Source organism: Gymnoscopelus microlampas (assembly GCF_963454915.1).
Source record: "Gymnoscopelus microlampas genome assembly, chromosome: 1".
Taxonomy (NCBI): Eukaryota; Metazoa; Chordata; class Actinopteri; order Myctophiformes; family Myctophidae; genus Gymnoscopelus; species Gymnoscopelus microlampas.
The window spans coordinates 13,412,282-13,484,370 of record NC_139962.1 but is presented as its reverse complement, the minus strand read 5'-3'; the positions used below and the strand labels follow the sequence as shown (position 1 = coordinate 13,484,370).

Sequence of the window (72,089 nt, the reverse complement as noted above, 5' to 3'; positions counted from 1 at the left end):
ATCTTGTTATTGCTTTATTAAAGCAAAGAATAGAGAAAAAGAGGAGAAGTTACAACCACATATGGTCATATGTGATGTGGACCGATGTGATCAAAGTTTTGGGCGCAAATGACGTGAAACAATAAATAAAATCACATTAATCCACATCACAGAAAGGCACATGGTCCTATGTGATGTGGACCGACGTGATGAAGCTTTACCCACAAATGACGCGATGCAAATGACGTGAAACGATAGACGACGCAAATGACCACATACATGGTATGGTAGCATGTAGCCCCCTTAACAAGCAGCAGCTGCAATCAAAAAGTTCCTACCTTCCTGCCATCTTCACTTACGGACGTCTTCTTCTTGTCATCTTCGTGTTCTGTAAAGACACAAAAAAGAAAACAAAAACGTTGAGTTGAGCAGGCCTTACAGGGTGACATTTTGGAAGCCAAGATGGTCTGTAGAGCCATAAGCTGGTCACTGACAGGGCTGTGTCACCATTATGGAATTTTACTTGAGTAATTGTCACAAATAATTGCGATTAAGGATTTAAATTGTATTGTACATGAACATTGAACATGTCTGAAAATAAATCAACACTTTTGTAACTAGAAGAGTGGGCAACCGGGAAAAGTGGGCACTTCAATGTGTAATTGGCCATTCCTATTCCTCAAAGTAAGTAATTAAGTAACTTAAAGGAGTAGTTCACCCACAAAATGACTTATTTTCTATCAATTGCACACGCCATGAAGCCTTGAATTCATGGATTTAATTTGTCGCATTCCTATGCCAATAATTGGATTCCCGTCTCCTACCGGCTAATGTATCCGGTAGGAGACACAAAATAAATTATTTGTGCCTCCAATTCAAGGCTTCATGGGGTGTGCAATTTATAGAAAATAAGTAATTTTTTGGGTGAACTACTCCTTTAAGTACATGATTTGAAGATGCTTGACTGGCCTACAGCCACTGTGGGCATAAAACAATACGTTTTAGGTCTGATAATGATGTACTCACCCGTACATGTTCACATCATGTATACTTTACATTACTTAAAAAGGGATAGTTCACCCAAAAACATACTTCTTTTCTATCGATTAGTTACCCCATGGAGCCTTGAATTGTGGACCGGTAGGCAGCGGTTCCGGTAGGAGACACAAAGGAGACTCTTTGTGTCTCCTACCGGAACCGCTGCCGGTCATCAAATTATTGGTTTAGGAATCAGACAAAAACAAATCCATGAATTCAAATGACTAATCCATAGGAAAACGTGTTTTAAACTATCCATTTAAGACAGGGGTCATCAACGTTTTCAGGCCAAAGACCCCATAGCTGAGAGAGAGATGAAGCAGGGACCCCCTCTATATTGTATAAAATTGTGTTTGAGATAAACTTTTGCTGCTCTTTTTTCCCTCGACACCTATAACTCTTTGCCAAAAATAGCCGATCTACAAGCTCACTACGCCTTGCAGCGCGAGGCGTTGTGAGCTTGTAGATCTGCTATTTTTGGCTTAAGTTCTCCTCAGCAAAGGGTGCTAGGGTTCAAGTGGTTAATGTAAAAAAGATTTGGTGGACCCCCTGTTGTAACTCTGGGTCCCGGACCCCCTGTTGAAGGCCCCTGCTTTAAGAACATTTTGCAAATTCTTCATTTGTTTTGGGAGAAACATTGCCAAATTAGCAAAGAGGTGCCGTCTATTCCTGTATCAAACACCATGTTCAAGTAAAGTCTACAATGCTTATCATTTCATCGAGTTCCAGAAACAACTAAAGACAGTGGCTCTCAAAAGTTTCATATCAAATTTTCATACCCCAAATAAATATGCATTTGGCCAAGGATTGGGCCTCTTCCTTACTTCCTTCACATGTGTTACCAATGATACTAATGAAGGCACTGTTCTATTTAGTGTAGCACAGTGGTTCTCAAAGGACACCCAAAACTCTGAGTGTACAAATGGAACCAAATGGACCTGTGATTTGTTTCCATCTGTACACTCAACTCACTCAACACACCCGTAAGGGTCCGTTTGGAACAGAGCCTTCATTAGCATCATTGGTAACACCTGTGAAGGGAAGTGAGGAAGAGGCCCAACTTATTTCCAATATGGCCGCTGATTCCAAAACTCCAGTTTGTGCCTCCTACCTCCAGCAAGGTGTTGTGTTACGGTGAAATTGGTAACCTTCAGAAAACATGCGACCATCTCGTGGACTTCACAAAAACATCACCATGTCCAAATGTAAATAACAACCGTTTGTTTGTTTATGAACAGAGCAACTCCATTCATAAACTAACAGCGATTGACTTTGGATGTTTGACATGTGAAGACCACAAGATGGACACATCTTTTGTCAGGTCACCAATTTCTCCATAAGGGCGCGTTCCCACCGCACTTTTATTTTACCTCTGGGACAGAATCTGCCAATGCTTTGTCAATGCAAATTCGTGGATTCCTGGTCTTGCAGATTTTTTCCAAGAATCCACGCATTTGCATTGACAAAGCATTGGCAGATTCTGCCCCAGAGGTAAAATAAAAGTGCGGTGGGAGCGCGCCCTAACACTGGTGGAGGCAGAATGTTGAGGGTTGGGATTCGGCTTGAAAATAAAACCACAGGCGTCTTGGTTCAACTCTGAGCCGCTAGACCAGTGGCTCTCAAAGTGTGGTCTGATACCAGTCATCAGTTACCATGAGTATAAACCCTAGGGTTTATACTAGACCTGTCACAATTATTACATAATAGCCTAATTGCAATTATTTGAATTTGCAATTATGTTTTGCATAATCGTCATAGTCATTACCATGTTAAAAATGTTCAAATATTTTCAAACATTTTGTGGAAATAGCAGAACTACCAGCTCAAAACGTGTTGCGATGCGACACGTTTGGAGCTTGTAGATTGGCTATTTCCACTCTGCTAATCCCACTATGAATGTATTTTTTTGTAATTAAATAATGTATATTATTTGTCATATCTGCCTTGTGCAACTTTTATTTACGAAGCCCTAAAAGCCAAAAATAAATTACATTTGTATTCATAATGTTCCAATGCTCAACGACTAACACAGTTAAATCTTTATCGCAATCATTTATGTGACAATGAATCGTCAACTTCCATTTTGTAATGGTGACACAGCCCTGGTTTATAATGGCCAGCAGTGGTGGAAAAAATACTGATTTGTTTTTACTTAAGTAAATGTATCACTACTGCCATGTAGAAATACTCTGTTACAAGTAAAAGTCCAGAATTCAAAATTCACTTGAGTAAAAGTACAAAGGTACTGGTATCAACATGTACTTAAAGTACCAAAAATAAAAAGTACTCATTATGTAGAATATCCCCTTTCACAAGTTTTCAAAATATATTAAAATCTTTTGAAAATAGCTCACAATGCGTCGCATCGCAACGCATTGTGAGCTTGTAGATCGGCTATTTTCAAATGGCCGAAATGTATATAGGGCTGAAGTGGTTAATACATTTTTTGTAATTATAATCAAAATCTACAAAGTAACTAAAGTTTTCAAATAAATGTAGTGAAGTAAAAAAGTACAATATTTGGATCCGAGATGTAGTGGAGTGAAAGTTAAAGTATTGAAATTTGGAAATACTCAAGTAAAGTACAAATCCCTTGAAATTGTACTTTATACAGTACTCAAGTAAATGCACCTAGTTACTTTCCACCACTGCTGGCCAGGTGTGATCCAGGTACGTACCGTGTGGGGTCTCCCGCCGCTCGGTTGAAGATAGCTGGTATTAATAGAGCCGCGTAGGTTGTATGGCACCACGTCCCGAGCACCGTACGCCTTGTATCTCCAACGGAGAACGTTCGTTGGCACCGTTATACGTTTCAGCTCTCAGGGCTCGTTGCTGTGTCGAAGTTCCATCTTCCTGCCCCTTGTCCTGAGTTACAGACACTCTATTACCAGCTATCTCCTGATGACTCCATCCATCCAGGACATTCACTGAAGAACTCATACAGCGAGTCAAACGCTGAGTCATAGCTAGAAGCCATGACTCAGCGTTTTTAACTCACTGTATGAAGTAGATTTAGTCCACTCTGCAGAAAGTCCCCTCATGATTAACCTGCAAGACACAGATATACACCAACATTACATTTAAAATATTGCATAATAATAATAATAGAAAATTGAGTTTTTAAGTAGGCTATAAGTGCAGGGGTGATACAACTTTGATGATGTAGACTAGAGGGCCACTATATGTCCACACTCACTCCAGAGGGACACATTGCATATTGTTGCTGCTGGGCAGAAACCTCTTATCTCCTTATTTTTACTTTTTTCATAAATTAAATTCAAGTCATTCTAGTATGTCACAATAGTAGCAAAAATAGCTGTATTTTTAATTGGAATCCTGAAGTAATTGTTTAATTTAATTTCAAATGCATTTAGTTATACTTAAGTTAACGTTATGAACTTAAATACAAATACATTGGACATAAAGTCATTAAACTGATAATATAGACTGAAGTAATTAAAGCGGGTCATGATTGCATGTGTGGAATTGTAACAGCTGAAATCAATAATATATCACTATTAACCTGCGGGCCGCATTAAGTGAAGGTGAGGGCCGCGTGTGGGCCCCGGGCCGCCAGTTGCCTATGTATGCTATAGTGTCAAGTATACGTTTGTTGTTGTCGGGCAGAAACCTCTCGTCCTATTTGAACAAACTACAGCGTTGCATAAAAGCATCAACAGCAGCAGATCTACAAGCTTGAAACGCACAAAGCAACACTTTTTGAGCTTGTAGATACTTTTGCCATTTTTGAATCCTGAAAAAACAGTTTTGGACATTCTGAGGTTTCCTCCCGATAGAGACCATATTATAGCTTCATTTTTAGCAATAGACTCAGATTTCTTGTTATCGATTTTGATATTGTTATTTAGTTTAGATTACTCATTCTCCTGCCTGAGTGTTATTTATCTTATGTTACAATTTAGCTCAGTTTAATCTCTATCCTTAAGCTTTTACATTTGTTTTGTTCAAGATATTTTATGAAAAGTATGAAATGTGCAAAGTGCTGTACAAATAAAGTTTCATTATTATTATTATGATCCTATCTCTATGACATTCTTGAACTCTCCAAAAATAGTGTTTGTAGTTAGTTCCATGTTAAAGTCTCAAACATCTCCATAAATGTATACATTTTAAATATGAAGTGTTCATCCCAAAGCTACAGATGTTATCCCACCATACGGACCCTTAATGTTCAGTAATATTCCGTATTATTCAATGAATAAATGTTTTCATCTGGTCTGTCTGAACATCACTGTATGAACGCCGGTATTACACCCCATGTAATCCAGGAAATACAATGATGTTCATCCACATACGGGATTAATACACTTCTTCTTTATTAAACTATACTGAACATTAACTGAACACTAACACCCCGTATGTACGGATAACATCTATGACTTTAAGATAATCACTTTATATTTACAATGTATACATAAATGTAGACACAGGAGGCTTAAACACAACTACAAACTATTTGGGAAAGTATCGATGTTGCAACCGGTGAACGCAGGTATTACACTCCATGTAAATGTGGAAATAGAACGGCGTTCAGACACACACGGGATTAAAACACGTCTTTATTCAATTTTACGTAATATCACGCAACACAACCGACCCGTATGGACGGGTAACATCCGTGTGTTTGTGTTTAAATGCTTTGTGTGTCGGATTCGATTCATTTATGGGGATTTATGAGCCGTTTAAAACTACCAACAAACATCAGACTCGATCACCATAAATAAAATCCCTGTCCGTCTCGATCCAAGGCTTAAATAGATTATAAACGCACATTAATGTATATATGGCGGGATTTAGATCTACAAACCCCCTCACAGTGAGTGTGGTTTAAGGTTTAAACTTTAGTTGACAATTTAGTTGTGATCATTTGGAACATGTTTGTTTGATGATAGCCTTGGATCAAGACTATAATGAATTTAATCGATTTAGACATTTGCATATTATATCTATGAGGCAAAAGTCAAGACTCGATAAAAATGACTAGTTTGATGCATTTTCTCCCTTGGTTGTAAAACACAATATTTCACATATTTGTCCATGTTCGGTGTCATACTAATTCACAGTCCTACGACACCTCGAATGCTTAAATAATAATAGTGTTAAATATTGGTGGATAAAAACGTGTCATGTTGATATAAATCAAACATCAGTTTACCTTCTCAACAGAGCGGCGTGGTACGTCGCAAACAAACTTTTCAAATCAAGCAGCCGTGGTGCGCCTGCGTCCAATTTAAATAAATATTCACATCCGGTCCAAAGCCCCGCCTACTGAATCCGGTATGTTGAACACGTTCACCATGTACGGACGCACCATTTCCATTTCCGTTTCCGTTTTTGTGACCGGGATCTTCACCCTGCAGAGTGAATTGATCCCCAGACTGCTTTCTTTCAGTAATCAACACTAAACCATCCTGTGTGATGAGTCAATAAGCCACAAATGCCACGTGTTATACTTTGGCTATCCAAAAATATCAGATATACCTGCTATTTTTTAAATGTTTCGAAAAATATCGAAAATGTTTGGAAAAGTTTGAATAATGTTGAATTTCTTAACATAAATCTTCTCTTCTGGGGGTCCCTGGCACACAATATTTTCAGATAGGGTGCGTGGCCAAATGCATACATTATTTTGGGGGTCCTTGACATGAAAAAGTTTGAGAACAACTGATTTATAGCATCCATAATAATCCCCAGACACAGTGTCTGCTGATCCAAACAGCAGTTTTCCAGTCTGTCCATGACAAGTCATGGACGCAATGGACAGACTGTGTTACTGGAGTATTTACAATGTTCAGTACTTTTACTTCTACTCCACTACAGAGGCAAATATTGTACTTTTACTCCACTACAATTATTTGACAACTTTAGTTACTAGTTACTTTGCATATATAAATTATTATATTTTAAAACACTATTGTATACATATATGTATATTGTGAACTTGTAGATAGGCTATTTTGAAATAGCCAAATAGCCTATAGGCTATATTTCAAAATAGCCTATCTACAAGTTCACAATAGCAGACCTACAAGCTCACAACGCGTCGCGAACTTGTAGATCTGCTATTTCCCCCCAAAAATGGTACTTTAAGTACATTTTGATACAAATACTTTTGTACTTTTACTCAAGTAAATTCTGAATTCCAGACTTTTACTTGTAACTATTTCTACAATGCAGTATTAATACTTTTACTTAAGTAAGAAATGTGAGTAGGCCTACTTTTTCCACCACTGGCACAGACATCAGACAGTGAGGTGGGAGGAGGTGCAGTTCAGGAAGTGACCTCACCTGATTGTCATCAAAACGTTGAAGCGGGTGTTATTTATTTTACCCCCACTTTTACTGTGTGGAAACAACGGGGGTGATAATGCCCCCCACCCCCACTGTACATGAGTACATCCGTGAGTATTGGCTTCGGTGCAGGTGCTAGGCTGGACTTGAACCCGTGGCCTTGCTTGCAGAGATGGGAATCGAACCTGTGGCCCCGGTCACCGTGTGGCTTTCTGTGCCAAAGCCCACAGAGGTGTCCACCAACTATCCTCTGCCTTATGGCTCCTCCACACATTACACATGTTTCTATTAGTGCTTTTAAGTATGGTTTCTGCTCTATGTCTCCACACATTCCACATGTTTCTATTAGTGCTTTTAAGTGTGGTTTCTGCTCTATGTCTCCACACATTACACATGTTTCTATTAGTGCTTTAAGTGTGGTTTCCGCCTTATGGCTCCTCCACACATTACACATGTTTCTATTAGTGCTTTTAAGTGTGGTTTCTGGAGGTTTGTGTTCATGCTTCAGAGTAAAGCAGGAGAATTTGAACGCACAACCTTCAGATCATGTAGACAGAGTTGCGTTTTATTAATTGAAGGTAGTTAAAATAGATTTATAAAAAAATACAATACAACATATAGAGAATAAACAGAAATTCCAATATTCAACATGTATCAATATATTCATGTTTTAATAACAGATTATATTTATGTAATTGACTCAGACTTGTAGATAATAACCAACCAAACAACTTAAAGACATTTTAAACAGCCAAAACAGGAAAGTTTATATATATATAAATATAAATATATATATATATATATATATATATATATATATATATATATATATATATATATATGTGTATGTGTATGTGTATGTGTATGTGCATGTGTATGTGTATGTGTATGTGTAAGTGTGTGTGTGTGTGTGTGTGTGTGTGTGTGTGGGGGGGGGTGGGTGTGTGTGGGTGTATATATATATATATATATATATATATATATATATATATATATATATATATATATATATATATATATATATATATATATATATATATATATATATATATAGTTATAGCTATAGTCCAGTATGTGAGAACATGTAACTCATTAGTAAACAAAGACATAAATAAACATGGATAGATACAAAATAAAGAAAAAATAAAGTATTTTTCACCTGAAGATGGAGTGCCTCAGTACTTTTCTCCCTACAGTCTGCATCACCAAAAGCACAACTTCTTTTTTTTCTTCAGTATGTATTATTTAATATAATGGTGTTTACATATGTCCAAACATAAAGACGACACAGAAAGTCACACCTTGGTCTATGGCAATGGTGCACAGGAGACCAGTGTGTGAGTTGTCTCCTGTGCTGCTGTCTGTGGACAATGGTGTGGTGTGGTGTGGTCAAGCAGTAGCAACAAGCAGGCCAAATAATCTGATGCCAGTAATGACAGATTAAATGAGGGGGACCCCCCTCACAACCCCACAACCCATCCACACACTCAGTACAATCTGTCTATTGTGCTGCCGCCTCCAGTCAGCCACAAAGGGAAGTTAAATACAACATGTGGCCAGAGACATGGAGGTAACTTGCCACCAGGCCCAATGCTGGTGGTACATTCTGGGTATGACTCATCTGCTCATTGTACCCACAGAAAGTAAGAAAGAACATAGTGAGATGAAGGAGATGACTGTAGAGGTAGGACATGAGAGCAGTTAAGAGGATGTAATAAATGGAAGATAAAGACCAGACAAGAAATGGTACCAATCAACAACATTGACATCATCAGATGAAGCTAAGTGAACTCAGCAGACACTAATGTGACTCACCAACCATATGGAAATGATAACATAATATTTTATTGTACACTCTCCTCAGCCCTCAAACAGTTCGGAGAACAACAATACAGATGTGTTTTTTTATTATTATGATGGGGGAAAATGTTACACATGTGTGCAAACTGCAAAGGCATACAAAATAACATTAGCAATGTCTTGCTGCCATCTTGTGTTAGAACACTAGACTGCAGGCCTAGACACCGAATCCAGATGACCTTTAATTCAGATCAAACAAGTTAAAGCTCTATATTCTAATAGTAATCATTTGCTAAAGATTGTTTGTTCATTAACAGGGGTCTCCCTGTCTCTCCAGCTCTTTAATAAACAAAATAATCTTTTTCCGGTGGGTTGATGTTGGCCATGTTGTTCATAGAATATAGTCCATATATTGGCCAAGTGCAACTTCTTGTAATGTTGTAAATTATGTTTGTATATTCATTTATATTATACCCCTTAAAATGTGTGAGTGAAGCATGCAGACAAGCTTTAGTTCTTTTTCAAGATAACTGGCAGCAGAAGCTAGTGAATAAATGATAACAGCACAAATTATTGACATGAAATTATCTTAATATAGGCAACTTATGTATAGAAATAAATTCTGGCTGTAATCTTCACCTGTCACCGACATTTGGCATACTGCTACAGCATGTCATCACAAAAGGGTCAGAGCGTCAGACTATATTAAATATTGTCATCAAAAGTGGGTCATACTACTAGATTATGTAGGTCATATTCTTGAAAACAAAATGTCATACTATACCTTAAAAAAAGAAAGAAAAAAAAAGATGATGTACATTCTGTATGATACTCTCTCTTAGTGGATTTACTGGCATATAACTCAAATAAATTACATCCAACAAGGGAACTTGCCATTGAGAATGAACGTCTATTTTGTATTGCCCTTCTGAATGTATTGAGTCTCCAGTTCCTTGTTCATCGTATTGCTAATCTATTTAGGTGTTGATCAAATGGTACTATTTTGTATTTGTGAATAATGTTATGTTATGTAATAAATTAATTATCTTGTGGCATTCCGTCATTGACTTTTGTATTCAACCTCGGCCCCACCATGCGCCGGCCATTCATTGGAGGTATGATTGGTTACGGAATATCTCATCTCCCATTTAACCTCATCAAGTGAAAATCCTCTGACTTGCATTAACATGTAGAATGTTGTTTACTGCCAAACTCAAGTGAATCTTGGTTTTCACAATAAAACATAATGACAGTATCAGTAAGTATGAGTACAGTATAATTTATAAATCATAGCAAACTCTAACATCTGCTCAATGGAAATTGAAACTGTGCTAACTGTGAGCCTGTCATCTGTCCCAGGGGACTCAAACTAAGATTTGCATCTTAGTTTCTGCTCATCTCCTGTGAGCAGAATAGATCCACAAGACACTTCATGATGATCAAGATTTCTGAACTTCTGAGCAGACAATGGTTCTGATCAGGAATAATGGATAGAAATTCTATTCCCCTGTGTGATTTCCATCATAAAGGCATATTCATTTCTCCTGTAAAGAGAACAGAGCAACACGTTCAACAGATAGGCTAACTGAATCATGTATACATTGTCAAATTATGCAGTATTTCCCCTTTAGTCTTTGATTTACATAAGGTCATGGTACAGTGGTTTGATTTACATAGTCATGATACAGTGGTTTGAACTGCTGACCAGAATAGAGCATCACTGTTCCCAGATGTTCACCTTTCCCTCAGAGACTCACACTGCATTTGCAAACACAGGAAGTGTGTATTTAATATATTGTGTCTTGAATGGGTGATATAGGAAATCCAGTATTCCCATAAGATTATGTTTATCTACCTGGAATGAGATTACTGCTTTGTCAATCCCATTAGAACAAAAGGTAATTTACAATTTCACCCACTATATTTGATGTATGACTGAATGTCTATTCAAATAATGCACCTATATTCCATATAAACCATGACATTATTTAACCACATTAACCCTGGCATCCCCAATGTATTGTGAAAATTGCCCATTTACAAATATAGCTGATCTACAAGCTCACAACGGCGGTGGAAAGTGTTCTTCTGAGCTTGTAGCTAGATCGGCTATTTTCGCTATTTATTGGTTTTATCAACTTAATTTTCTTCTGCCTCATCCCACTGTGAGTGCATTAATGACAAACATGCTCGCTTAACATGTTTATCATACTTTCTTCTATAAACCCATGGCATACATCTTTAAGTGGGTGAAACAATCATCCAATAAGATGAAGTATCTCCATACATATGAATTACAAAAAGCTGACTTCATCAACATTTATTTTTATTTGCTTTTTATTTATAAAGGCCATTCAATTTTCATAAGCATTGAGCAAAGCCAGAAGTCAGAGCATCTCTCTACAGCCCACACTATAAGTGTACGTTAATGACAAACAATGATATTCTTTAAACAACACTATCCTGTTGTTTTAGTTTTTAATGATTTCTGAACAATGGAGACAGTCTATTGAGTGTCATTAGTTTCCTAAAGCCGACCGTATATAAGAAGCTTTGCCTCTGACACAGTGAAAGTATTAATGACAAACAAACAGTGACATCACTTAACATCATATGATTTGATAAAATGTGTCTTTATATCTATAAAGCTATACATTTTCAGAAGCACTGTATGAACGTCTATCTACTTCCCACACTGTGTCCTGGTGATTTCAGTGGGCTGTGTGTTTCCTTCATGGTTCACCTTGCAGGTGAACACCTCCCCCTGCTCCCAGAGTGCCTTGCTCAGGGTCAGGGTGCTGCTGCGGCCGTAACGGCCGTTCTTCTCCACCTCCTCTGAGGTCAGGATCTCGGCCGTCACCTCCTTCCCGTCCACCTCCCAGCTCACCTGGGCACCTTGGGGGTTGTAGCCACTGAGCAGGCATGCCAGGGTGGCTGAGTCCCCAGCAGAGAGCTGCTCAGATGACGGAGGATGCAGAGAGACGGAGGGCCTGACCGAGACACCAGCTGTACAGAAAAGAAGTCCATCAATTTGCCTTTATACGTCAAACTAGCATAGAATAACATACAGTAATACAGTACGCAAAGTGAGAAGAGACAATTAATTATATCAACTTCATTTGACTTTGTACGCACAGCATAGAATCATGTACAGTAATATTACTGTACGTGATTTTATGCTGTACGTACTACGTACAAAGTCAAATGAAGTTGAAAGAATGTATTGTCTCTTCTACAGTATATATATACTTTACAAGAGACAATGAATTCTTTCAACTTCAGTTGACTTTGCAAATATCACACAATCACATACAGTAATAGAGTACAGATAGAAAGAGACAATGAATTCAAGTTTGTTTCTTTGTATGCACAAATAGTTTATAATCATTTGTACACACAACTAGTATAGAACCATACAACACACAGACACAGGGACTGAAGTTCATTATTAGTACACAAAACATTCACAGCATAATGTTGAATATGAACAGATACAGTTTAATTAAAAATGGTATCTATCTACTGTAAAACATGCATATACTGCACATGACTGTGTTCTGCTACTGTATATAATGACAGACCAGTAAATAATAAAAAGCAAGACAGACAGTCAATTATATTAACTGTACAACTAGTAGATTAGATCCAGAGAAAAGACTGTTAACTACAGTAACTAGTTGACTTTGTTGGCTTTGTAATACTTTACTACTTACTGAGCATGTTATTACTGATTCATTTCTTAATAATATTTTAATATTTCAAACTATTTTAGAATTGCAGACTATAGATTATGGATTTTATATTAAATTAGGTAAATATATATATATATATTATATATATATATATATATATATATATATATATATATATATATATATATATATATATATATATATATATATATACTCGCAGCTGGTAAAACTGGTATATATATATATATATATATATATATATATATATATATATATATATATATATATATATATATATATATATATATATATATATTTACCTAATTTAATATACGGAGTGTATGTATATATATATACATACACTCCGTATAGTAAGACAGCAAGTGTCATGAATTCATTTCAACTTTTCACAAACAATACATAAATGGTATAACTTTTAGAACAAATTCCTTCACTCGCACTTAGAACAACACAGGTCACATCAAGAAAATATAAAGTTAGAAGGAACAAAATAAATCAGTACTTACTTTTGATGTCGAGTCTGGTGCCTCCACCGAAAGTCCACCACAGTGATCCATTCTGGTTAAACCATCGTACAAAAACCTCCTTTCCACATGAATGACTTCACTCACTCACAATGTAGTGAACGGCCCACAGTACTGTAACAGCACTGGAAATGACTTAATAACACTTTAATAATGAACCTGTAATTTATATTACTTAAGATCTATTACTTAAATACATATGACTGTCCACACAGTCAGTGAAATACTTCATAATGTAAAAGATCATGACTCATGTCATGTCTATGTAGCCTATTCATAACAATCAGCAAACATACAGAGCTAAAACACTCCACTGTCACGGTCCGCTCCTCGGGCCGTGGACTTTGACTGTATTTCTCAGTCCTTGGACCTTTGCTGCCCTAAGGTCATAGACTTATTAGGACTGTTATGTGGTGTCGTTCCATTTGTATGTTCTGTTATTCTGAAGTAATGTTGCTGTCCTTGTTTCCGTGTTTGGTTTTGCTTTACAATCTTGTACCTTATTTTGTAGTCTTGTTTCCTGTTGTGCTTAGTCACTGTTACCTGTCTTGTTTGCCTGTTAGCCTATCCCAGTGTTGATTGTCCAGTTGTGTTCACCTGTGTCTAGTTAGTCCTTGTGTATTTATACCTCCCTGTTCCCAGTGTTTGGTTGCTAGTTCATTGTTAACTGTTATGTGTGATCCTGTCTTGAGTTCAGCACTTACCTTGTATCCCTGTCTTTTGAGTTATTAAACCCTTTAATCTAATCTATTCTGCCTCTGTCTCTCCTGCACTTGGGTCCTACAATCTGCCCTGACTCAAACCGTGACACTCCACAACTTGAGACCCTTGTGATGTTCATTGAGAATATTGTTCTAATGTTATGATTGTCTTCTAAGATCCAAATAAAATAAAATGATGATAGTTTCAAGGAGCTCATGCCTTCGCAGCATCCAGATTGTCCATCAATCAGTTGGTTCACAAAACTGCTTTAGGGTTCCTCAACTGTTTTATCCAGACATCCAAATTCAGTCTCATCCAGGAACACAGATTGGTTAAAACACCACAGCACTCTCATCAGCAAACCAAATGGGAAACATCTGGGTTACTGGTCCATTCTCCATCCTGAATAAACATTCTTATAGACAGTCAGCTCTAAAGAAGCTAGCACCAGCCAGGCTATTATGAACAAACCCTATCCATATTGGCTCCTATATGTAGGTCCAATAACATCCCAACCCCTCTGCTGACCCATGCCAGGTGCGTTAGCAAAGAGAACTGGGTCCTGGTTCCAACAGTAAGTAGCTTTGGTAAATCCAGTGTAGAATCCAATACAAGGTTCAGATAGACACCTTTCCTTCAGCTCTCCATCAAAATGAAATCTGTAAAACCTCATCATCCTTGTTTTACCAGTTGTGATTGCTCTTCAGAGGGTTGGTTGTGATGTCAATTGTCAAACATGCTGTTACGTTCCCCCTTGTTGAGTTGTTCAAGTCACTTCTTCTTTTATTGAGGGAGGTTTTTGTACGACTCTGTATCACTGTGTGAACTCTAATGGGCTATTGTGATACCTCTGACAGTAGTAAACACCTTTGTCTTCAGCCTGGACTCCACTGATGGTCAGAGTGAAGTCAGTCCCAGATCCACTACCACTAAACCTGGATGGGGTTCCTGTCTGAAGCATCTTTGTCCTATAAATGAGGAGTTTAGGAGCTTCTCCAGACTTTTGTTGGTACCAGGACAAATAAGGAGGGTTGTTGACTGGAGCACTACTTGGTCTGCATGCTAGACTCACTGAGTCTCCAATATTAGCGGTTTTCACCAAAGGAGTCTGAGTCACAGTAACCTGGCCCCATGTTTCTGCAAACAAACAAACCAAAACATATATATACATAAGCAGACAGTATGGAAATGTCTTCTAGCTAAAGCCAAACCATTTAGTACAGAGTAGGAGATTTATAAATGTTTCAGCGTTACCTTGAATGCAGACAGCACATGTTAAGATGAAGATGATGGTCAAACACATGATTTTGATAGGTATTGTCACGAGGAGCAAGCTTCAGTCGTGAAGGACTCAACTTACAGAACTATAAACCCTCCCTGAGCACTGAAGTGTGTCCTTCAAACAAAAAATCTGCTCTCTATGCAAATCGTCTTCCCGACAAACCTCATCCTCTATTACCTACATGACTACTAGCTGTCTTTAATGGTCTTTGAGAAAACAGTTTATTACGTGAGGTATATGTTAACAATGCTAACATTACTCAACTAAACTTTCTCTGTTTCTTCTACATACATTTAACAGCAGTACTGCAGTAGGCCTAAGTGTTCATAACGAGGAAAATTCAACAGCTTTAAAATAAACCATAATTGATATCACAAGCAATAACAAACAAGATAAACGTAAAAATCCTTCTCACCACCACCGTCTATCAAGGCTCTGGATAACTCATCTTTCCTACCTATCCCACCTACTCCAGCAGCCTCCCTCATCTTCATCTGTTGACATTAATTCTGTAATTAATTTGTACTCATCATAGTCACCCATGTAAAGCATCGTTGAGTGTTTGGAAAAGCGCAACATAACTTTCCTGTGTTAGTATGATTTGTTACAATCTACAGTATAGCACTTCAGTGATACCCTCTCTCTCTCCATCTTTCTATGTATCAGTCTAATAATGTGGGATTACATATTGGTCCTTGGGTTTTTCTTTACATCAATGTTATGAGAAGACAGTAAATAAAACCTCAAGGTTTTGAAATGTATTGCATTAGGTCTATTAGTTTCTAAAATTAAGATTAAATTCCATTTCAATTTAATTAGACAACATATTTTATTCTTCTTTCAGTCAAATATATAGGTGTAAGGTATCACGTGGCAGCTAACCACGTACCACATAGTAATGGAATGGAGGTAATAACAGTTAAGTTTCTTCAGGAAGATGATTTGCATAAAGGAGACTTTATGTTTCAAGGACACACTTCAGTGCTCAGGGAGAGTTTATAGTCCTGCAAGTTGAATCCTTCATGACTGAAACGTGTTCTTCGTAACAATATCTCCCAAAACCATGTCTTTGACCAGCATCTTCATCTTGACATGTGTTATCTGCATTCAAGGTAAGACTAACACATTTATAGATCTCCTAACCCAAATCAGATTTAAACGTTGTTTTTTGCTAGCTGGTTTTGTGATCTGAAACATTCTATTAATCTATTATCTATTATATTAAAATGATCTTCACATAATTCCATCAGATAGAATTCAACACTGTTTGGATCACTGACGTGAAGTTATGGAACTTCTAATTGTTAAAATAAAATATTAATAAAGGATAAAGGATATCATGCTTAAAAACAAAATATGCAACTGGAATATAAAATAATAATAATACATGTTTTGTTTGTTTGCAGAAACATGGGGCCAGGTCAGTGTGACTCAGACTCCTTCAGTGAAATCTGTTAATGTAGGAGACTCAGTGAGTCTAGCATGCAGACCAAGTAGTGCTCCTTATGTCAGCGGTTCTCCTTTTTTGTCCTGGTACCAACAAAAGTCTGGAGAAGCTCCCAAACTCCTAATTTATTACACAAAGACCCTTCAGTCAGGAACCCCATCCAGGTTTAGTGGTAGTGGATCTGGGACTGACTTCACTCTGACCATCAGTGGAGTCCAGGCTGAAGACAAAGGTGTTTACTACTGTATGAGTTATCACCAGAGCCCATCAGTAGGGTTCACACAGTGATACAGAGTCGTACAAAAACCTCCCTCAATAAAAGAGGAAGTGACTTGAACAACTCAATGGATATATGGTCATAATCAAAATAATGATGATGAAACATTAGAGAATGAAGGAAACACTCATAATCATGATAACTGAATGTTAAATAAGGTAAGAAATGACTAACATAATCTTGATAACGTGTTTTGATTATCTTGCTCTTGCAGTAAATATTTGAATATAATGAGATATAATATAATGCTAAATAATATGGTAATACTTTTTTCTTTGAAGAGCCCTTATTGTTTTGTTATTCAACTGTTATAATCTGTTTTTATTACTTGTCTTTAATAAACATATCTCAAATCTCAAAATATAACTTCATATTAACAAATTCCTTAATATTTATCATTTCATTGGTTTGTCTTTCCTCTTGTTAACAATATTATTATTTGGTTGTGTTTCTGGTTAAACAAGTTATATATACCTATATATGTATACATATATATATACATATACATATACATATACATATACATATACATATACATATACATACATTCACTCATAAGGTTAATTATAACTGCTGTCTTCAAAATATAACTTCATATCATCAAAGCACATGCATTATCTGCATGTGATTTCTGCACTCGGTCCCTTTCTTTCTTAAAACATAAAAACTCCTGTCATAATATTTACAATCTGTAGAAGACAAACAAACCCCATATGTCATGATGTGTCCGGTATGTGAGAACATTTAACTCATTAGTAAACAAAGACATAAATAAACATAGATAGATACAAAATAAATACTTGTATTTTTCACCTGAAGACGGAGTGCCTCAGTACTTTTCTCCCTACAGTCTGCATCACCAAAAGCACAACTTATTTTTTTTTCTTCAGTGTGTATTATTTAATATAATGGTGTTTACATATGTCCAAACATAAAGACGACACAGAAAATTACACCTTGGTCTCCCCCTCACAACCCATCCACACACCAGGATGTGACCATAGACATGGAGGTAACTTGTCACAAGGCCCGATGCTGGTGGTACATTCTGGGTATGACTCCATTTGCTCATTGTACCCACAGAAAGTAAGAAAGAAAAAACATAGTGAGATGAAGGAGATGACTGTAGAGGTAGGGCATCAATGAGAGCAGTTAAGAGGATGTAATACATTGAAGATAAAGACCAGACAAGAAATGGTACCAATTAACAACATTGACATCATCAGATGAAGCTAATTGAACTCAGCAGACACTAATGTGACTTAACACCAACCAAATGGAAATAATTATTTCATATTTTATTATATACTCTCCTCAGCCCTCAAGCAGAACAAAAAATATTTTCAGATGTGTTTTCTTTTTAAATTATGATGGGGGAAAAGGTTACACATTAGCAATGTCTTGCTGCCATCTTGTGTTAGGACACTAGACTGCAGTCATAGACACCACATCCAGATTGCCTTTAATTAAATGTAGGGTAACATGTGATATTGTTTTGGGTTAAAACAAAACAAAAGCTCTATATTCTAATAGTAAGGGTTATTGTTGGTTATTGTTATAAACCAACAATAACCGTATGTATTTCACTATTTCATTATTTCACAATCACACGATCAGTTTGATAGTGTAGAAATATACAGTATATTGGCCTGATTTATGTAAGACTATGTATGCCCCACTTATATAAGATAATTATATAAGATAACGTTTGTTTACCATAGTGCATGCCATGCGTCATCATGCTCAAAACTAAGCCATGAAGGTATAGGACAAAACTAGATATGTGGGACAAATCTATTTAAATACAGTGCAATGAGTGCATGTGTCCCGAAATATCTTTTAACTGGGAAGAACCCAGTATAGGCTGGAACTGGTAGGGTATAGACAGCGACAGGGGAAACTTACAAGACACAGGTAAAGTCAGTGGACAACTAAACATGCACTCTTCAGAGCGCAGACCTCTGCCAGGTTGGGTTGTTTTAGTCACATCCACTTTGTTGAACCCCCTCCCTACACACCAGCTGGTTGCACCTCCTCTCCCCTACACCTTCCTTTGACCGATCTCAAGCAAGCTTCAAGTCCCTGCAAGTTGATTTTCATACCGTACTGAAATGAATGGAAACCACTGGCTACCTTGAAGGCCAAACAAACTACATTATGCGTTAGAAAGTGGTCTGCAGCAGGCCTCAAGTATAGGGTGAGTCATAATTAAGTTAAAACTATCACACTCCTTCCTCCCTCCACTAACCAACAGCTACACCTGCAGGTATTCAAGTTCCATGGAACTTAATACCATCACCTGGTACCTTAAATGGGAGGCCAACATCAATTCCACAGCTAGTGTGGTGGAGGAGGAGCATCCTCATATACTTTGCCAATGCTCTGTACTAGTAGGTAGGGTGGTGAGACCATCGCCATGGTTACGGGGCTGCCCAGCTGTGGGATGGCCCCGCGAGCTATGGGACGAACTGCCTCCCGGGTTGCCAGATCGTGTGCGCATATCCCCCCACGGATGCGTCGTCCGGGTTGGACTAGTACTTCTAAATTATAAAAATAAGTTGTTCCCGCCAGGGACGCTGTGGGCATGTCTTCTCCTCCGCATCATCAGCGCCCATACCCTAGGTGGGGTTGGCAAAAGGGCCTACTCTGTGTGGAGTTTGCATGTTCTCCCCATGTCTCCCAGGGTAGTTAATACCCTCACAAAAAACATGTAGTAATCCTGGTCACTATACCGCCTCCCCCATGACAGCCGGGGCGCCTGATGGAGGGGAAGGGAACTGGTTGGAATAACGTGTTCCTTCCACGCGCTACGTCCTACCAGGGAAACTCCCCCCTGTCAGGTGACAAGAAGGTCAGTTGGCTCTCATGAAGGAAGCATGAGCTCGGCCCTGGCCTCCCCAGGCTGTGGGGGACTGGTGTAGCGCTGGTGTAGGGCTGGTGTAGCCCCCAGGATCACTTAGGATATTGGCACCGGGTGAAAGAAAATGGGTTACAAAAATCGCGGGATAAAAAATATTAAAAAAAATAAATTGTAAAAATACATTTTGGTTAGTTCTGGACATATTTAAGTTTATTGAGGACTTTGGTGGCGGTGCCATGGAGGGTACTGTTGCAATAGTCAAGCCGGGATGAGATGAAAGCATGGATGAGCGTTTCAGCTGCAGAGCATGACAGAGACAAGAGGGCCGGAAACGGGCAATGTTCTTGTGGAAGAAGGCAATTTGTGACCTGGTTTACATTGGGGAGGAATGAAAGGGTGGGGTCAAGAATGATGCCCAGGTTGCGGACATGGGTGGAGGGTGACAGTGGAGCCATCAATAGAGAGTGAAAAGTCTTGGGTAGAGCGGGTGAGGGAGTTGGGACCGATGAATTCAGATTTTTTTGCAGTAGAGTTCAACATCTACACACTTGTCCCGAGCCCGTCTAAATCGGTCCGTCAACAACAAATAAAACCCAAGGCATAGGCTACCAATGACCAAGTTGCTCAGTTTCAATTACTTTTTCATTATGGTTAATATTTTCTGTTAATGCAGCTAATAGCAAAATGATGTGCTGCTCATGAATTAGGACAATACCAGTCACCAGAGAGTATGTGCGTTTTCAATGAGTTTTACGTGGAGTTTGATGCTGAATGGGCTTATGTATACTGTAGGGAGGGGGGTGTGTAAGATATTTCATAGTCATTTGATTAAAGTAGAGGGAAAAAAAGTAAATTAAAATGATTTAATTGGACTGGATTGGTTAAAAAGTTCTGTCATCTTTATTAAAAAAGTACAATAATAAAAAACAAACATTATATACATGTACATATACACAACAAAAAAAAACTAATTAAATACAGGTCAAAGCGGGCCTATTTAGCGCCCCTGCCTTAAAATCTGAAGCCTCCTCTTGATGTCCTCCAAGGTGACAGTGGAGACAGAGCTAGTTGGGCGGGCAGGGCTCTGGGAACAGGCCACTGGTCCAGAGGTGTGTGAGGAAGGTTTGTCTGCCTCCTCTTGCTGCAATAGAGAACATGAAGGTGAGATGGATTCAATCATTGCCAACATCTCAAACCAATTTCACATTAGTCTGAGAAAATGCTACAATCCGCAAAAGGTTTCCAATATGAACTGAAATTGTGACCGAGTCATTAAATGTGACGTAAGCTCAGAGAGATGATGACAATAAGGAGATGCAACAAATAATGTGCTGTCCATAAATAATGGTGATAAAAAAAATATCTGTGGTGCTTTACTTCCAAATTATTGGTATCACCTTTGGTGTCAATTTCTAAACCGGTTATTTTAGCGTAGTTTTTTAAAGGCTGCAGCATACGGCAAACAATGGCAATTTTGTTTTCGGCTTCAGCAGCGCTTACTGAAGCGAAGAAGGTTCAGTGAGGGCCAAAGTCTTTCATACTTTGCTACGCTCAGTTCAGACGTAGCAAAGTTTCCATTTCTGGACTTTAGACCCCACCCACTCAGTAGTACAGTATGCCTCGCAACACCGTGGCTCAATGCCCAAAGTTCTTATTGACCTGCTGAGGCAGAACAAAATTTGTGTTCTGTTGGGTGTATGCTGCAGCCTTAAAGGGACAGTTCACCTAAAAATAATACCTTTTTTCTATGACCAGCGGACCGGTAGGAGACACAAAGGAGACTCTTTGTGTCTCCTACCGGAACCGCTGCCGGTCATCAAGTTATTGTCTTAGGAATGAGACAAAAACTAAAACATATCCATGAATTCAAGTCTCCATGGGGTGACTAATACATAGAAAAAAGGCACCAGTTTAGTACCACTTACACACCACTCTACCCACTTCATTGTAGTGGAAACCGTTGCTGTGGTGGTCGGTGTGGTGTGGGGTGAGGCCATGCATATGGAAAGCCGCCTTAATACATAGAAAAAAAGTATTTTTGGGGGTGAACTATCCCTTTAAGGGGATGTCCATTGAATGATTTGTTTCATTAGTGGTAAATGCAATTGTTTATAACATTTCATCGCTTTATTCACTGCAACTTTTTCTTCCATTTTAACTTAGAAAAGATCTCCTGTATACACATACAGTAGATGCGTACGCCATTATTTTACAGAACACTGTCGCAGCAGTTTTATCACAATGCAGTGAGAAGCCCAACATACCTTCATGTTGTTGGTCAGTCCATGATGTTCTTGCAACACTTGCCGTTTCTCAGGATTGCAACCGGCGCCAGAGACCTTAAAGGGAGAGACTATTGTTAATTTGAAATTCTTACGCGTACACAGGAATAGTCTCCAATATTATTGAGTGTATTAATGTTACCGAGTGCAAGCTGCTTTGATATACATTGGATTTCAAACAAGTTGATACCCATATTTACTTCCTCAATTTAATACAGAATTAATTACTTAATTACCATCATTACCATGCAGGCATGTTTATGCACCATTTACAAACATGTCATTTTAACAATTGTATACCAAAAATGCACGGCTCTAAACAACTTTTATTGTAGCTTGGGAATTCTTACCTCGTCTTGTCAAACATAAAATAATAAATAATGACAGTAGTCTACTTTTTCCCGTCCTCAATGCCCCTTTTCACTCATTAACCTGCTACTTAATAATCGGTTGCCCTTGTGTTGTGGTGACATATTATTAAATTTACATTAGCATTATCAAGCTATTTGTTCTGAGGATACAGCTCCCTAAAAATCTATGCACATTATCGACACATTGGCTTGGTTTTCTTTTTCAATGTGTCATTTTTCCTTTTTATAGCCATCATCAACTACGACTTGGCCAATAAAAAAATATAATTAATTATGACTTAATTGTTTATTCCATGCACCTCATTGCATTGTAGCTTAGGTTTGTTTATTCCATGCACCTCATTGCATTGTAGCTTAGGTTTGAAAGTTTTATGTAGATACTACGGACATTTATTTAGCCTGCTGGTGCAGCAGTTTAATAGCAATGCACTTCGAACCCCAACACACCTTAACATTGGTCAGTCCATGATGTTCTTGTTGCTTTTCAGGGTTGCAGCTGGAGCCAGATACCTTACAGTGAGAAAAGACTATGGTTAGTTGATTACATACACACATTATGCATATATATATATATAAAAAAGGCAATGCTCGTGGACTGTACAGTGCATAGAGGAGGTCTTCATGAATCTGCTACCTACTCTGCCAGTGTGCAACTGGGTACAGGACTTGGTGTGCAAATGTTTGTGTATACATACCACATTTTCTTTTGCTGTTGCAGGCGTAAAAACTTGGGACTTCAACACATTCCTAAGAGTTGCCTCCAGAGTTGAGGACTCCTCTGTCACTAGGGTCATATGTTCCATGATCTACACAGACACACACACGGGTACTTTTAACACTTGCGACAAATGTGAAAAAATGTGTTTCACATCTTTAGATTAGCAGAAATGATGTCAAATTCTTCCTCACCTTTCAACCCTAGTGTATTTGTTACACCAAGTGCCATCTAAAATACCAGAAGATCTTGATAACCAATACATAAAAAATGGCAGCACTAGCAGCTGATTTCATATTTAAAAGAAATGTTAAACCTTATTTGGAACATCTAAATACTGTGTTCTTGACTGCTGCGAAGACTGGATTAAAGTTGAAGTGTAATAAATTGTCCCCAAACTTTGGCATAACCTTCATTCAGGAATACAATACATTAATTAACCTGCCTACTGATGCTGACATTGGGTTATGAACTGTCCACAGCTCACCTCTGAGACACAGCAGACAGAAATGGTACCATCTTATAATGAATGACCATCCCTTTTCTTGACCACAACGTTAATATAATTTAGATGTTAATGTTGGTCAATGGTCGCTCATATCAACCCGAGGGGTCATCAGATGTCATACTCTGTCCTTTTTATGACAACCCTCACCCAGGGCAAATTGGGCTGGGTATTTGATGAATATAGAATTATCTCACAAGAGATACACCACATCATGCATACACTGACCTTCGGCCCTTTGAGTCGACAGAGTGTGATGATCAGGGTCTTGAGCGTGCGTTGAGGTAGGCTGTTGGGAAACTGGCGAAGCTTCTCTTTGGTATACACCGTCATGAAGTTGTGAATGTCCAACAAGATCCTGTCCAAGTTTAGAGTAGCGATGATGTCCGGAAGGAACCTGGTCACCCTCCATATACACTGAGCCAACACACAAATCATTAAACAATTAGAAATCTTGTTAATTTCAACAGTAGGCAACAGGAAGTACAGTGAAATAAAATAATGATTCACAGCCTGTGTTTTAAACGCTTACTTTGTGTTTAAAGCTTTACATGGCCCAGCCCCACCTTACATCTCTGACCTGCCAATAGGTTGCTTAGGCTATCCATCCACCCAACAGAAACTCTGTTCCTCCAACACGCCTAAAAACTAAGGTGATCAGGCACTGACAGGCAGTCTCCGTTGCTTGCATTTTTTCTCCCTCACTTTTAACCTAGTCTGAGGGCTGTTTGGAAAAGGTCTTTTATTTTTTTCCCCTCCTGTTTTAATCTGTCTGTTTACTTTTGATAAAAGTTTGCTTTCATTAATGTGTTCCATTTTTAGAATGTTTGGCTATTTGTGTATTATTATGTTTTGAGCTCTCTGAACTCTAATGTGTCATTGACATCGTCTTCTCTCAACTGGAAAGCACTTTGGATCTACCCGTTTTTAAGCTTGCTATACAAAAAAGGTGACTTGGAAGCCTCAGCTCATATGTGCTGTACAATAAGTATAAGTAAAAAAGTGGAAATCAAGTCCATTACCTTCATCACCAAGTCTGAGAACTCGGAGGAGAGAGTGTAGTTTGGGAGGGCATCTTGTAAAAGCACCAGCAGAGCACTGAAAAGGAAATAAATGGTAGAGCTTAAGTGAATGCTACCTTTGTCCCCAACGTTGGGTCCGAATTCAAACTAAGATATCAAATAAGGGGACTAATTGAATGCACACATACCCGAGTACATTCGTCTGATCAGCCTTCAAGAGAAGCCGTCCCATAAGTGTATTAACAGAGCGGGTGACCTGTGCTCCATCCGAAAGCTCATTCACTCTGTTGTCTGACAGCGCAGTCACCATGCCCTCTATCAGGTCTTTCAGGACACCTGAAGAGACTTGCTGCGCCAGCACCTCTGCCTCAAATACCTGGGGAAAGGATATCATCATTGTCATTTAAATTCTAAACGCAGAGCCATCCTTTTTAAACATTACCCTGGGGCTACATAAGTGCAAGCTCATGGCACAATGCATTAGGAAGTGTCATATTTTCACATATCCTCACAACAGAATTATAGGATGTGCATTAAATATCAGCCACATTCCCCTTAAAATATCAAATCCATGTTTTCGTATAAGATATCCCACCTAAAAACAAATATTATTCCAGAGGTTTTATGTAGGGGTCATCATCGAAGTGACAGTGTGAGTGAATTGAAAGAATAACAGTGTTATAATGAGTCATTTGGGCCATCTAGCACCCATAAATCACAACACCCCATACTCACAGACAAGATACTCATGGTAATGCAGCTGTACAACTTTGAGATGTCTCTTCTAGATACACGCTGATTGGCCAGGTGAGAGCTGTGGATGAGGCGCAGCTGGAACAGGGCAGCATTTAGAAAGGGGTTCACAATTTTGACCACAACCTCTGAAGTGCTCTTCTTGCGGAACTCCTCATCCATCTGTGTAACAAAAAGGAGGATTTTAAAAACAACTTTACTTAATTGGCCTGCATCCCTCTGATTTCAGGGCCATATTTCTCCCTGTACATTTCTGAAGATGTTAGCAGGAGAGTCATGATGGAAATAGTTTGTGTTCGTACTTGGATTAGGGCTTCCATGCTGGTGTGAATGTCTTCAAATGCAATTTTAGACAAGAGCATGTTAATGCGTACAGTGGCACCTGCATTGACATTGTACACTGGAGCAAAACGTGGATTTGACCTACAAAAAAAAAAACATTTATAAGACGAGATAATTGAAGATAAATGTGTGGACATTATTGTTTCCTTGTGCATTTCAAGCAAAGAGTGGGTTAATTATAGACGTGTCAGGGGCAGCATGTGATGCTTGTGGTACACCTACTAATATGCTCAATCATTTGTGAACACAACATACAAAAATGACAGCATTGCAGGATCGGGAGGAATAATCATTGTGGAGCACACACAAACACCTTGAATCCTGAGAATGCATCTTACTTGAACACAGGGATGTCTAGAGGCTCCAAGTTATCCATATTGTAATCCTCCAGCTCGGGTAGCTCCTTTGCAACAGAGAGGTTACTTTCGAGCTCCTCTGGAAGGTCCAGGCTGAATTCCTGGTGGTGGGATGCCTGGGCAATCTGGGGTTGACGCTGACTGCTGACATTGGACAAAACATGTTGAACACATGCTCTCAAACGTCTCACCACTGTTCAATGCATCGTGACCACATGCACTCATGGTACACCACTGTTCAATGCATAAGTCTTATAACTACAAATAATGATTGATGACAGTATAAATAAACAATGACTGAATGCCACATGATCTTCCTCATCATAGTATATACAAATGAGTGAAAGGCTTTAAGCCACATCTTCCTCATCATAGCATTCATAGTATATACAAATGACTGTATATACTATGAATGATATGATGAGGAAGATGTGACTTTCAAATGACTGAAAGTCACATCTTCCTCATCATAGCATAAGTGTACCTGAGTTTAGTGGGTTTGTCAACGGCTGGCTTGCACAGCAGGCTGGCGTTGGGACCGGGTGCTTTGTCGATAAAGGACGGAGCACTCTCCTTGGCCGAGCGCTTGATCCTCTCCTCCAACATGCTCATGTCCTTGTCTGGCAACTAGTGACAAAGTAAGAGGATGACACGCTCTTATTGTGGCTGCAGGCATCTAGTATCTCTGTTTCTTCTGATAGCAGGAGGCGAAGGGCAAAACTGGCCCATGCAGTAATTCTATTTCCCCATTTAAAATCGTCCAGGTTAGTATCGGTTAGTTTTCAGGGGCAACTCTGGCCAATAGAATAAAAACAAATATTCATGAAACATACAATTACCAAAACCAAAACCATTTAAGAACCATGGACATAACCTACACATTTAAATTCAGTAGGAAAGGGACAGCAAGGTACGTACATTGCCAACGAGTTTGTAAACCTGCTCTCCAGATATGTTGTACACCACAACTATGGTTTTCAGAGCTGCGTTGCGCACTGAGGCGTCTCTGTCTCCGATGTGAACAGCAATGGCCTTGAGTGCTTTTGCTGCCGTGGGCTGGCAGACGGACACACCACACAGCTCAATAAGACAGCCTAGTTCCTCCAGACTCTCTGGATGGAGAGGGGAAAGTTCCCATTTCAAATCATGAGCAGTAAATCAAGAAAACATGAAATACCATTAATACCGTCGAGATGCACTAGAGCAATGTGCTTAAAAGGCCATACTGCAGGCAGTCTGGGATTTCTTACCAAATGACTACAACTCGGGTGTATTTTATGTTACAGCATACCATGTTACTTGCTTGATTTTAGAAGCCGTTGGGATTTGATTCAGTCACAATTTGCTTTCAATACAATGCTGTGTGAAGGAATTTGTAAAAACAAAACCTATTCAAATAAAGTTTATTATTTATATGGTATGAAAATTAACTTGCAGAGGCGTGAACACTAAATGTTATTCAATGGTTATAGTTTTGTCAAAGTTACCCTGTCATTAAATTCACAAATGAAATTCAAACATCCATGATTTATTAAACTATGCTATGATATTTGGCAAACTCAATTACTCAGGCAAGTTGGGCAACATTATGACAGGAGGAAATGCAAATATACGCGAAATTCAAACGCAATGACACAAACGTGAAATGATCGATGTTTCTGTAAGATGTATGGCTGTGTGAATATAGACAATATCATATAATGACAGCAGTATGGTCCTTTAACCCTAAAATGTCCCAGTGGCTGGTGGTTAAAAGCATGAATAATAAAGTGCTATGTTTACCAATTTGTCTGGATGATAACAGATAACATACCAGTTATTATATTTAACCACTCACCAGTTCTCTGCTTGGAGTTCTTAGACTTGGTTCCATCCATGACAAAGGGAAATATTTTGCTGGAAGGGTAAACTTTGCAAAGCATGCTCATGATGGCACGCGCATCCTTCCTCACCACGTCCTTGGATTCACCCATCTTCCAAAGAAGAAAAAAATAAAAGATGTATACATTGTATAGAGAAATATAGAGTAGATCAGGTACTGATGCAGAACATTTAAGGTAGTGTCTTTCTGCTGTGTGATGGGGGTGACTCAGATGGCCCCTGTGCACATGGAGTGTCAACAAAGATGTTCTGGACAGGCCACTGTCGCCACTGCAACCAGCAACCTGACTAAATAGTGCAACTCATCACTGTCACAACCCGCCCCCACACACACAGGACACATTTTATACACTATAAGCCTGATGCAAACACAAACCTTGAGGATGAGGTAAGGAATGAAGGAGCTGGCCTCCAGATCACTGAGGTGGTATTTCTGCTCGCTGAGTGAGAGGAAGAGGAGCTTGAGGAACTCCAGGGCCTTCATCAGCACACTGGTGTTGGTGTCAAAGAAGCGCAGTGTGAACCACTTGAGGATCAGGTCGAGGCAGGACACTATGGCGTCATTGTCAGCTTCCAGGCGCTGGAGCAGGCAAGAGCCAGAAGGACAAAAAAGGTAAAAGATGCAGTTCAATATGGAGATTCATTAAAGCATATTCGAAGAATTAGTATGAAATGCATTATACAGATTAACCCATTAAGACCTAGAACGCATCTGTGTCACTTTTTGATTTGAGCTAAAAAGCATTATTTTACACTTTGGCTATTCAAAAAAAGCAGATATACAAGCTCATAGCGCGGCACCGAGTGCCGCGCTATGAGCTTGTAGATCTGCTATTTTTGAAAAATCGTGAAAATGTGTGCAAATCTTTGGATATACATCGTTTCAAAGCGAACATTTTTAACTCAAATACATATAATTTTGTGGGTCCTTGACATGAAAAAGATTGAGCACCACTGATATAGAAACATGTTTTTCAGAAAACTGTTGGGATTTAGAAGACATTTGTAGAATCAGCTTCAGGTCTTAATGGGTTAAGATGGTTTGAAACCACTTCTGAGTGAGTCAGATGGCCCCTGTGCACATTGGTGTGTCCCCAGGATGGTGTCGGAATGGAGCGCGGGTGCCACTTGCAACCTGACGCCCCATCCAATAGTGCAACTCATCACTCTCACCCCTCCATTATGAATGTGACGCTGAATGACCGTACTGTGCTGGCTCTAACCTCAATCATGGCTGCTATTGCTTTGACGTGGTGGTGAAAGTCGTGGTGGAACAGTTCCTCTTGCAGCCATTTGGCAACGCACGGCACCATCTGAGCCTTCAACTGCTCCACATACTCATCTTGGGGAGAGCCGAAGTTCCACTTCAAAATCTTAAAACACATTTATAAAAAAAACTGTAAGCAACACATTATAAAAGACTACTGCCATGCTTGTTGAGTTGTTGTGATGTTTACAGGATTAAATCGGGTAGTTTGCTTGTAAGTTGGCTTGGCTCTCACCCCTTTAACACCGCCCCCTCTTGATTACAGCTGTTTATACCATGGAGAATATTATATTCTGAGTTGCTGTATTTTGTGCCTCATTTTCAATTTTCTGCAGTATCATTGTTCTAAATACCCATGCATAATTCAAATTGCGTCAATTTTATATTAAAATAGCTGCAAAATCGTCTACATTTATTTTTCAATACAACTTTCAAAACATATTGAAAACTCAGAAAAGTATTAGATGCAAACACCTTTAAGCTCTTTTCCTCTTTGACACGCAGCTCTTTTTTGTTGGGTATCAGAATAAAGATTGGGCCGGATTTGTCCTCTTCATCTTTTCCCTTCCCTGAGGGCTTTTTCAGCACCACTGTGCTCTGGAGGGGAGGAAAAGAGGAAAACAAATTGTGATTCAGTCAAAGTTAAAGCAGAAGGACATGGTAATGGCCAGGGAGTTATCAGAAACAGTAATAGATCTTCCATTTCAGCTCAACAATTTAACATGGAAACTCAAAATAAAATGTGTGTTTGTGTAACCCTATTGGACAAGGTCATTAACAAAGCATGGAAAACCCCTGAAAATAGCCAAAACGTTTAATGACTCACTTTTCCTTTTTGTGCCTCTTCTGTCGGTTTAGTATTCTTGGGAGGACATTTATCAGCGGCTTCTGAATCCAACCGGGCAGTTGCTGCTTTGATGGAGGAGAATACATACAGTATAATGATCAAATATGCTTACACTTCAGAGGAGACAAATTGACTGGCCGAATACAATTTAATTGCATTAACCTTACAAAATGACAAGCATACAGGTTATAAATCCTTTGCTCAAATTGACTGGCCTAATCATCTTAGATCAACTTTGCCTCTGCCAAGCACAGTTTAAAATTCAAGCCAGTGGCCTTCATGCCACAAATAGTTGGTTAGGACCCAGACTGAGACACATAATGCAAACGATTAAACACATTTCCCCCTTGCTGGGAGGATAAACGAAACAAACCTGCGATAAAACACATTTCCCCTTGCTGGGAGAGGATAAACGAACAAACCTGGGGAACTCTTGGCAGGCTCACTGGTTTCCAGTTTGGCAGTGGGACCACTGGCAGCAGGTTTAGAAGTGGGACCACTTGCATTGGGTTTGGCTGGCATGATTGATCTGGCTTTTTCCAGCAACACTAAAACCTGGTCCTTAGATGCAGGCTATAGAAGGAAGAACACTTTCACCATTAATTATAAAGCTGCTTAACAGTATAGCCAAATGTAATATATTTCAAGAAACCCAGATGCAAGCTTTCTCCTGTGAGCACACTTAAGAACAGGGGTCTTCAACGTTTTCAGGCCAAGGACCCCCTAACTGAGAGAGAGATGAAGCAGGACCCCTACTCTATATTGTATAAAATGGCGTTTCAGATTAAAGGTTATTTTTTACTTTGTCTGCTCTTTTTTCCCTCTACACCTATAGCCTCTTTGCCAAAAATAGCCGATCTATAAGCTCTCAGCGCCTCGCGATGCGAGGAGTTGAGAGCTTGTAGATCTGCTATTTTCGGCTAATGTTCCCCCCTCAGAAAAGGAATTCTAGGGTTCAAGTGGTTAAGGTAAAAATAAAAATCCTATCACACAAAGATAATTGGCGGACCCCCTATAGTAGCTCTGAGGACCCCCTAGGGGTCCCGGACCCCCTGTTGAAGACCCCTGCTTAAGAATGTAGAACAATGTTATTTTCCTTTGTTTAATTCACAGATCTATGAGAAACATGAACAGGGTGATAATTTTTTTTGTGTAATTTCTGGAAGAAACATTGTTGTGCAGTAGTACATCCTTTTCCCCCCCTCTCACACACACACACACACACACACACCAGTTTCTACAAGCGAAAGCCAGCTTTTACAATCTGGTCTACCTTGAGTTTCCCTGCAGCCTTTCTCATCTTGTCAAAGCCCAGGTGGGTCATGAAAACAGGCAGGGCATCCTGGGCCTTCTTTCTCACATCAGCATTGCGGTCTTCCAGGCAGGCATACAATGGGCCCACGCAAAGCAGCGTATCTGCAGGCGCTGAGCGAAGGGTGGCCAGGTGCCCTGTGAGCCAGCCGAGCAGCTGATGGAGGGGAACAGAGTAAGATAATAACCAATCAATGAATGTTTATATAGATATTCAGACAATGAAGTTAACCCATTGAGACCTGAAGCCGATTCTACATGTCTCCTAAATCTCAGCAGTTTTCTGAAAAACGTATGTTTCTATATCAGTGGTGCTCAATCTTTTTCATGTCAAGGACCCCCAAAATTATATGTATTTGGCCGCGGACCCCCATCAAAACATTTTGTTCCAGGGACCCCCAGAAGCAAAGATTTGAGTTAAAAATGTTCGCTTTACAAATATATATATATTCAAAGATTTGCACACATTTTCACGATTTTTCTAAAATAGCAGATCTACAAGCTCGTAGCGCGGCACTCTGTGCCGCGCTATGAGCTTGTATATCTGCTATTTTTGAATAGCCCAAAGTGAAAAATAATGCTTTTTAGCTCAAATCTAAAAATGACACAGTTCCAGGTCTTAATGGGTTAAGGTAGGGTAAGTGATTTTTTTTTTGTTAAAAAAGGTTAAAGTACTATATTCTGATGGTAATCATTGCTACAGAGCGAACAGGGGTCTCTCCAGCTCTTTAGTAAACAGAATATAGTACATTTTTACATTTTTTTTAATATTAATTGTTTAGTCATGGTCGCTATATTGATATCTGATTTATGAACTGCTTGGCCAATTTCAACGTACAAACCCTGCCTGCAACATCATCTCTTGTACTACTGTATGTCTCGATTGTCACCTTGACCTCTATGTCCCAAAACTTAAATCATCCCTTTAGTTGAATCCGCTTGATCATTCCCACCAAGTTTCATGAAAATTCGGCCATATGTTGTCTATTTATCTATTTTTAAACCATGGACAGTACTGTATAGACTCAGAAGACATATCACCTCCTGTCTAAGGAAGGGGTTCTCCTTCCTCAACTCCTCAGACAACTCCTCCCCCTCCAGCCATTTCTTAATACCGGTCTGTTCCACCCAGGCAGTCAGGGTGGCCAGGGCTGCAGCACGGACCATGTTCTGGAGGAATACACACAAGAAACATCGTAAAACAGTAATCCACTGTCAACCATCACTGTAATCAGCAAATTAACCCACATAGGGAGCATAGTAGATAACAGGTAGGTAGTTTAATGCATCTAGTAAAACAATATGGCAAAAGCCATTTAGTGCAGTTAGAAATAAATAAATAATCAATCTTCCTGTACCTTGCCGTCACCAAGGACAGTGATTACAGGTATTCCAAGAGGCTTGATTTGCTGCTGGATGCCAGGACCCATGGCAACGGCCATCTGCTGAAGGATGGATAGGGCCTGCTGGACCTGAATGAGACATATAGAAGGCTCAGATCAGCATCTCAGTACATTTCCATTTTGTTGGTTGGCCTGGTAGGCCAACATTAAGGCTGGTTGTGAGACACTACTACGCACCAGGATCTTGTTGGAGTCGTTGAGGCGTGCTTTAAGTGCAGTGGGCAAGTCTCCCACTGTGGGCTTGATGAACTTAGCTTCCGAGATGACCGCAGCGACTTGGTCCAGCCCTTCCTTGCGGACCTTCCAGTTTTTGTCCCCAATCTTTTCAACCATTTCCCCAGTTATCTTATCACTGAAAGAGACATACAATGATCAGATTGTAACCACCCATTGTTTTACTTCAGCAGAGTGGCCCGATGGACAGCTTGTGTAATTTCAGGATCTAGTTTACTCTTTAATCCATACTTTTATGTTGTTATGTATATGCCATCTTGTATCCAACTGTATGTTACTGGTATTGTAAACTACTGGTTTGTTTACTCAGTGTCCTATATTGGCACTTTGGCAACCAGTGTACCACCTTCTTGTGTAGAAATTTGGTATACCAAGAAATACTATTGTTTAAATTAAAACTAAATACAAATATGCAAGCACTGTATACTAGAGAATGTACACGCACAGTCCAGCGAAAGTGATAATCAGATCTTTCCATGAGAACGTACATGGATTAACCTTTAGTATTATCTTTGGCTACATCAATCTTTGGCTACATCAACACTTACATTTCCCGCTGGTAATCAAATCTACTGCCATTACTATTCCCGCTGGTAATCAAATCTACTGCCATTACTATTCCCGCTGGTAATCAAATCTACTGCCATTACTTCTCATTGGACAAACTTGTTCTGAAATTGTTCAGAGACTAACCTGATGTCCGTGCGTGGCAGCATATCGGTGATGTCTCCCTCTTCCTCATCTTGCTTCTCAGCCTCCTCTCCTTCCACCTGGCTCTCACGCCCCTTAGCAGAGCCCCTGATAGGTGCAGGAGGGGCCTGGCCTTGCATCTAAGGGACAGCACATAACATGAGCAAGATTAATCTCAGTGCAGAAGACACATAATTGGCATACTGCTGTTGATAGGATACCAGTGAACTGATCAGTGAATATTCCACTCACACACTGTAAACAGTTGTGCTAGGGATACTGTATTAGTCGACTAGCATATTTACGCATAGTTTTACACATTTACATTGAAATTACTGTCATGTCTTAATACAATTTAACATGTTTTGGGGCAGCAGTGGCTCAGGATGTGAAGTCATAAGGTTCCCGGTTCAATCCCTGGCTACCCCTGGGTTAGTGTTGAAGTGTCCTTGACCAAGACACTGAACCCCCACTGCTCAAGATGAGTAAGACGGTGACTTGCATGGTTTCCTCCACCATCGGTGTGAATGTGTGCATGAATGGGTCAATGTAATGCACATTGTAAAGCACGTTGGATTAAGTTGCACCATTTGTGGTTGAACACACTACCTTCTGAAACTCTGCATCAATCTGGGTTACTAAGGCGGCCTTCTCATCCTCAAAGAACATCCGCAGCGGAGATCCCATGTAGAGGTACATGACGCCCAGGAGACAAATGGCTGCTGTGCGAATGGCCTGCAACAAACAACCACACATTTAAAAAATGACAACCAATATGTCTGCTTCATATTTCTATGTTGTCAAATTTGATTCTCAAAGTAGCTACACCTTACTCTAGCAAATGAGTTTGTGCCTTCACCCCGTAAGATTATAAAGAGCAAACAAACACCATGCAATGAGATGTCAAACACTCACAGGATTTGTGGCTTTCAAAGCAGTCTTCACATGGTTGATGAAAGCTTTCACATTCATTCTGGAAGGACAAAAGCGATTGAAACCCGATTGAAAAGGCATTTAGACTCTGTAAATCCAAAACCTGTCAACTGTCACTGAGTGCGCTTACCCTGCAAAACCAAACTCTTTTATGGCATTAGCCAGCCAGCTCAGTGTCTCAGCTTGATTCTTTGGATTCTTCTGTGTGAAGGCTATTGAAACAACCTAAGTGAGGAGTTAGTTTCAAGTTAGTTAGTTTCAAAAATAGAAATGCTAAATACACAGACCTATATTGGCTCCCATAATAAAAATGAACTCATTACACATATCTTAATCTAACATGTCAACAGTGAACTTTACAAACAGAATCAATACAATATCAAAATGCAGGGGTAGGTTTAATCTTTCCAAAATACTGTAGAAAGAAAAAAGAATGCCATCTTTGTCACCTGCTCAGCTATCCAAGGCAGAGTACAGGCCTCCCCGATAGCAGTCAGGGCTTCCTTGGCTTTTCCTCCACACTTGATGTCTCCCACTTTGTCCACCAGAGCTTCCAGCACTGCAGAGCCTGATGTCGTAGAGAAGTTACCTCTCTGGGCCACCACAGCTACCACCTGCAGTTTTAACTGCATCACCTGGAAAAACAAAGACAAATTGTCTTCTTGAATCAAATTAAAACGGTGCACATTTTAACCGATTAAGACCTGAGGCTGATTTTAAAAACGCCTTTTCTGAAAAACTATTTATTCAAAAATTACCAAAGAGAATATCTACTGTACATAGCAATAAGACCCCCAAAAGGGGTTCCCAGCTTGAAAGGTATAGTTACTTGGGGTTCCAGGTCTACTCTAAATGGGGTAATAAGTCCTTCCTTCAATGTGTGTCAGTTGTAGACAGAGGCTGATTTCAACTGGGCTGTCCTGCAGTCTGTCAAACTTCATTCACTCATAGCCAGGGCTATAAGTATATAAACGCAGTAAGGGGAGGTACCTGGGGCGGCAGTGGCTCAGGGGTAGAGTGGCCGGGTAGAGTGAACTGGAAAACCGCAAGGTTCCCAGTTTGATCCCGGGCTGGGGCGCTCCCCTAGAGTTAGTGTCGAAGTGTCCTTGAGCAAGACGCTGAACCCCTAATTGCTCCCGATGAGCAGGTTGGTGCCTTGCATGGTTTCCTCCGCCATCGGTGTATGAATGTGTGTGTGAATGGGTTAATGGCACAATCAATGTAAAGCGCTTCGGATAGAAGCGCTATATAAATGCACCATTTACCATTTACCATTTACCTGAAAGTTGGTCTCCTTCCAGCCTGGTTTCCCGGACAGCATGCGGACCAGAGCCTGACAGGGCATCTCAGTGCGTTCAATCTGCTCCACGGTCTACACAAAACACGGCCACGGTTAAGGCTAGTCTTTTGCATACTACTGAAGAACAGCAAAAATGTTTATATAAAATTACAGACCTAGAATGAATCATTTAGATAGTACTACTGACCTGAAGGAACTCCTCCATGCCAGCCAGCCTCTCCTTCCAGTTGGTACTGTCCAACTGCTGCACACAGGAGGCTGGAAGGACAGCAGCAGCTTTCTCTTGGCACACCTCCATCTGAGGACAGAAGAACCATCGCAAAGGTCAATGCTGCCCTCTCTCACTCCCACACACGCCACGTGCAGTGGCTATTGCGAGCTCCGGAGAAACTACAAGCTCACAAAGTGTTAAAAGTTCAGCTCATTAAAGCCTTCTTTCCCAGCAGAAAAAAACTTTGCGACTATTTAACCCTATTGCGGGAGGGTGTGTCGTATGTGTGAGATGAGCACGTCTGCATGCATCCCACCCGCAAAATATATATATATTATATATATATATATATATATATATATATTAGTGATGCGCGGGTCGGGTTTTTTCATGACTCGGCCCGCCCTGCCCCGGAACCCAACCCGCCTCAACCCGCCCGGCGAACCCATATATAAATCTATGGCTCAACCCGCCCCGTGACCCGCGTTTTTTTTTTCTTTCTGTAAAATCATGGTTACAAAATAATCCCCAAGTGTATTCAAACTGTTTTATTGTTATTATTCTTATTAGGAATAAAGACAAAACAAGATCATGTTATTATTTATTTTTTTGCGTGTGAGAGTGTGTGACCCGCTCACCCGCAGCCCGCATAATTGCCTCCGAAATTCTGACTCGACCCACCCGCGCCGCGGGTTACGGGTCAACCCGCGCATCACTAATATATATATATTAAAATATATATATATACAAAAAACACCCGCAGACTTTTGTTGCGGTTCCTAAGCACCTAACCGACGTGTTAAAATACAAGAATGCATTGACGTGTTAAAATACAAGAATGCAGCAAGCAGCTTATAAAGCCTTCCTTGTGTCAGATTCAAAACAGCAGTGCCAGCCAATAGCCTACTGATGTTTGTTTATTGAACGGTCAAAGCTTAGCACATGTCGAATGTAAAATAAGAGCACTGTGCCGTTTTCACTGTTGCAACACTTAAAATGAAATAACACGTGTGAACCCATAGTCATAGCTATTTGGCATAAATATTGAGGTATGACATTTTTTTAATTGTTTTTATAAGTAAAAATAAATTGATTGATTTATAATTGATGATTTACTTTTTGGGAAAGTAGAACATGACCTGTACTTGCCCGATGGGCAAGTGCCTCTGAGACCTTAGTGTCAACCCCTGAGCATAAAACCAAGAGAACTTGCTGCATGGTCATTTACAGTGTATGATCACTCACAGAGAGTTCCGTTTCCAGCACTTCTTTAGCCTCTGCCACATTTTTGCTTTTTCCTGCCTGGGATCGTGCTCCAGCTGCTGCTGTCGTCTTGGTTTTCTTGGTAGCCACATCAGCCTTCTAAAAGATAAATTATATATATATATATATACACAAATATAATATGCTGCTCATTGTCACCTTTTTAATTATAATATATTTTCTCTAAAAAAAAAAGTGGTGGACAGAAGGAAAGCTAAAATCTCTATGATCCTTACTTTAGGTAGAGGGGTCTTTTTGGGAGGTCCAGGGGCCACAGGTGCTGGTTTCAAGGTGGATGCAGAACTCTGCGTCTGTGCTGCTTTTTTCTTTCCCCCAACAACCTCTACCTTGTCAGCAATCTCCTTAATCTGAAGAAACAAACAGTGATATGGAAATGAGAAACTGGTCATTTAAGATGCATGGAAACAATTATGTCCGCTGAAAATAAACCCTTGTTGGTTGTCACAGGGTTCAAACACATTTTCCGTTTTGAAATGTCATACTTTAACTATTTTCCACACCGTACAAATCGCTGGATGAACCGTTTTATGTTCCATTCTGACTATGTAGGCTAATGTTTTCAAATAAAAAGATGCCTTTGTCATACAATAGTGTCACGTGTCAAAAATAGCCAATCTACAAGCAGATTTTTTTTTTTAAATTACCGCCAATGATGTCATGCTCAAAATAGGGACGCCAGGTTGAAAGTGGTTAACGCCAAATCCAAGTAACGTTAAAATGTGCAATGCTATTGGTGTCCCCCCCCCCCAACCACCACCACAAGGGATGTTAATGTACAATTCACAAATGAATTGCTTCATTGCAAAGATGTATCCTCTTGGCTTATGTAGCCAAGACAAGTTGTGATTTGGCACTATAATTGTTTTTTACTATTCTAATTAGCCATCAGTGTAGGTTATATTATGCCATGCTTATCAACAGCAGCTGGTGTTTTTAAAATGCCGCTGCAAGAGCTTTTATTCCTCTGGTAGTTCCCATCTAATAAGGGATAGTTCACCCCCAAAATTACTTTTTTTCTATCAATTAATCACCCCATGGAGACTTGAATTCATGGATATTTTTTTGTTTTTGTCGCATTCCTAAGCCAATAATCTGATGACCGGCAGCGGTTCCGATAGGAGACACAAAGAGTCTCCTTTGTGTCTCCTACCGGAAGCGCTGCCTACCGGTCCGCTGGTGATCAAATTATTGGCTTAATGCGACAAAAACTAAAAAATATCCATCAATTCACGTCTCCATGGGGTTTTCGATAGAAAAAAAGTATTTTTTGGGGTGAACTATCTAACTATATAAAATTCAACCATTTGCTCATTGGCTTGAACTGAAATACACATACAGATGACTCACTGCATGGGATCCATGTTATCTGCCAATTATCACGAACTGCATTGACAAAAGCAAGTCACACAAAACCGTAGGGATCACTTTCCTAGCATCTCAGACTATTCAGTATACAATCCATTCGTGTGAGCACCTATATTAGTAGGCATTTCAATGCAGCTTACCTTATCGAGCTTGGTTTTATCAAGGTCAGCCAAGAAGGGGTTAACAGCCTTCTCTCCTGCTACCTTCATCATAGTTGCCAGAACGTCGAAGGCAGCATCACGCACCTCAGGAGCTGAATCATTGACTTGCTGCCAGGACAGAAGGGAAACCCAAAACCTTAATATGCTACAGCTATTGTGATGTCTTTGATGTACAGTTGTACACAAACAAGATCATTGACTATTATGACAGAAGTCAAGTATTATGTGGTAGTTTTCAGAAATGTTGACCTTGAGGGCAGCAGTACAGAATGATTTGACCAGCGGCTTTGGCACGATATCAGGGCTGGTGACACGAATACTCCTGGCCAGAAACAAGGATGCCTGTTGCTTCACTGAAGGGTTTTTATTGTCCATCACAGCAAGAACATCTTCACTCACATTTTGTAGAGTCGTCTGAGGACAAAAAGTACATCAGTTATATAACATACTCAGAGCAAGCACCAGGAGGGACTTGACACTGGCTGCCCAGCACTTTTAAACTTCTGAGTGGACACATTCAAGTTACAAGGCATGTTATAATACAAATACAATCCATTTAACAGTGTTTTATTGAACATCCTCACTCAGTTGTTTGAGGGCAATCACAACTAATGATATAGAGCAGGGGTCTTCAACAGGGGGTCCGGGACCCCTAGGGGGTCCTCAGAGTTACTACAGGGGGTCTGCCAAATCTTTTTGTGATATGTTTTTTTTTTCCCCTTAACCACTTGAACCCTAGCATCTCTTTTCTGAGGAGAACTTTAGCAAAAAATAGCCGATCTACAAGCTCACAGCGCCTCATGCTGGGAGGCGTTGTGAGCTTGTAGATCGGCTATTTTTGGGAAAGAGGTATACTAGGTGTAGAGGGAAAAAAGAGCAGACCACGTAAACAAAAAAAGTTGAATCTGAAACACAATTGTATACAATATAGTGGGGGTCCCTGCTTCATCTCTCTCTCAGCTAGGGGGTCCTTGGGCTGAAAACATTGAAGACCCCTGATATAGTACACTCCAAAAACTGCATAGTGTGGTAGATTGTGGTAGATTGGCTTAAACATGGACTCTTAATTAGCAAGCCAACTAAGCAAGTCTTTATACAAGGAAACACATCTTTAAAAGCAGATGCACACAAGAGGCACTAGAACAGCTATTTCTCAATGTCAACAAGAAGAACACCATTAGACATTTGAAAAGAAAATGAGCAATGTTAAAACAATCAGAGCCATTAGGGTTCAACAGCTAATTAGCAATAGCATTCAGGCCCATAAGTACAAATATCAGTTCTGTCATTCAATAACATTATACATGGCACTATGGCTATGGGATGAGCTAGAGGGCTACCAACTCACACAGAGGAAAACAGCGTCAATAGCTTCTTGCAGAGCTTGGATCACCAGAGCCTTCTTTTCCTTGAACTTCTCCAAAATGGTTGGCACCACCTAGATAGAAAGATTGCAAAGTTAGGATTCACACATTTCACAGGCTTTCCACTTTAAATGTGTGGCTATATTGTCTGACACTCCCCCATAACCATAAAGCCTTACATAACCTTTTATTCGCACAGACCATCGAGACTCTGAGGATGTTATTTGAAAATGGTGGGAGACATTAAGTAAGTAGCCTTGGGAACCAACTGTTCTATTCTAACCACAAGGCATTGGTCAATGGGGACACTGAGCAACATTAGTACGTTTATCATATTCAATTACTCTGTAAAGACTTGCACTGTCTGACAGATTTCAAAATTTCATGGCAGGCCATAAATCACATGATCAATCCTGAATTCAAGTTTTCCAGTGCTCTTACCTGGCCTGCGTAGTTGCCAAACTTCTTTCTCAAACCAGATGCCAAAGCAGCTAGGCATTTAGCTGCCAGAGCTACCAATAAAACATTGCTGTCTTTTCCAATGACCTACAACCAGAAGAAGAAAAAATGTTTTTGTCCAGTACACATCTTTACCATGGATAATTTGAAACCCTGTCAAGTGGCTAAAGGACGACAGTACCTTTTTCAATGCCCGCACCAAATCCCCGTAGTCCCCCTGTTCTAGCTTGGGGTTTTTAGCTAGTGGCTCCAAGGCTTCCAGCGCCTCTTTTCTCTCCTGCCATTTCTTTGCCTCCTGCAAAGACAGATTAATTTAACACTTGCCGGAGCTGCTGTAAGAAAATATTTCCCAAACTGTAAATGGATAGAGCTTACGATCTTCTCATAGAAATCCTTTGGCAGTTTAGAGAGGATCTCCACTGGCTCCAGGAACTCGTAGGCATCGACTTGCTGGGGCAAGTCCTCGGTTTCATCTAAGAAAAAGAGAAAATGTCATTTATCTCAGCTAAAGTATGTATACCATGATCTATGCTGCAGGAGAGAACGGAAACAAGTGAGTGGACTTGTGTGTACGTACTGTCATCCTGGTCCTCTGATGGTTCAATCTGTTGTTGCTGTTCATACTTGGCCCTCAGATCCTGTTGGGATCGAAGGAAGCGGCTCTGTCTGGGGGCTCCTTGAGGCACTTTAGCCCATTCCTCCTCCAGCTCCTTCAACTGAGAACACACACACACAAACACACATCAGAACATATATACACAATGTGCTCCAATGCATGCATTAGCAAGTAATATTACAAGTAATTCATAAGCACTACAGTGAGCAGATACAGGGGGAAAAAAATGTAACTGCATTTAGTGATATTTATACAGTGGTTTACCTGTACAGCGTTTAAGTTCTGAAGCGATGGCCGGAGAGCATCTCTGATCCATTTGTAGATTTCTACAGCCAACAACCTCGCTTCATCCCTCACTGATTTGTCTCTGGACTCGAAGAGCTTCGGCAAAATTTTAACAATTGGCTTCACGGGAAAAGTCTTGAGTCCAAACTCACTAGGAGAAAAGCAAGGATACAGAAAATGGCTATGGCTATATAAAGCTCTTATTTCCTGGGTATTAAATACATTACATTCATCATTGACATAAATAATTTCATTTCACTACTAAACAGCCATCAACTCGGCACATACGCAGAAAAAATGAAAACCGTTACAAAAAGTCCTGTTCATAACAGAATAGCCATTTCATGTCCCTGTAGTACCTCAGAGCTCTTCGTATGACTTCCACACAGGCCAGAACAATCTTTGGGTTCTTGTTGTCGAGGCCCTTGATGAGCTCTTCCTGGACAACATCAGCCTTTTCTATCTCTATATACATGAGGCAGATGTCAGAGCCCAACTCCTTGGCCCTCGCCTTGGGCTGGTTAAAGACCTTAGAGACGACGCCACTCACTACCTCACCCACTGACCTGCAGATGGCACAAAAGGGCAAAAGATATATGGATTAAAAAACATCACACTTATTAATGGTTAATTACTCAACGAGAAAATGCAATATTTAAAAGGACAAATGTATGCATGAACCATTACATTCCAATAAAACTAATTTTGTATTCCACGAGGTTTAATGTGCAATAGCAGCATAAACGAAAGGATTAATTTCACACATTGTTGGCTACTGTAACCAATAAAATACACAATTGGCCTACATGAAAGATATAGAACAGAAAGGGTGTTTAGCAAATAGTAGTCTCATTAGCCTGACTTCTAATAAAGAAGAAAACAAATATTGATTATTTTTTTTGCCCATCTGCAGGGTACATTGATCTACCTACCTGGTAGCAACATGAGCATTTTCTACAAAAGAGAGGGCAGCTTCGAGGCCCCTCAGCTGGGCAACTGCATTGGACTCTTTCACAAAGTTCTTGATGAGTCCAAGGAACTTCCCCCATTCTGGGCTTTTATCATCACCAATCCTCTGAAATAGCTTCAGAGCATCCTCATAGCCCTGTAACCTGGCCTTCCACACCTTGGGAAAAAGACAAAAGGTTCATGACAAAGCTATTTTACCATGCTGGTCAAATTAAAGGAGCACTACTCATGCATGCTCATGGACCAATAATTGCAATTGCACCAATAATCGAGAAGTTAAGCTCATTTGCAAACTGCAAGCGTGCAAGTAGCCGCAAGCAACTTGGGTGCTTTAATGCAGGGGTTTTCAACCCTTTTCATGCCAAGGACCCCTAAATTGATATACATTTGGCCACGGACCCCCAATTTAAAATGTTTTGTGCCAGGGACCACAAGAAGCAAAGAGTTAATTTTCGCTTTAAAAAATATAAATATTCAAAAGATATGCACACTTTTTCAAGGTTTTTCAAAAATAGCAGATCTACGAGCTCATAGCGTGGCACTCGGTGCCGCGCTATGAGCTTGTATATCTGCTATTTTTGAAAAGCCAAAGCTAAGTGGTTAAAAATGATTGTGACGCTATGTTAACTAATTTTGCTGGGGACCCCCTGGTACTCCCTCAAGGACCACTGGTGGTCCCCGGACCACTGGTTGAAAACCACTGCTTTAATGCAATGCAGATAACTGCATCGAAGTTGCTTGCGGCTAGTGCGCAAGTATCTATCACTGATACAAATCATATACTTAGCTTTGCAGATCATATACCCAGGGTTCCCACACATTTTTACCACAGAATTTGTAAAACTTTTCCAGAATATTTAACCCAATTTCCAGGCCTGTAGAACAATCATTCAGCGCAATAATGAGTCTCTTAGTCTTACTCCTATGTGCAATGCCCAAAGACAAGCAGTGTAGCAAAAATAAACCATAGAATGGTACAATTCCATTTTCGTGCCAAATTTACTAACTATGCATCACACTACAGCACATTGTGAGCTTGTAGATCTGTTATTTTTGTCACTCCGGTATACATTAGGCTGCAATCACGCAGCCCGTTCGTATATTTTTATATCATTACACAACATATTTTGTGTAATGTTGTAGATGTTTTGGAAGAAAATTGTATTAACAAAATCAATAGCCAAAAACAATACATAGCCAAATATTTTTCCAGGACCCTAGACAAATTCCAAATCTTTTCCAGGACTGGAAAAATATTTTTCTAATTTCAAAATATTTCCAGGAATTTCATGACCGTGGGGACCCTACCTATCTTTTGCTTTAACGACCCCCTATATTCAATAGGGAGTCCGGGGACCCCTAGGGGTCCTCAGTTACCATAGGGGGGGGCACCAAATCTTTGTGTGATAATGTAGTTTTTTTTTGGTTCATTTTTTACATTAACCACTGATGTGGCATCCCTATTCTGAAGTGAACATTAGCCAAACATAGCCGATCTACAAGCTCGCGTTGTGAGCTTGTAGATTGGCTATTTTCGGCAAAGAGGTTTGCTGTAGACGGAAAAAGAGCAGACCCAAGTACAGAGTCAACGGTCAAGTATTGAGGGTTTAAGTGGTTAAATGTCTGAAACACATTAGCATGAATCCAGCATATTAATGCCAGAAAACAGTGCTGTCAAACAAGTCTATGAAGCGAAATATGAAGTCCATGAAAAAGTTTAATCTGCAACACAATTGAATACAATATGTAGTGGTGGGGGTCCCTGTTTCATCTCTCTCTCTCTCAGCTAAGGGGTCCTTCTTGGGCTGAAAAACGTTGAAGATCCCTGCTTTAACATATTTAAGCAGTTGCATGTTAGTTTAAGATCCGCATGACATCTTACCGAGAGAGAAAAACAGGGTAAAAGGATAGGTGGGCACTATAGGGACATCTGGGCACCTTGATGTAAAATTGGCCAAAACTTGTCCAAAATATTAAAATAAAAAAAATGAAAATGGCCTTAAGTAATGTAAGGTATACATGATCAGAAAATGTTTAAACATTCGAAAATGAAGGTCTAATATTTCTACAATTGCCACAAGTTGCTACAAAACTAGCCATGGTTCACATGACGCTCGTCTGTCACAAGCGTCATGGAACCGAGTGTTCCTGGTTTTCGATGTGTTTACATTTACAACTCTCACATGTACATAAACGTTCAAATTTCAAATATAAAGTGCTGACCCCCATGCCACGGGTTTAACAAGGTGAGCCGGCAAAGGTCTAAGTACCTGAATATTCCGTATTGTTCAATAAAAAGCTTTTCATTCCGATCACCAGCCATTTTCTCCAACGCTTTCAACTATGCGACACTACTGGTTTGGAGGTGTATTGCACTCTGATACTTTACAACAAAATAAATAAATAAAAATAGAAAGTGGCCGCCGATGGGATTAAAATGCTTTTTATTGAACAATACGGCAGATACAGGTACTTAGACCTTTGCCGACTCAACTTGTTACATCCGTGGCATGGAGGTCAGCACTTTATATTGGAAATCTGAACGTTTATGTACATGTGAGAGTTGTAAATGTAAAAAAAATCGAAAACCAGGACCACTCGGTTCCATGACTGTCATGGTATGACAGTCATGTCATATTTCAGGGCTACTACAAAACCTGTATATCCAGTCATTTTGGCGCATAAACAAGGATAAACTTAAGTCTGATAATGCTGTACCGTGCATGTTCACATGTTCACATGTATACTTTGTTAATTATTTGTCAAATATTAAATGTAACATTTTGGACAAAATAGCCAATTTTACATCGAGGTGCCCAGATGTCCATAGTGCCCACCTATCATGTATCCGGAAAACAGTTGCATTAAATTGTGAGCTGTTCGTGTTTACCTTGTGTTCACATTTCTGCTCCACTGGTAATTTGGCCCAATCACTTTCGTCCGTCATGTTTCTCTTTGATTATCTGTGAAATGAATGCAACATGCAGGCCCTGTAAACAGACATGTCATGAAACAAGCAAAAAACAAACAAACGACGGTGGAATAGAAACATTATGGTGACAAACTCAGAGTTAGTTAGATATAAACCTTACTTAACCGACAAACAATATACAGAGACGTAAATGAATACACATGAGCGAACATGGCTGTTAACAACAACAGCGTTGCTACCAGATCAGTGTTGCCAAGTTTTGCGAGAGAAACAAGCAACCAGGTCTATGAAAAAAGCGACTATGGGCCACATGAGCACTTTAAACCGTCGGCTATTAAAAAAAAGAGCCGATCTACAAGCTCACAACAAACCGCGACGCGTTGTGTGCTTGTAGATCTGCTATCTTCAAAAAAAATCTGGAAGAAAATGTGAAAAATGTGCAATATTTTTTAAACATTTTAATGACACATCTTGTATAGGGGGGTTCCTGGTATACAATATTTATGGGGGTGCACAGACAAACAGATACATAGCAATTTGGGGGGTCCTTGACACGAAAATGTTTGATTATCACTGGTTTAAACAACCTCAAAATAAGCCCAAAAAGAACAACAACTACACACTTTAGAAATAAGCCCCAAAAAACGTCCGCAACCACCAATATTTACCAACAACTTCACAGAAAAACAAGCCCAAAGTAGCTTATAAGCAAACCTGACAACACGGTACCAGACGTTAGCTGAAGCAGAGCTGAAGCAAAAAGGACTTTGAATAATAGCTTTAACACCAAGTACTAATGTTAGCAGTAATTCTGCCAAATAACGCCAAAGCGAGTCACTAATAATCATCACCAAAACGCGAACAAGACTTACCAAAAACACAAGCACAACTATGAAAACAAATTATAAAAACAGCGAGCTTCTGTATTCTCAGTCTACGCTTCTCTCGATCTGACGTCTACTACTGCACCACCTCACACACATAAACAGTCAAAGTACATTTGAAAGCTAGATCTTACCGCTGATTGGTTCAATACAGTGTTGCCAGGTTTTGCGAGAGAAACAAGCAAGCAGTTCCAGGAAAACAAGCCCAAAAGAAGCAACTCAGGTCACATGAGCACTTTATAAACCTATATGCATCTATAAACTCACAACACGTCGCATCTGTAGATCTGCTATTTTCAAAAACTCTTGAAATAAAATGTGGAATATTTTTTTAAACATTCCAACAAGACAAATGCTCCCCAGGGCCAGGGCACAAAACATTTATAAAGAGAACCACTGGTTTGAAAACTTTTTTTTTTTTTTTTGGAAGCAAGCCTAAATAAGCAAGTATACGTTGCCTTAAACCAGCCCAAAAACAGCGTAACCTGCAAGGCTGCAACTAACCATTTTTTACAAGCAACTTAAGTCACTTATAATAAGCCGACATGGTAACACTGGTTCAATCGGATTCGGAGGTAGTGGTTCATTGGCCAGTTTAAACAGCATGATTACACTTCCTGTTCATCCTCCAATGACAGTTGCAGTACTGTATTCCGCAGTACCGGTTTCAGGGTTGCCATGTCCGCTTATTATAAGCGACTTTGGACTTGTTTTTCTGTAGAGTTGCTCTAAATTATTGGTAGTTGCGGTTTGCGTTTATTTGGGCTTGTTTCTAAAGTGTAGTTGGCCATTTGGGCTCGTTAACTAATGTTGTTTAAACCAGTGATTCTCAAACATTTTCATGTCAAGGAACCCCCTAGCCACGGTTCACAATTCACATGGTATGACAGTCATGTTTCAGGGAACCCCCCAGACTGGATCAGCAACCTGCTTCAAAAGGAGACCACGGTTTATTATTATTGTGCTCTCAAACTGCTATTTCTTTTCTGTAATAGAATTAACATAAACCATTTCAACTGTTTTATTCTCATATTATGTTACTTATAACATATCAAAAGTCCTAAGAAATGCCAATGGTGCAAAGTATTGCAATATGCTGAAATAGACGATTTCCCACAAAAAGAAGATTTAAGCATGTTTTCTTGTTTTTCCACGATCAACCAGATGCAGTACAGTGCTTGTTAAAAGTGCAATTTCTGTATGTTATGCAATATGCCTTTTTATGCACTCTGTTTTCATTTTCATTTCATATTGTTGCGGCTGATAACATTCCCAATAAATGATCAGCTGGTAGGCTAAACCTGGGAGAAATTAAAACTGTATGACGCGCATTAAAATATTAAATTGTTTAGGAAGAAATGCACTATTTTGTGGACATGTAAGTCCACTGGTGGTGAAAAGGTTTGAAAAGTTGACAAATACTTGTCAAACCTAGTAATCAGCTCGTGCTGTGATAAAAAAAAATGTTTACTGTTTCTATTCAGCTGCACGTTTAGATTGTATGAGTGTAAAGCAGGGCATCGCTGTAAACATATTATAAACCTAAAACAGAAACACCACTGCATCAATCTGTTAGTTGCTTTTTAGCTAGTTTGCTAGTAAAGGTACTTCTACATGGCTGTGGTTTACACTACAGTGCTCAACAGCTCTTGTAAATATTCATAACTCACGTTCCAACTCCAACCAAACCCTTATTTATTTATTTGTATTTATTAGGGTTGTCCGATATTGGCTTTTTTACCGATAACCGATATACCGATATTGTCCAACTCTTAATTACCGATACCGATATCAACCGATACCGATATATGCGGGGATTATTGTGATTAGGGTAAGCTCAAATTTCATATCACACACACCATATACAGTAAGAACTCCTGTAACTTATTTATAAAGCAAAAAAAAAAAAAAAAAAAAAAAAAAAAATATTTTTTTTTCAAAAACCGATACCGATATTTTCCCGATATCAATTTCTATGCTAATATCGGCCGATAATATCGGGAGGCCGATAAAATCGGACATCCCTAGTATTTATTTATAAAGCTAGCATTAGTAGACTGAGGCGTGAATTATTTCCTCTGCTCTCCTTCTGTAATTAACAACTTAGCCCAGCAGGTGGCAGTTGAACATCACTCTTCTTCCTCTTCTCCATAACCATTGATTTTGACAACACACTGAGGGGTTCATTAAGGAATTTGAACTAAATTGAATATATAACAGAGTAAAGGTTGGAGTGTGGTGTGTGTGTGTGTGTGTGTGTGTGTGTGTGTGTGTGTGTGTGTGTGTGTGTGTGTGTGTGTGTGTGTGTGTGTGTGTGTGTGAGAGAGAGAGAGAGAGAGAGAGAGAGGCAGAGAGAGGTTCTGGAATCACTAGAACCAGGTGTTCCCAATTTAGTCCATGGGTGACTCCCTGCTCAACCTATCAGGCACCTGCCAACAGACAAGAGCGAAAGACATGCCCTGCCAGGCACAGCAGGGGGGCTTAACACTTATCATAAGCTGCTGAAGCAACCCAAAACACCCAGCAAGAGGTGTCTATTACGTTCTTATAGTGCATGCATTTGTGTGTGTGTGTGTGTGTGTGTGTGTGTGTGTGTGTGTGCGTGTGTGCGTGTGCGTGTGCGTGTGTGTGTGTGTGCATGTCTATGTTTATGGTTCAGCAATAAACTACTTGACAATATGAATTGTAAAAAGTAGTTAGTTTAATCATGCAAATGATTTTTATTGACACGGTCAGGCAGCATAATGTCTTTCAAAGTATGAGATTAATTATATTACACTGGTGAACAAAAATCTAGCTGTTTGTAAAGTTATACAGCTTGTTAAGACATGTCATTTTTCACTGCATTTAATTTGAAACTGTTCAAGAGCACGATGCAGGGATAAAAATAGCCTTCCACATCTTCACTATGGCTCTAAATTTGTATCTGTGGTTGAGCGAAAGTCGTGAATTCAGCAATAAAGCGTGAATTCATTTGATCAAAAGAAGAGACAATTAATGCAACATTCTCTTTCATATTGATACTTCAGTGGGTGTAGGACTGTGACCGACTGTGTGGTTTATAGAGAACGTTGTTGAGTTTTTGGGATGTGTACATGTGGAGTAATTTGTGTTATTTGTTACTATTAGCTTATCTCAGAGCCCTCATTGTTTTTTAAGAGAAGCATTCCAGTTAATTGTGTTTGTTTGTAATACTGAAGTTGAATAATGTCCTGCTTTTAAGAGCTTTCCCTGTTAAAATGATCCCAACTCTGTAAAACTGTGGCTTAGGAATTGAGGTGTTGCTGTCTCCATTAAAACTCTGAACCTTGTGACACACAGTGCTGTGATGTATTTTTAGTTTGTTTATGGCATAGTGGGACAAATACGTGGTCAAATACAAATACAATCACTGAAAATGTTGAAGATAACACATTTAACTTTCAGTCCTGCCCTCCCTATGGCTGCCTGGGCCTCATGGCCCATCTACTTTCAATAATTTCCTTTCCTGTCCTGTCCTGTCCTGTCCACATGCACTGCCATCCCCTCATCCTACCGATACTGTGTATACTCTCACTGTGGCTGGTTGGATGAGGATTGAATTAACTGGATATGGTTTCACACAGAGGAGACAATAACATTGTATATATGATAGAGGTTCATAGGTTCGGGATTTGTGGTGCGCCCCCCCATCCAGTTAATACACTGGCGCGGGGCGCAGTCCGAAGAAAGAGAAAAGAAAGACAAAAGAGAGAAAACATAAGACAAGACAAAGAAGACTAGACTAGGACAACAAGAACTCAGTCATAGGCCTACTGTCAGTCACAACAGGACTCGGAGGGAGTATAACACTAACACGCACGCACGCACACACACACACACACACACACACACACGAAACAAGTTAACCTAGGAGTCCTCTACAGTGAAAAGGTGGGTCTTTGTGAGGGGAAAACTGGCTCATACCGTCGTTAACGGCTGTGTTGAGAAAGGTCATTGTGGAAGAACATGGTTTTAACAGGCAAACAAATTGTTTACAGCTTATAATACGAAACACGAGGTCAAGTGAGTTCAGGTGAGTCGGTTCTGCTAACGGAAAGGAAATAGTTTTAGTGAAATGAAATGTATGTGTTTATGGCACTCTCTGTAATGAACAGTGTCTGCTTGTATGGGCTTACTGTATGTGCATTGCTCAACATGTATATATGTATGTAACAGAATAGGCCTGAAGACCAGTAGCCTAATATCTGGCTTAGTCAGAAATAGCAGTAGATGGGGGGGCGTCTGGGTGGAGAAAAGGGTAAAGTTCCTGCCCACAACCGCGGACACCAGGGGTTTGAATCCTATACAGTGCCTGCGGCTTGGCAAGTGCTCCAACAAACACAATTGTCCATGTTCAAGGGTGGGAAGCCAGGCAGGGAGGGTGATCTCCGTCTCTGCGCTAGTGACTCCTAAGGCGCCTACTCAGTGGGGAGCTGGACTGAAGAATATAGTGTGTTCCTCTGCATGTGTTACGCCCTCCTGGTGAAACTCCTCACTCACTGTCAGGTGAAAAGTGGCGGTGGCACATTTACCAGAGGAGACATGTGCTTGTCTACACCCTCCCCAATGAACCAACCATTAGGGTTCAGCGGTGACAAGGGACTGCAGTACAAGAGGGTATTGGGAAATTGCCTAAATTGGCAGAAAAAGGGGAGGGGGGTGTTGATGATCCTGCTTATACCATGGCTACTTACTAACAGGTATTTTTCAACCTTTTGTATTATTACCACTATTTATTCACATTCAGTCATGTAGGGGGTAATTAACATAGCTGGCTATCTTACTAAGCTGGACTTCTGCACTATATAAAACCCGGAAGCCCCTGAAATAAGGCTAAAGTTAAAAATAGCTGTTCTGAGTTTTACTTTGTAAGTCTTGCTTACTCAGTTTGCCAGCTCGTATGCATCCAGGATTTTTGCAGGACCGAGGTGGCACGCACGCCCGCACGCACGCCCGCCCGCCCACACGCACGCCACACACGCACGCACGCACACACACACGCACGCACACTTACTTTATGTTAATTGCCCCATGAAGTGAGAGAGTAGCCTATGAAATATCCAGATAGTCCCACATTTTGCCATGTGTGTTTCAACATGACAGGAAATGCTAACATAAATAAATAAAAAGAGTGGCAAATGTCAAATGGGCTTCTTAGACAAAGAGGGTTAGGGTTACTGTATGCAAACAGCCCAAACTCTCATTCTCCCCATGCTTCATGCTCTGATGAAGCAACAAAGACAGGTGCTTGTCGGTAAGCTCCCCTCTGAAGTAGACTCAGTAGCATGGCTAGATGGAAGGGGGGAGCTGGACGGCCACGGCCACGGAAGTCGTGCCTCTGTCATAATGGCAGGGTATTCCTGTCAGACTCAGTGATGGTGCAGACACACTGCATCCATAGACGATGCATCTATATGTATCGGTCCACTAAATGCTCCAGCCAGTGTACTAACTAGACAATGCAGTAACAGAACCTTAATTCATATTAGATCAGCACTGTCTAGTTTGATAGTTTGATCTGAGTTTTGTGAGCCAACCATGTTGCACTGGACGGACTTAATTTGCATAACATTTGCATGAGGTACAGTCATGATTATGCGAATTCAGATACAGCGGTTGGTCCATCGACTCACCGTGTCATATCCATCATGCCCCGCGCGACCAGATCTCCTGCTCTCTATAGAAAATTAATTCGAGTCGAGTGTGTCTGCACAGGTTAGGGCCGTGGTGGCTGATTAGAAGGCAGCAGACCCCGTGCAGCTATGTGCATGAATATGCAAACCCATCAATTGCACACGACCGCATCAACATACATTAACAGTGAGAAGCGAGGTCTCAAAGAAATAATACATAGATAGGGGTGCAGCGGCTCAAACTTAGTCCAATGTTCCTCAATATTCTGTCTCAGTTAATCTGTTTTCATTACTCATCATTCAGAGACCTATCTCACTATGTCACTATGGCTGCACATCCTGTACCCAAGTCAGTATTGTAAGCCGTTGCTGTTCTCCCTTCAGACAGATACAATTTCAAGGTGTTCAGTGTCATCATAAATGTCTCTCCCTGCATCTCACTCTACATTCTCACTTCATTGTGGCACTGTGGCAGTGATGCTATTTTAGTCAAATGAATATTCTTACGGTGTATACAGTGCCTACATTTCTCTATATAGATGTAAATGTCTGAAAATATAGACAAGAACACATTTAAATGTTAATGTTCCAAGCTGTTCCCAGCCGTTTCACTTGTCTGCAACACATTCCTTGTGTGTTTGTAACAACTGGGTGTGTGTTTGTAACAGCTGTGTGTGTGTGTGTGTGTGTGTGTGTGTGTGTGTGTGTGTGTGTGTGTGTGTGTGTGTGTGTGTGTGTGTGTGTGTGTGTGTGTGTGTGTGTTCATGTAGACGTGCACGCATATATATGTGCGCGTGTGTATTCAGATATTGGCACAAAGGATGAAGATACACAAAGAAACAATGATGCATTTAATTGAAAATATATACCACTGCATAGTTCAGGGAAATGAAAAATGTTTCTGGTCTGTCATTGGCTGTCACTCAGATTAGAAATAACACTCCTGCTTATACAGAGAAAAAGCTCAGAAGATTGATCTGATTCTAGACTCTAGAGTACTAAAATCTGACTATGCACAGAATCTCTGGTACATGTTCGGCGTTTCCGTGTGTCCGTGTTTTCCCTGCATAATGCATATCCATCTGACAACCATCTGACTGATTAGCTTCAAATTTGGCGTGTGTAGCTGAGGACCCAATGGCGTGCTGTGCCCTGTGTGAAGATGGTCGGATCAGCGGATATCCACAAATATCTAAATCCACAAATATCCATATGTGGAGATCCCTGACATAATCAACATGACGTCATAGTACTGACCTCGCACGGAATCTCTGTCCAAGTGTCCGCTGCATATCTCGATAACCATCTGACCAATCGACCTCAAACTTGGCATGCGTATCACCTAGGATCCTTTGTGTCATTTTATGCCCATATATGGAGATATATGGGCACCTCAGACAGCTAGGGCAACGTTCAGGACCAAAGCCTTGGGATGATGTGGGTGGTACCAGAAGACCCTCAGGTAGGTGGGGCAGGGAGAGGAAGTGGCCAGCAGGCCATCACAGAGACACGTCAACACGTGCAGAGGTATAACTGCTGGTTTGATTGATTGATTGAATACTTTATTAGACAGAAATGTAAACAGTACAAGGTACAGTAAGACATTTGAGCTAAAAGGACAACCCAAAAAAGTCCTGGGGACTTGTTTCCATTGTGGTCCTATGTGTGATACATAGATAATACATCATCAAGGGAGGGAGGACATCAGATAAAACCGGCTCCGGCGTGGGTCATCATCAAGACGAATCGACGCGGAGCAAAGGGCACAAGCTGGTAGTCAGGGTAGGGCCCTGCACAGGCTCGTCACTTGGGCAGCACAAGGAGAGGATGGCCAATGTGTGCTCTGTTATTTGATGACTCAATGAAGACTCTTTGAGTCTCCGCCGGTCATCAAATTATTGGCTTAGGAATGGGACAAAAAATAAAAATCTCCATGAATTAAAGGCTTCATGGGGTGTGTAATTGATAGAAAATAAGTATTTTTTTGGGTGAACAACTCCTTTAATTTCTGACTACCTTGTGCTGTTTACATTTCTGACTAATAAAGTATTCAATCAATCAATCAAGATTCAATACATCTGCTTCTGCATGTGATTTCACCATGTCAAGGTACTGCGTTTGCATTGCTCCGGAAAGCCTGACAATCTTAATACAATCCTGTTGTGTGTGATGAACCCTTCATTTTAATCTTGCGTGTGCATGTGTAATAATCTTGAGAGAGAATTTTCAATTACCCTGTTGTGTGTGATGCTACCAGATTTCCAAATCATTTAAGATTTTAAAACTCCTGCCGTCTGAACCCAGCCTTAGTGCCTTTCATAAGACAATGAAAGCAGCAGGCATTGCAATCTGAAGCCATAGAAAACATGCTCAGATAAATGGTGCCTGCAGCGCCCTGTCACTCTGAAATCACATCATGCCAGATGTTTTTGTTTTATCCCGAGATCTCTAAAAGTATGTTTTATCTCTTCCTGCTCAGATTTTCATGAATACATCATGAGAGTCATGTGTGCCACACTGCAGGCAGGTGACACAACAGGAGGAGGCTCACAGTAAATTGTTTTCTATGGGTGAGATGGCGGTTTGCACTAGTCATTTCTGTGAGCAAACCCACATCTGAAATCTCTGGTAACTGTGTGTTATATCAGAATTCAAGTGTAGATTATCCTCCTGATGACTCTTGCCTTCTTTCTCCGGGAAAAGAGATAAATAATAAAAAGCAGTGTTTGCTCTGTTTTGAGCAGAGTTACTTACAGGTTTGGCAGGTTTTGACATTTGACCTCGTGGTTAGGTCCTTGTTCACGGCTCTAGCCCGAGGGAAGAAACTCTTTCTCTGTCCCTCTCGGTAGTGGCCATGTGACAACGCAGGCGCTTGCCTGACTGTAGCTGCACAAACAGTCCATTATTGGGGTGATGTTTGTCCGTCGGAATCTGCTTAGCTCTGGGTGCTCTGCCATCGTGTACAGAAGTCCAGGATCATCTCCTTGGTTTTATGTTTAAGAAGAGGCGGTTGTCCTGGCACCACAGTGACAGCTCTGCCACCTCCTCGTTGTGCGTGATCGGGCCAACCACCGCTTTGTTGTCATCAGCAGACTTGATGATGGTGTTGAAGCAATCCCTGCCCCAAGGTGGGAGAGGGTGGCATGCATAACCTGTCATGTGAAATGACATGCTTTGCACCCCCGCTTCTCTTTCCTATCTCTCTTCCTGTACACTCTATAGCTAGAGAGGTCTTAAACAATAATCTTTCTAACATGTTCCTGACGGTGCTTGTAGCAGAAGTGCAAGCGGATGTACTGGGGCCATAGTAAATTTGATGTTGAATAGCCGGGGGGCCTCAGTAGGAGGATACTGACTGACATTAACCTTCCCTCTTGTCCCCAAGCCTTCTCTGGGGTGCAACCATGATAGACGACCTTTCTTTCTCTCACTCCCTGTCTCTCTCCACTACACACACACACACACACACACACACACACACACACACACACACACACACACACACACACACACACACACACACACACACACACACACACACACACACACACAGTGTGCCCGTTAAGAACATATTCTTATAAACGGATTAGGAGGCCGGTAATGGGAAGTCAGGGAACTTGGTCTCATAATCTCCTGCCTGATACCTCTCCCTCTGATCAATCTCATTTTGGATACCTCTGAGGTGGAGTTATTTGAAATGTTGTTTGTGGGGGGGGGGGGGGTCTTTGGGCGGAGGCAAGGGGGTCATTGGCGGGCAGATTCATTTGTCTGACTTGTTGGGTGCAAAATGCGCCTGGTCCCTGGTTGGTGCAGAAGGTGGGGGTGAGCGATGAGGAGGCATTAGTTATTATCTGTGAAGAGGGCTGAATCCGTGATTTACCCTGCGCTGTGGTAGAGATCACGTCTGCACATTATACAGTCATTACAGCTCCGGGCGTGACCCCATTTCTTTTCCCCCGTTCCTGTGCTGTCTTTACCCTCCTCTCATCTTCTCCCATTCATGGTCCATTCCACTGTGAACAGGCGGGGTGGTAGGAACAGCCTTCCACTGTGAACAGGCAGGGTAGTATGGAACAGCCTTCCACTACGAACAGGCAGGGTAGTATGGAACAGCCTTGTCATGAATGATCTTAGCCTTTGACAGTGTGGCTGATATAGAGTGAAAATGCATCAACAGGCTGGAGAGGAAGGGAGAGAGAGAAAGCCAGGACAATAGACATTTGTATAGTCAAATATATTCTATGTCTTCTTCAGGAATGCCATCTCTCCTAATAATTACCTATACTAACATGCAGTATTTTTTTATTTTATTTTATGTATAATGGTACTGCTGGTTGATATAATTTCATCAATTGCTTCCATTCTTGTGTGGCCATAGCTGAGTGGGTAGAGAAGCCGCCTGGGAAACAGAAGGTTCCCGGTTTGCGTCAAAGCCCTGGTCTAGGTGTCCCTGAGCAAGACACTTAACCCCTATAACTGCTGCCCGAGGCACAACCCCCGTAGCGCCCATTGCCCTGATACTTAGGATGGGTTAAGTGTGGACCAAAATATTAGCATTTTTTCTTATACCGATACCGCCAGCAATCCCCCCCATGTTGAGATGTATTTGACATCTCAACATGGTTTCATGCAAATTCCCAGACTATCTCTGTCTGTTTCACCAGCAGCTTCCCCTTCCACTGTCTCAAGGTGAGATAGAAATCAAGATTGAATCCTGATGGCAAGCTTCAAGAGCCTCAGACACGTCTGGTCAGAAGACGGCAGGCAGGATCTTAGACTAGTTGGATTTGAGTTCACTTCCCTCTCATTGATTAGAGTGCTCCACGCAGGGGCTGAAAGAGGAAGTCATTTGTTGATGTATTTCCTTCTCCGGTGTCCATCTGTCTCGCTCACTTTCTCTGACCTTTTACGGCTTTCAATGCTGCTATTCTTTAAGCTCTTCCCTGAGCTCGATGACTCATGGCCTCTGGGAGGGAATCCACTTTGCGGACCACTCATCATTCTAATCAAACCTCCGCAGGGGGTCTGTACCTCTCGCTAATCACTATGGGAAACTGCATGGTGCATTTCCTGCTAACGGAAAGGAAGGAATTAAAGAAAAGAATGCAGACTTTGAAGTTCTTCCATTTTTAAGAATAATAATGGCATTTCTTTTTCTCCAAGCAGGAGACTTCTTAAGGGACAGATATGAAAATTGTGCTTTGTGCTTGAATTTGGAGGATTGTGTCGGGAACACCCACTATACATCTCTCAGAGGACGTGGCAACGTCATTGTTATTTCTGCTGACTAAATAGCAGGCTAATAATTTTCCCCGAGTTATAAAGTCCAGCTTCTTGTTCCGTTTGGAGGGGAGCATGGTGCCTGTCTGCCCTTCTAGCTAGCCTCAGCATACTGAGCAGGTGATTCAGAGTCGGTGGCTGACAAAGGCAAGCGCTCAGCGGGCAGAAGAAGGCAGGAGACCATAGGGGCAGCAGCTGCGATATTAAAGTGAATGATGACTTTAAGCAGTATATTTGATGCCATCTGTGCTGCATTGCCAAAACTGAGAGAAGGGATGCTCTCAGACACAGCTGCCCTGACTGCTGATGAGAAGCTCGCCGAGCTCTTGTCCACTCCACATATCATGGCCTTCCTTTGCTGTGTGTACTGGGAGGGATTAGGAGGAATTGCGGGTGGAAAACAGTGATTAGCTGTTCGCTCCCATGTAATTTGGGAAATCATGCCTCTTCTGTAGCAGTAATCCTGCTGTTATTATAGTTTACTAAAAAAACTAATAAAATAATGAAAACTAGAATTGAAAAAACAAAACAAAAAACATGTTTGTTAACCGACATAAAAAAAAATCGCACCCTGTGTGAAGGAAGCGGTGCCTTTGGTGAGTGGCCTCCTGGTGGCGCTATAATAGGGCGGGGCGGGGCTTCAGCAATTAATGCTCGTCCCTATTGGTGGTCTAAGTCCACATACCAAATTTGGACTTGGTGGCATGCTGCAAACTAGAGTTATAGCTGTTTAAAGCCAGTGGCCTCCTGGTGGCGCTATAATAGGGCGGGGCGGGGCTTCAGCAGTCAATGCTCGTCCCTATTGGTGGTCTAAGTCCACATACCAAATTTGGACTTGCTGGCATGCTGCGAACTGGAGTTATAGCTGTTTAAAGCCCGTGCTCAAACGGACATCCAGGCTCAAACGGACAAACGGACATCCAGGCTCAAACGGACAAACGGACATCCAGGCTCAAACGGACATACGGACGGACATAGTCAAGTGTAGAGCGGCTGGCACCGCTAATAAAGACAGCTATACAAAAAAATAACTAACTGGAGCTGGAACTAAAATCATAGAGAAAATGTGTCCTTAGATTTGAAATTATACAGATAGCACATTTGTACAGCATGGTAAATGGGCATTGGTGGACAAAGTACACAATCCCATTACTTGAGTCAAAGTATAGATACTACTGTTCAAATATATGAAAGTTGCTCCGTATTGTTTTTAACTTTTTATTAAAGTACTGACTTCATTTAAGAAATACTGAAGTATATAGTGTGGAAGTAAATTTTCTGTATTGTATTTGTATGCAATACATTTACAGCAATGTATTTACAGAACCTTTTAACAGCCTGCATCCACTGAATGAATGTGGTGACTGGTGACTTGCTTGTAGAACCACTATGCAACACAAAGCTTACTGTATATGCCTATAAAATCTTCAGCATAGAAATGCAATCAAATGAACAAATACAACATTGCACGCGCACACACACACACACACGCGCACACACACACACACACACACACACACACACACACACACACACACACACACACACACACACACACACACACACACACACACACACACACACACACACACACACACACACACACACACACACACACACACACACACACGCCCGGTAGGGCTGTATTTAACTTGAGTGACATGTTGATTACAGCTAGGTAAGATGTAGAAATGTCCACACTTCCAGTTGTAAAGGACAGGTATATGCATCCATCACCATTACTGACTGCCGGGTAATGCTGGCAGCATACATACAGTCCAAATGAAGTAACATTTGTCTGGCTTCGGCAGGTCTTGCTGAAACGAACAAAGTTGTCCGAGGATGAAAAGTGTTTTATAATCGCTGCTCTAAATTCTGAAAGTTACACCTGCCCACTGCACACGAGGCCTGGAAAGTGTTTTTTTTTCTTTTTTTTAATACCACAGATCAAAGCTGCTGTTTGATTATGTCAAGATCCACTTTGACATAATGTGTCTCTGACATTTTACCTGTTCTGGTGACAGACACAGTGGACAAAGTCTGTGCTATCTCTCTCAATTAATTAATTGAGATCACTTTGTGTTTGTAGTACCTCAGAGAGAGATTATAGTGGTTTGTAGTACCACCTAACCTCCTCGAACAACCTTTCTTCAAAACTGTCCATATGGTACGTTGCTGACAGATTGAGCAAATAAAACAATGTGAATCACAAGCGCATTGAGTGTCTGAACAAGCACAAGGGATGTTCGCACTGGTGACTCTGTGGTGATGTAGCCTGTATTCGGCTAGTTATAAAATGAACTTCGGCAAGGCAATGCATTAGTTTGCCTTCTCCGCAATGGTGTAATTGTTCTCATATTGACCTGCGGAAGCTGACAAAAGGTTGGAGCATGTTGCAGGATTTAGTTGCTTACAGTAAGTTGAGAGTGGATACTGTGATTGTTTTCCTTCTGTGAGGGACATATTGTGTGACCATTTTAGAAACAGCTGACTTCACAGCTATGCTCGTTCTCATGCTATTCATCAAAAATGTGGAACGCCCTACCAAAAGGAGTAAAGGAGTGTAAAACCCTACTCTCTTTCAAAACAGCCCTAAAGATACACCTTCAGGAGGCTGCAATTGGAAAATGGCCCCTGTCTAAGTCCTAACCTAACCTACCCCCTACCCCCCCCCCCCCTCTCTCCTTCTCCTTTTGTACATATTTCTCACTCTTCATACCAGTAACCTGTAAACTGATTGTATGACATTCTATAGTAGTTGTGTATATCTGTCTGTCTCTTATATGTCATCATGATTTGTGTGCATGGGGAACTCATTTGAAACAAGCTCTGTGCTTTTATGAGTCTTCCAGTTTAGTAGACCTTGTATTGTGAATTTGTACTTCCATGTACTGTTGTTCTCATGTCTTACTAAATAAAGTACATCAATCAATCAATGCTAAAAAGTAACAAGTAGCGACAACCTTCACATGTAGTGTCGTAAAAGTACTTGAGAAGTACAGTACTCAAGTACATCTTCTTCGTCCAACAATGTGGGTACTGGTAGTTATAAATAGTTTTTCATAGCTTTGAAAATTTGAATCTGAATAGCCGTGAAAAAAATTAAGAGATTGATATAAGCAGTGGGGGCTCTCAGCAAGTTGCTGGACTCCTACTTTACTACTTTACAAATAAAGTTTATTATTATTATTAGTGGCTGGTTCAATCTCTGTTTGTTTATGCTCAACTTGCTGTGCCTTGAGAAGGTGGCGTGTGGGTGAGGCAGCGAAGCCTCTGATGTCAGCCGTTTGGTTTGGTTGAAGCATATCGTATTTGTGGTAACTAACAGAATGACGCAATGTAGTTCGCCAAGCTTTCATGGATTACTTTCTTGACTTCCACAACTTGGCTTCTACTGTCTACGAAAGTATTTAGCAGACAAACATGTTGTGGCCATTTAGACTGTGACTACATAACCAAAAAAGCGAAAACAAATAGTGAAACTGAAGCACCTTTTCCAACAACTCCAAATTGAAGATATGTAATATAACCACTAACCAGCCATGAAAGGTTTTGTATTGAACTGACTGTTGTCGACATTACACATGAAAATGTTGTACAGTTACTACACTAAATAAGCCAGGACATTGTGGACATGTTAGTGGATGTGTACGATGCAGTGGCGTAACTACAGACAGTGCAGGGCAGGCGGTGCAAGAGAGGCACTTAACACATAACACTCCTCCCCATTTGTCCATGTCAGAATAACAGAACTACTGTACAGTTCTGTGCTATGGTTCCATAAATTACAAGGTGGACACTCAGGTTAGCTAAGCTGTGCAATAAATGTATTATTTTATTTTCCAAGAGTAGTGAGTAACCTTGTGCTGATGTTGTCAGCGCGGGTGAGGGGCCCCTGATATTTGTCCTGTGCAATTTTTGTTTACAAAGCCTAAAAACCAAACAAAAATAAAAATTGTATTCATAGTGTATTCACAGTGTTCAATGCCAAAAACACAATTAAATAGTTAATCGCAAATATTTGTATGACAATTAATGATCGTGACAGCCCTAGTTGATGCTTCCTACATGGGTGTAGCAGGGGTGCTCTTGTCTCAACTATTTCCCCATGGATCAGAAACTTCATCCATGTACCTTCTTTTCTGTAGTCCGAGTCCTGTGTTTTCAGTTGTCTTTGCACAGTCTTCATTTCTGCTGTCTTGGTTATTTTGAGTCTTGAGTGCACTATTTTCAGCAATTTCGTCCATCTGTGTTTTTTGACACTTGGCAGCCTGACTTTGTATTTCTTGCCTGCAGCTTCAAGTAAAGTCTGCCTCATAGTTTTTGGCTGCTCTAGACTGAGTTACGGAATGATTAAGTTACAACATTGGCCTAACAACCAACAAGTCAATCAGCACAATCATCCCTTCAGGCTATGGGATGTAGTATATCCTAGCAACTTTTTATCTTTCCCAGGGCTCTAAAGTGCAAGTATTTCATTGCCTTTAAGAATAGAGGTGCAAACCATTAATATACGCAAGATGGTGACCTACTGTAAGGCAGGTGCTGTCTCTCTCGACACCATCCAGCTTTTAAACTTGCTATTTAAAAACACAATGCCAAAATACAAGGGGTAATGTTATAAAAAGAGAAACTTCCGTTACTAAACTGATTTCCATCTATGCTGTGGCGCTTGTCGTGAATTCAGTACAGCTGTGTATATAGATGACACGCCCAACTAAGCTCAGTATGCAAACACCTGTTCAACAACTGCTTTATTCTGTAGATATAAGGACATAGAGCTGCCTGTACAATTTTCTTTATATCACAATGTTCTCATCGAGACACAGGGACAAAATCCCAATCAACAGCATGGCAACCTATGTGGATCTCTGACTTCATGTTGATGACCATTTTGATGGAGGGTAGTAACTAAGTGTCTATAATGAAAAATCCTGGATATAACATTTTCTGTAGTAATCTCAGAAATATGTTATTAACCACATGAACTATTCTCATGTCATAATAGGCAAACCTTTGGTACAAATAAGTGAAAAATCAGCGATAATATAGCTGATCTATGCTCACAATGCTTGGTGGTGACTAAATCTGTCTCAGTGGTGCGCAGAGACTAAATTGATAGTCTGATGAAATCCCTGAAGATACTTACAGATACACCAGCCAGTTCTCTTGAATTCTTCTGGCCATTAAAGCTTTCTTTTGTAATGTGTGTAATAATCCTTTAACAAATTGCTTGTTGGCTGCAGTTAAATGCAGTTAAACTGAATCCATCAAATAAGTGTGCACATTTGTGTTAGTTCAACCATACTTCTATTGTTAACATTGTATCAAATATCATTGGAAAGCCTGTCCATTTCTCTTTACAAATGAGAAATAATCTGAAACCATTTACCGTTTGAAATAATCTATGCATTTGTGGTATGAACAACAGCAGAGCTATAAACACAATCTTTTATTTTTTATGGTTGGGGGGGGGGGGGTTGCAATTTGCACACACATACAGTACGCTCACTGTGCGTACAACATGGCCTAATTATATGTCAACACAATGTATTAATGAGGATCTGTGGACAGCAGCTTCTCCCTGTGCTGGTACCTTGTTGTGGTGGAGAGGCTTGTGTGTCTCAATGACTCTTGAAAGCTATACCGGTGGGGGTCTAACCCCTGGCAGGTCTTACCATGCCGGGCAGGTTTCAGAGTAGAGGCCAGACAAAAGTCAGCACCCCGGTCCTCCAGGTTGGGGGTTGGGCGTGGGGTTAACAACTCCACCCTGGAAAAAACACTCTGTTACGGAAACGACGACGACAAAAACCCAAACAAATCCAGGACTTAGAGTAGACTTGAGCCAGGCAACTGGCGAAATGACTATCCCTAATGAAAGCCCACAGGAGGAAGTTAGCGATACGATGGCAAGTCTGCTCAAGCCCAAAGCCAAGCTTCGAATAGGAGCGTGGAATGTACGCACCATGCACGAGACATCAAAATCAGCCCAAGCGGTAAATGAAATGAGGAGGTACCACCTGGACATTCTTGGAATTAGTGAGTGCCGTTGGACCGGATCCGGACGCCAAATTATGAGCGATGGCTCGACCATCCTGTACTCTGGACACGAGAAGACTCACACCAATGGTGTAGCCCTGGTTATTGCCAAGGAGAAGGTAAACACCTTAATGGACTGGGAGCCAATCAGCGACCGAATGATAAGAGCCCGCTTCAACTCTAAACACTGCAAGCTCACCATCATACAGTGTTACGCGCCAACAAATGAAGCCGATGATGAGGTGAAGGATGAATGGTATGAACATCTATGCCAAGTCATATCCAAAGTCCCTCGTCATGACATGCTCTTAATCACGGGAGACCTGAACGCGAAAGTTGGAGAGGATAATACCAACTACGAAAGGGCCATGGGAAAACACAGATGTGGTGTTATGAATAACAACGGTGAACGTCTTGCAGACTTCTGTTTAAACAGTAATTGCATCATTGGAGGTACCATCTTCCCCCACAAGACAATTCATAAGCTCACATGGAGGTCACCGGATGGCAGATCTTTCAACCAGATCGACCATATCATCGTCAATGGGAAATGGCGTCGGTCACTTACAGATGTTAGAGCTTTCCGTGGGGCCGACATTTTCAGCGACCATCACTTAATAACAGCTACAGTGAAGTTGAAACTTCGGAAGGTGAAGAAACAGAGTCAGCAAAGGAAACAACTCGACACCACCAAACTCAAGTGTCCAAGTACGAAACAGCAGTTTGTACTAGAGATTAGGAATCGCTTTCAAGCACTTGCCGATACGACAGAGAATGATACCCCAGTTAACACCAAGTGGGATGCGATCAAGAATACGTATGTGGATGCAGCAACCAAAATTCTAGGATACAGGAAGAAAAACAGCAAGAAATGGATAACAGCTGGCACATGGCAAAAAATTGAAGAAAGGAAACAACTGAAAGCGAAGTTGCTAAGCACCAAGTCCCCAAGACTCCAGGAACAGGCTCAAAAGGCCTATACATCCAAGGACAAAGAGGTCAAAAGGAGTGCCAGGAAGGACAAACGGTCTTTTGTGGAGGAAATGGCGTGTGAAGCTGAGCAGGCCGCAGCCAGGGGAGAGTTGGGGACGGTATATAAGATCACCAAACAGCTCTGTGGTAGAAACACCAACCAGTCAGCCCCCATCAGATGTAAAAACGGGACCGTTATAACAACTGAAAAGGAGCAGGCAGAAAGATGGCTCCAACACTTTAAGGAAGTGCTAAACTGCCCGCAACCAGACACACCGGCCAATCCTCAACCAGCAATAGATGTCCTTAACATCGACATTAGCCCTATTACAGCCTCTGAGATCAAAGATGCTCTTAAAGCCATGAAGAGTGGCAAAGCAGCAGGCATTGATTCCATCTTAGCAGAGATGCTCAAGGCTGACCCTGTCACAGCAACATCAGTGTTGGTTGATCTCTTCAAGACCATCTGGGAGAGTGACACCATTCCAAGTGACTGGGCAAAGGGTCTAATTGTGAAACTTCCCAAGAAAGGCAACCTGCAGACTTGTGACAACTGGCGTGGTATCACTCTACTTTCCATCCCCAGCAAGATCTTCTGCAGAGTGCTTCTCCAACGGATTGAACCAGTAATCGACAACAAGCTGAGGGAAGAACAAGTAGGCTTCAGAAGGGGTCGAGGATGCATTGATCAGATCTTTGCACTGAGAAATATCATTGAACAGTGTGTTGAGTGGAATGTACCATTGTACATAAATTTAATAGACTTCAGAAAGGCCTTTGACAGTGTGCACAGAGAGACCCTTTGGAACATCCTGAGGTCATATGGAATCCCAGCCAAAATCGTAACTCTGATTAGCCTGTTCTACAACCACTTTGAATGTAGTGTGATCATCAACAGCCAGACACTCTCGGAGTGGTTCCGAGTAGAATCAGGTGTACGGCAGGGCTGCATCCTCTCCCCCTTCCTGTTCCTACTCACCCTCGACTGGATCATGCGTAACACTACCGCGGACATGCGCAGAGGAATCCAGTGGACGCCTTTCTCCCATTTAGAGGATCTCAACTTTGCGGATGACCTGGCAGTCTTGTCCTCAAAGAGAGATCACCTTCAAGAGAAAACCGATAGGCTGAGTAACTATGCAAAACAGACGGGTCTGAATATCAACATCGCAAAGACACAAGTCATGTGCATAAATACCACCAACCCTACACCTATCACTGTAAATGGCGAGCCACTTGATTTTGTAGAGGATTTTACATACTTGGGGAGCCTCATCGGCAAGGACAATGGAGCGAAAAAAGACATTCAAGCAAGGCTCTCCAAAGCTCGTGGGGCATTTGCAAGACTGCACCCAATCTGGAAGTCCCAACAGTACCATCTTAGGACCAAGATTCAGCTCTACAACAGCTGCGTGAAATCTGTCCTCATGTACGGCTCAGAATGCTGGCGAGTGGTTAAAGGAGACATGAATAAAATCAGTGCCTTCCATAATGGATGCCTTAAAAAGATCTGCCGAATCTTCTGGCCAAACAAAATAACAACCAAGGAGCTGCATACCAAAACAGGATGTAGAGATGTGGTCCTTGAAATAAAACACCGGCGACTCAGATGGCTGGGCCACGTTCTAAGAATGGACAATGACAGGATACCAAAGGCAGCGTTAAGATGGACACCACCTGGAAAACGTAAGCCTGGGCGGGCAAAGAACACCTGGCGGAGAACAGTTGAAGGGGAGCTGAAAGAGATGAAGCTTACATGGGGCGAGGCACAGAAAGTAGCACAACAGCGAGATGAATGGCGTCGAGTCGTCGAAGCCTTATTTCCCATCCGGGAAGAAGAGGATTAAAAGTAAGTGGACAGCAGACGTGATGTGGTTGTGATTATACTGCAATATGTGTCTGCACTCTGCAGATGACAAGGGGTGGCGTCGCTCTGTGGTGTTCATAGGATCAGATATGGACTTCCCAGCATGCCTCCGAGTGCACACGTTTAGTTTTGTATTACTCTGTTAGTGTGTTTGCTATGGGGAACACGTTGGGGGGATTTGTGTTGTTCGTGATTGATTGGTTTGCGTTCATTTTATTATTACTGGATTAATTTGTTCAGCAAAAAGGGTAATTCCTCTGTGCAATTCTCCTCTGTGTTTGAGAGTGGGTTTGGTGTTGTACGCATGACTGCCACAAAGAGTGTTCCTATGAGAAGTTGCCAGCGTGCTTGAATTCCATCGGTCTTCACAGTATTTAATAATGAAAAATGTGTTATTGTGTCCGCCAGGCCGAATAGAAAAGGGCTGACAAACTACCGACTTATCTTTCTTGACCAGCAATCTCATATTACAGCGGTATATTTGTGAGGAACATGGCTATTCTACATTTCCATCCTTGTCTGAGACTGGAGATGACACTTTTTCTCAGAGGATCTGCAAACTGTCACATAAAGCTTTATTAAAAGGTGTGATTTATCAAACGCGTGGCGAAAAGCGATGGTGTATGAAACCCACAGCGGGAATGAGAGATGATTAAACCTCTCCCATGTCAAGGAGATGGTCTTTGTCACATCTTGCTCCACCACAGATGCAATTTAAGACCCTGGCCACCACTGCAGCAACCTGGCATCCTCTCAGATCTGCGCTGACTTTTCTCCCCTCGCATTTTTCCCTTCTTTGTTCTTCCATCAGAGGTAATGAGGCACTGCACATGTAGGTTTGTAATGTGTCGCCTGGCCTCCTCACCGTGGGTGAAAGAGTGAACTGGAATCATATGGCGTAAGTGTTCTGTTGTCATGAAATCTCATCTGAGACAGTATCAGCGCTGTTTCTGTTTTGCCGCATGGCCGATATACAGTACGTTTAAGTTATATTCAGAGGTCACTGGCACATGAATTAGTTTATGTGCATGCATGCCTCTTCGTGTGTGTGTGTGTGTGTGTGTGTGTGTGTGTGTGTGTGTGTGTGTGTGTGTGTGTGTGTGTGTGTGTGTGTGTGTGTGTGTGTGTGTGTGGGTGGGTGTGTGGGTGAAATATGTGTGTAAATGTGTTGAATGAGGCAGGAGGAAGGAGGCAAGGTCTTCGTGTATAAATAATACAGAACAGCAAGATTTTCATTTTCTCCCTGATTGACTCTGAATTGGAAAAGCATCCTCTGGACACTGATGGCTGTCATCAGAGAAAGAGAGAGAGAGAGAGAAAGAGAGAGAAGAAGGAGGGCGGGTGCACAAAGAGATAGATGGGGAGAGAGATAGAGGGAGAGGAGCACACAGAGAGATAGATACATAGAAAGAGACAGATAGAGGGAGAGAAGCATAGAGATATAGATAAACGGAGAGAGAGAGAGAGAGAGAGAGAGAGAGAGAGAGAGAGAGAGACACAGACAGACAGACAGACATACAGACAGACAGACAGAGAAAGATGACAATAATGAGTATTCATTGTAATCTTTCCCAAAAGCCCTTGGCGTCCGCCCACACAGTCGATAAGCTGAAAACCCGCAATCAATAACTGCCCTACAACATGTACTTGTTTTTCTGTACTTCAACATTTATTGAAGGAACATGGCAACACTTTGGCATAATTAGCAGACAAACACGCACGCACGCACGCACGCACGCACGCACGCACGCACGCACGCACACACACACACACACACACACACACACACACACACACACACACACACACACACACACACACACACACACACACACACACACACACACACACACACACACACACACACACACACACGTGTGTTATCCTCTGATCAAAAGACTGTGAACATCTTAGGCTTCTGACCCCAGAGACACTGTGCAAATGTGAAACAAATATGCCTCTGCTTTCAGATCTGATCAATATGAATTTCATTAGAGGAGTGTGCTCCTTACAAGGCGACACCCTATTGTGCTTTTGTTGTCACATGACACGAGGCGAGTCCGATGGACTGCAGAGCTGCTTCCCTGCACCCTGTACTCTTGAGTGCACAATGACACAATGAAGAGGTTTAGTGAAACATTCAACAGATAAGTATATCCAATAAATGTCCAGGCAAGTGTAATAACAGGCTTTATTTGTACACCCAGAGGGTGTATTTTGTGCATTTTGACCAGAAATTGTTTCTGGGTGCCTTCACACCTGGATGTTTTAGTGCGATTAAAACGAACCCTGGAGCGTATAGTCGGAAAGTGTGATTCTTTTGTGCTGGTGTGAACGTTCATTCGAACTCTGGTGCGGACCAAACAAACAAACCCTGGTTCGCCAAAAAACAGGGGTCTCGGTTCGCTGCCAAGTGCACCAGAGTTCGGTTCTCTGTAGGGGTGAATGCAATCCGAACTAAAAATAGCAAGTGAACCAAAAGTCAAAAGATAATGATTATACAGTGCACATAACGTTAATTAATTAACATTATGTGCACTGTTGAAGTTATCATCTGTTATAGAATAACGAATTAAAATAAATGAATTGTTCTTATTAACGAATGATAACTTCAGACCAAATTTAAATCCTTAACTTATTATTACAATATTAAACAAATAGGAATAATCTCAAAATAGGGAAGCCAGCTGCAGTTGCCAAATGCAAGAATAATTTGCCTATACTTTGTTAATGCGTAAATAACATTTATTAATCAATATTTTGTTTTGTTGTGTAGATAGGCTACAATCAGTGAGACAGCTGCTGCGTTCAATAGCCCACTTGTATTATTCGGGCCGCATCACATCTAGTAGCCTACAATATCGGCTATATACTATTATTTACACAGACACACACGGCAGTAAGTGAATACAATCCGAAGCGAGACACACACACGCACGCACGCACGCACGCACGCACGCACGCACGCACACACACACACACACACACACACACACACACACACACACACACACACACACACACACACACACACACACACACACACACACACACACACACACACACACACACACACACACACACACACACACACACACACACACACACACGCTGTATCGTGATCTATACCATCTCTCTGAAAAGGCAGATTGCATGCCTTTCTGTCCACGCTATAGTAATGTGTGTGTGTAGCAAGTACGTAAGGATAACAGCTTTTAAAGATTGGTATAGTTAGCGCAAGGCGTCATGGGACTCAGGAAACTCCTCTAAAAGTGCTTTAACTTCTGCCCATAGGGGGTGCCGCAAATGTGGAAAGTTGAACCGTATGTCATAGAAATAGAAACACTATTCCCCTCACAGATTCCTTGCATCCTGCCGGTTGCAACCTATGACTGACACAGCCCTGGAGAAGCTGTGTCGTTGCTTTAGGTTCAGTGGGTTTTCAATAGCAGTGCATTTTATAGTTTTAAGTGATTACTTTCAAGGCGTTCCTGCTTTATTAGTAGATGTGGGGGATACGGAGGGTGGGTTGAGAGGAGGGGGTGAAGCATAACGCTGAGAGCGAGGGCATTAGGTCTGGGCCTACTACATGCACATAAAGTGGGTGCCACCTAGGAAAAACAGAATTAACGTGCACGGGTGCACACATGCACTCACGCACACACTTGAGTGCAATGGGTTAAGAGATAATGAATGCATGAACAGCTCCTAGATTATCCTATATCGATTTATGCTGAAGATTTTGACTTTGTTGTCTTTAGGGCTCTTTTCTTTCCACTAGCTGAAGGGGCTCATACATTTGACCTTTAACTCACAGTCTGTCCTTATCTGTATACGACTTTATATTTTTCTCTAATTCAGTTCCATTCCATTGAACCTCTTTCCACCCCTTGCGTTTGTGTGTCTGTGGTTGCATTTAGTTCTGCCCCTGAACAGTAGATGATTTTGGGTGTTGTGTATTCAGCTCTTGTACCCAGCCCCTCCTGTATGCAATGAACCTCTGCAGTATCAATAATCTGTCTGTCCTCTCTTTCTCCATCATCCATTAACACTTACAGTAGATCCATCTGCTATTTAGGATTTTTGGAAGGGATTCCTCAATCCCTCACGTTTGGGGCATCAATGAAGACTCGCTGTAATAGGGGAGTGAAGCGACGAATCATGCACTCTGTCAAGGGGAGGCTGTGGGACATTTTCAATCGTGTAAGAATTACATGATTGTGCAAAATGAGGGGAGGTGGGCTCTTTGGGATGCTGCATCTGTTTCTGTCTCTCCCCTCTCTCCAATACAGGTAACGCTATTCCAGGTGGTTCATCATTTGTGTGGGTCCACAGTGCATACATGATTTGCCACCTTATCTTTGAGGGCAGAAAGGGCAGACCAGATGATGCCAGAGAAACATGTATCTGTACTTGATCGTGACACGTTGCATCCTCAGGCCCCCGTGGAGATGCCACCGCTCCACTGAGGCTAGTGGCCTGTCAGCCTCACTGGCAGCTAACTCCTGATAGTAGCCAGCTGGAGGTGTGTGGCCAGAGATAGCAGGGGGGGGGGGGGGACACTGCTGGCGAGGAGGAGAAGAAATGAGAAGAGAAGAAAACTGAAGTTCTGGGAGAAAGTCTGACCTTTGAATATTACACCAAAAAGATTAAAGTGTTCTTGCAGGAGGGAGAGAGAGAGAGAGATTGAGAGAGAGAGAGAGAGAGAGAGAGAGAGAGAGAGAGAGAGAGAGAGAGAGAGAGAGAGAGAGAGAGAGAGAGAGAGAGAGAGAGAGGAGATACGTGTCTGTCCAAATGTAATTATGCAAAGCTTTGCACTGAACCAGAAACTGCTGGGACCACCCTGAGTATCAATGCCCTCTCTCAACCCATACCTTCCCCCTGGCTTTAACCTAAATGTCATTATTGTATTGGAATACCGGTATACAGCATCTCTGAAACACAGACATGCACACATCTATCTCTCTCTCTCTATAACTGTTTCTCTCTCTCTCTCTCTCGCACACGCACGCACGTACACACTCGCACACACACACACACACACACACACACACACACACACACACACACACACACACACACACACACACACACACACACACACACACACACACACACACACACACACACACACACACACACACACACACACACACACACACACACACACACACACACACTATATGAACACATAGTGAGTCGCTCCAGTTTTCTGCCATCATGAATATGGATTTCTTTCCCCAGATATTCCAGGGATGGGGATGATTTGTATTCCACTGTCCCCCATGGCGGCAAGCACCGACTGGTCCCTAGTGTTTTTCTTTCCCCACAAGAACACCTTCTTACTTTCCTGCTTTAATTAGACCTTTATTCTCTTGTTTCCACTGTTTGCAGTCTTGTTGTTGATCACCTCTCGTCTCTCTCTTTGTTCAGTTTCTTTTGCATCTTAAATCTCCTCTTCCTGGGCTCCCCCAATTTCAAATGAAATGGATATAACTTTCTGTGCGATTTATATAAGAGGCCTATAGTTTAAATGTTGGTGAAGTTGGCAATGGGAAGGTGATGTTGGATGTGTCAGTGTTGTCTATCAGAAAATGTCTC

At 41.1% G+C, this 72,089-nt stretch overlaps 1 protein-coding gene and 1 gene segment (V, D, J or C); both read right to left on the bottom strand.

The window, feature by feature from the left end:
- Positions 1–11,483: 11,483 nt before the first annotated feature.
- Positions 11,484–15,126, bottom strand: LOC311046570 (immunoglobulin kappa light chain-like). The segment is given in 2 exons: positions 14,936–15,126; positions 11,484–12,135 (listed from the first exon to the last, which is right to left on the bottom strand).
- A 5,685-nt stretch (positions 15,127–20,811) lies between these two features.
- Positions 20,812–46,752, bottom strand: LOC311051402 (cytoskeleton-associated protein 5-A-like). 5 transcript variants are annotated; one of them, XM_084065964.1, is made up of 43 exons: positions 46,665–46,752; positions 45,751–45,823; positions 42,824–43,017; positions 42,251–42,457; positions 41,871–42,042; positions 41,568–41,706; positions 41,366–41,463; positions 41,172–41,285; positions 40,973–41,077; positions 40,516–40,605; positions 39,417–39,581; positions 39,147–39,275; positions 37,857–37,988; positions 37,603–37,719; positions 36,334–36,444; positions 36,126–36,218; positions 35,296–35,481; positions 34,977–35,071; positions 34,829–34,886; positions 34,523–34,648; positions 33,917–34,053; positions 33,167–33,341; positions 32,945–33,058; positions 32,628–32,756; positions 31,549–31,743; positions 30,698–30,848; positions 30,255–30,340; positions 29,903–30,025; positions 29,385–29,534; positions 28,538–28,741; positions 28,118–28,253; positions 27,199–27,392; positions 26,765–26,907; positions 26,263–26,424; positions 25,885–26,005; positions 25,565–25,744; positions 25,018–25,205; positions 24,830–24,905; positions 24,036–24,224; positions 23,283–23,393; positions 23,035–23,097; positions 22,199–22,273; positions 20,812–21,075 (listed from the first exon to the last, which is right to left on the bottom strand). In XM_084065964.1, exons 2-43 carry the CDS (start codon positions 45,805–45,807, stop codon positions 20,932–20,934), a joined length of 5,634 nt encoding a protein of 1,877 aa, XP_083922090.1. In that variant the 5' UTR covers positions 45,808–45,823; positions 46,665–46,752; the 3' UTR covers positions 20,812–20,931. The 5 variants fall into 5 exon arrangements, with proteins under 5 accessions (XP_083922090.1, XP_083922094.1, XP_083922093.1 ...); XM_084065968.1 differs by having other exon boundaries at positions 26,263–26,421; XM_084065967.1 differs by having other exon boundaries at positions 30,255–30,337.
- Positions 46,753–72,089: the final 25,337 nt, after the last annotated feature.

Bases quoted from the DNA above. Each gene is read 5' to 3' on its own strand.
- LOC311051402 (XM_084065964.1), bottom strand. From the start codon at position 45,807: ATGACGGACGAAAGTGATTGGGCCAAATTACCAGTGGAGCAGAAATGT. The intron at 35,072-35,295 runs GTGACAAAGATG...CTCCTCACTTAG, and splicing joins TGCCTTGGATAGCTGAGCAG to GTTGTTTCAATAGCCTTCAC. The intron at 30,849-31,548 runs GTAGACCAGATT...TTCCTTCTATAG, and splicing joins AGGCTGCAGGGAAACTCAAG to CCTGCATCTAAGGACCAGGT.